Raw genomic sequence first — 72089 nt, 5'->3', positions numbered from 1 at the left:
TCCTAGGAAACCCAAGTCTCACTTTGCCATGATTGGCTGGAGTGGTTGTCCGGGCTGGACAACCCCCCTGCTGCGTGATTGACAGCCAGGCTGTGTGAATGGGGGATTTTTTCATAAAAGGCAGGACTCTTGGGCTGGAAGTCAGAGTCGCCACTGGAACTACAAGGAACCGAAGAGAAGCGGAGAAGAAGACGGCTGCTGCAACTAAAAAGTCCTGGTGAAGCCATGCTGCAGTCCTGAGCTATCTACCCTTCGACGACCAGAGGAGATCCAGTCCAGAGTCTTCTTCCCTTGAGCCTGGTGGGGTCAACCAGCTCATCTTCCACAGCCAGAGGATCCTCTTCATGGTCGAAATTGCTGCATACCACAGTAGTGGTCCGGATAGCCATCTGAAGAACCTCTCCTGTTTTAAAGGAGCGCACCTTTTATTCACCGCCGCTGCTGCTGGCCTCATCCCTGGGTAGTGCAGCTCACTCCAGATGTCCTCCTTCTTGTCCCCACGACTGAAGAGCCAGGAACTGTGAGTCTGCAGGAAACTACCAGGAACAACTGCCGTGGCACCAGCTTCATCCGAGAATAAGTTACTGTGTCTGACTTCGAGGAACTAAGGTGAACCCCCTTTTCTCCTCATCCAAGGCTTGTCCATGTTTTTTCTCCTTATTATAACTTTAGCTTCCTCTTTTGACAATATTCAAGTACTCCTGGCATCCTTGAATTTTGAACTATCTGACTGTGTGATCCTCAACAACAGGAACTCTGTTCCACCTAACACTGGCACAGGCCTATTTACTTTTATCTTTGGGTTAAAAAGTACTCTCTGATTCTGTCTGCCTTGACAAAAGTATTGCTCATGATTTTTGCCCCAACTCTCTTTTGGTAACTCAGGTGCTAAGTGTGGTTTTACCCAGGTAACATTTCTTCCAGTGGGTACACGTATCTTTAGTAAGACCGAACTGTCATTACTGTCAAAAAGTGATCGAATATGTATTCCCGATAACGTCTTTTATTTTACAACACCGGTCCAGAAAATCATAAGGTACTTACCTTGAGTTGTTTCATCCAAAGTGAATTGGTTGTGTGTAGTGTATTTTATGTGTGGTTTTCATTTTTAATAGAGGTGAAGTGTTTTGCAAACAGATGGTCAAAAAATAAATGTACTTTTACTTTTTTAACCAAAAACCTTGAGTCAGTGTTTGCTTGAGTTACAGTAATTGTGGTTCCTTTGTGTAATCTCTACTACTGCTCATTTGCTCTTGAGATAAGTCTGGCTGCTCCGCTACTGCTACCACTTTACAGTGTAGTACAGGCTTGTACCAAAGGTGAACTTGTATTGCCACTTCTAGTCTTAATTGTGTGTAGTGGTCCCTAAGGGCACTGCACAGGATTCTGCCTAACACATGCTGCACAGCACAGTCAGTGTGCCCATTGAGGCATCCACATAGGTAGCTTACACAGTAACATGAACTTCTATCAAATTACCACAACGCCATGTGAGCATGCAAAGGACATATTAGAGAACCGACGCATGCAGCAAAGATGACCAACAATGAAGCATGCACAACATGCAAGACAGTGCAAATGCTTACCAAATAAGTGTGTCTGAATGTTAGCAATCCCACATGACCTTCACTAGTAAGTGTTTCCTAATTTGTTAAAGTAACAACATTGTCTGTTGGAGGGTATGAGGAGTGTGGACTTTGAATGGTGCAGGATGTCTCAGTCGGGGCAGCAGTCGGAGCCACATCACGGATCACTGGAAAAACATGGGCGAACATATTAAAACACACATTGTGCAGTATTATTGACAAAGCACACACGTGCCATGGCAAAACAAAGCCATGATTACCTGCACATCCACCTGGTGCACCCCCATGCAAACATGCTAGATGAGTTCACTATGCATGCCTGCATGTACACCACTGCCCATGTATATTCCCTGAGGAGTTAATGGCACACCTCAAGGGCAATCGATGCAAATAATAACAAAGACAACAACCAGGAAAGGGCAAAACAAAATATAACATGCCAATATCTGGTCGGGGGGATGGAAAAAGATAAAAGTTCAATTTTGGAGTGGGGTGGGTATACCCAGGAGGAGGAAAGAGCAGGGTGCACATCAACACCCACATGTGAGGAAGTTGAAAAAACAATTCCATCCATGGGTACATGGATAGCACAGCTATGATGTATTGGGAGGGCTGTCGCTGCTGTCGCCACCTTCCTGTGTAGAATGCAAAGGTGGTGGTGGTAAGGGAGGTTGACCACATAAGGCCCTGGCCTGGTCCTCCATGGCAGCGGCCAGGCGGGACGCAGATGAATGCATCTGGGACATGAAGCCTCGGAGGTCCACATGCAACACCTCACGGGATGCACAGAGTTCCTCCGAAATGGTATGATTCAATATTTCCATCTGCTGTTGGCACTGTTTACTGCGGGATGCCTCTCACACTTCCATTGAAGCTCTGAGGGCCAGTAACTCTCGCCTCAGGGCTGCCCTGTGTGCCCGAACCTCTGTAAGCAGGGATGTCTGATGAGCCCTCAGTTTAGCCCGTCGGCTCCTGTTGCTGACCTCCATGTGCAGCCTGTGTGAGTGGCATGTGGACCGCAATGCCTGCAGCTGGTGCGCTACCTGTGTTTTTTGTGAGAACATGGAAATAGCCACCCTATCCATGCCCTGAGCTAACATCTCATAGGAAGCACCTGTTGCTATGCAACATGCAACATTGACTGCTCCCATGCATTCTCCCCAGCCACGAAACACCCACCACTTATGCATGCCCCATGGCTGCTGGACCCAAGGGAGCGTGGCCCTTGATATGAACCCACGGTCTGTGGCTGCAGGACTGCATCCCTCCCTTGGTCATCTGTCCCAGGAGCGGAAGCCAATAGAGTGGAGTGTGGTCTTGCAGCTGTAACCACCACAGACGGACGTGGCAACACTGACTGGCCCTGTGAGTGGATGTTACCCCCTGCAGACACACGGGCTACATCAGCACCATCACTTGATGCACTCACCTCCGACAGCATAGGGGAATGGACATCCGGCTCACCACCAGAGCCACTGGTATCATGGGAGGTGGACTCATACAGAGTTGTGCTCCGGGTGGACTGAAGCACCAGTGGATTCTCATGGGCTGCCACAACATGTCCTCCACTGGTGCTCTCTCGGAGCTCAGGCTCCCGTTTCTCCTCTACCTCCTCCCCTGAATCTGGTGGCTCATCACCTGCACATGGACACATAAAGACATGAAGAATCATGTTAATTGTTTCTACCACATGCATTGTCATCACAATGCTGTCCTGCAACATCTTTACATGCATGTTAACATGCCATAATTTGCATTCATACACTATGTAAAAAAACTCCTGAAATCATGGCATCGGCACACTTGCCACCACGTCCCATGACCCTGACCATGTAAGCACTGCAGACATTCCCAACAGGTATGTGTGGTGTCTCAGGTGTGTGATGTGGATAGAGTGAAGACATGTGCTTGGAGATAGGAAGAGGGGACAGTGACACACAAGAGGGCTGGGCCATGCACCCGGGGGGGAGGGTGTCTATTGTGGCAGGTGAACATGGATGACTCCAGACTGTTTTCTTACAAGGGGCTCAGTGCCATAGCTGCGGCAGGGATTTGCACGGTGTGGCAAAATGCTAGGACACTCATGGCACAATGTCCCACATGCTGACAAAGTGTATGGAAGGTATGTGTAGCATGTAGCCACCTATGGACATGTGTGGATGGGACCTCTACTACATGCAGTGCATGATGAATATCACATGCTTCAGACACAAGCACTTAACTGGCATAGCTGAGTCACTGACATCACTGATGTACATAGCCAGATGCTGCGTTGTGTTGGCATGCTGGAAATGTGTATTAGTATCTGATGGTTGTGGATGACTACTGTCACAAAGCCATCTTCAACTGATGTGCAGCACATGTGTGTATGCACTCTGCAGTACACTAAGTTTGAGTCAGTAGACCATGACATGGTCCACCCATGGCAGTCATACAAATGCAGGTAGAAGTGCCACACAATCTTACCAACATTCAATCAACATACACATATCCTGGATGCACACGCTTCTTCACTCACTATACATTTCCTCGTATTATGGCAGGCCTCCCATGCCTTGGATCTGATCCATATGAATGAACTTGCACATGGCCTCATCATGTAGAGTGAGATCCTCCTCCTGCGGTGACCCACCTCCAGTCACCATAGCAGAAGAAAGGTTGGAACCCAGCTTTTCTTTGGTTCGACGGTGGAGTTCATTCCACTGCTTCATAACCTCACGAGCGGTGCATCTCTCATTCCCCAAGGCGTTGATGCCATCCGTGAATCGCTGCCAGTGGACCATATGCTGAGCAGATGTATGGGTGCTCCCTGGCCCTGTGCACATGTCATGGTGGTGGTCGCGCACGTAGTCCACAAGGATCTTGAGTTCATGATCATTGAACCTCCTCTTCCTCGACGTGGCAGTCTCCTATGCCATGCTTTGGGATTGAGCCTTTCCCTGTTCTGCACGCTTATGCCTCTTGGAAGGTGGTGCAGACCACTGGGACCACTCAGGGCATTAGGGGCTAGACCACTAGTGGCTTGGGCCATGGCATCACCCACTGATGTTGGGTCAGTTACTGGCCCTTCAGGTCCCTCAACCTGGAAGCTGGGTCCAGGTGTTTTGCGTTGCCGTCCCTTCCCCTTGGACACATGGGCATCAGCTGCCCCTGCATGTCCATGTCCCTGGGGGGAGACAACAGATACTGCTGTTACTCCCTGACCCTGGTTGTTAGGGACAGAAGCTGCCCCTGCAGGTGCCTAAACCTGGGAGCAGCGGAGAGCAGATGACCCTGCAGCTCCCTGATCCAGGGTGCTGGGGTCAGGTGTTTTGCATTGCCGTCCCTTCCCCTTGGACACCCGGGCATCTGCTGCCCATGCGTGTCCGTGTCCCATGGGGGGAGACAACAGATACTGCTGTTGCTCCCTGACCCTGGTTGTTGGGGATAGAAGATGCCCCTGCAGGTGCCTCAACCTGGGAGCAGGGGAGAGCAGATGACCCTGCAGCTCCCTGACACAGTGTGCAGGGGACAGCAGCATCACCTGTAACTCCCTGACCCTGTTGGTGGTGGTGCACAGCTCTCACTGCACATCCTGGACCCTGGCCACCTCGGCCACCTCTGCCACCTTTCCGTCTTGGGGCCTTCCCAACCATGGTACAGATGGATTTGTACAATGGGAGGCCCAACAAGCAATTGTCCTGGGAAATAAGAGTAAGGGGGCAGGGTACGTGATGTTAAACGTACTATTATGGTCCAGCAAGGGTCAATATTACCCCTGGTGAAAAAATAAATGGGACACATAACGCACAAGCACCCCGAATATCAAAAAAGCATGTACACGACCCCTCGGTAGCTCACGTGAAAAGAAAAAGTGTTACACGGTACGCTGTGGCACCCAGCAACACAAAAAATGCATACGCAAAGCCCATGAAAGCCACTGTGATGTTAACAATGGGGGTACGCGAAACATAGGGAGACCCAGAGTATGAATAATGAGTATGTGACTCACTGTTAGCCTCAAAAATAGAAAAAAACATGCGCGTGTGCACAGAGGCAAATCCCCCACCAAAATAAGTAGTGAACAAAATGTGTGGCACCCCAAAATCTCCTCAGTCCACACGTCCAACTCGCATAAGCCATCATGTAACTTACGCAATTAGGCCCTTTCCTCTGATTTCACGTGTACGTGCTAATTTTGCACGCATGAAGTGTCACTCTGTTTCCGGTGGCCCACGCGAGTAACACGGAAGACCCACGTGCTCCTGCCTATGAGCCTTTTTACCTGCCTCCTATTGCCCTGAGCTGCCTCCTACGAGCCATCTGCTGCTGCCTGCCCACTGTGTGTTCCTGCTGCCCACCTGGCCTGCATTTTGAGTGCCTGCTGTCAAGCCATTGCCAGTGCTTTTGTCCACAGCCCTGTGACCACCTCAGCTGATTCAGAAGACTACCAACATGCCAGAACATCACCACCATTCCACAGCCCACCCCCAGGACCAACTTTCCCACCCACACCTGCCTCGTGGATTGCCATGTCTGAAAGTCAGCAAGAAAGGATGGAAGCTGATCTGGGACCAGATCGTGGGTGCCATCAGTGCGGAGTGGGTGGCACACTGTGACTACCAGCATGTGCGCAAGCGCTGGGAGGACCTGAAGTCCAGGACCCACAACAAGGCCTGGCACTCCCTCCCGGCTGGTGCCAACCAAAGGGTGCACCGGGGCTGGTTGAACATAACGGACATGCGGGTCCTGGAGAGGTTTAACCCAGCGCTGCACACCCAGGTCACCAATTTGCAGCACCATCTGGAGTTGTCAGGTGAGTGTCCATGTGTTGCTGTCCTCCACTGTGCATGTGTATGTTGATGGATGGTGGGAGTGTGCACCTTGGCCTTACACCAAGTATGCCTCTTGTACAGATGTCTGTGTGCATATCCCAGTCAGAGCTGCACATGTATTCAATGAAGCATGCGTGATTCCAATGGTGTTACTTTTGCAATGTGTGTTGTACTGCAGCATATTACGACGTGCATGTGGTTTCTTACATGTGTCTGAGACGTGCCCGTGTGAGAGGTTGGACACATGGGTGTTGTCGTCAACATCATGAACAGGCATGGTGTACATGTGTATGTGTCTGAGATGTGACTGTGTGACTGGCCATCACTCTTAGATGGATGTAACTGGTGCATTTCAATGTGTGCCTTACTCTTGCTGCCTGATGGACGTTGAGGAGACTCTGATGTGATAGCTCAGTGCACTACTCCAGGACTGTCAGGTGATGTGTGTACATGACATGTGTATGTCCCCTGACGCATGTGTGTGTAGCATGAACAATTTGTAGGTGGTGACAGTGCCATGTCCAAGGATGTGATTGTCTGTTTTGAAGGACAGACATTTATATGCATGTATGTACATTACATGTACCTGTGTGTTGTGGAGGGTGATGATGGTTGTGACCTTTGGCAGTGTACTTCATGTGCATATGTTTTGGGCCAAACACTCATTGGTACAGTACCCTGATATTTATGTTCTATGTCTCCTTATCTACAGCAGCATTGGATGAAGAGGGCAGAGAAAGTGCTGTGGAGCAAGGCAGCAGGGATGCCTGCACCGGGCAGAGATGCTAGGCCCAGTCACACCCGCTGGCATCAACATCATCGGGGAGCGAGGAGACTGGTGGCAGAGTTTGAAACATCGGCCACAGCTACTGAGGGGAGGTCCAAGAGGGCGAAGGTCAACGTGGACTCCTCGGCAGCAGGGGGGAAAGGTGAGCTCACACAGGGGCAATCCACTGCAGGAGGAGGAGGCCATGTCAGCCCAGTCCATGGGCCCGGTGGGGTGATGAGGTGGGTGTGACTGGTGCAGTCCAGACTCAGGGGCAGGAGGCAGTGCAAGTTGCCGTGGAGGTGCCTTTGCCAAATCTTGCCCCAGGGCCAGCGCCTACTCCAGTATGCACATGCCGGCATGCCCCAGGCCGGACACATCCGCAGGTGTCGGATGTTTCCACACAAACCGACACCCCAATGCCTGCGGATCTGGCCCTTCGAGTCGAAGCCCTGCTAGCTGGTATCTTGAGGCGTACAGGCACCATTCGTGATGATTGCAGGCTCACAATCGTGTGCTTGCACATCATCACAATGAGGTCTGGCGTCTCCTAAAATGGCTAGCAACATTCCTGGTTTTGAATTGGCTGCATGGGCTGGCCACTTATGCAACCCCCTCCTCGTCTTGCTCCTCTGAGTGCCAGTCATCTTTCGGCCCAGATACCAACAGGGCCCCTGTGTACCTGTCCAACCCACGTTGGCCCATCTGGTGGAGATCACATCCCTGCCTGGGTTGGGAGTCATCGTTGGATCAGTCAAGGTGGTCACCATGTCGATCCAGGCTATGACAGGAGCCAGGGCAATGGAAGGAGAGCAGGCACCCAGGAGCAGGGCATGTGCCAGACACCCCCGGGTAATTACATCAGCCCAGAGGGTGACCATGCAATGCAGGCACCGGGCAATAAGGCAGCAGCAGGCTCTGAGTAGGAGACTTTGGGACTCAGGACACACCATCCAAACAGGGCAGGTATCCGGCATCAGGCAGGATGCAAATGTGGACCTTCGCACAAGGATGTTTTCTGTGTTGGTGTGGTGCGGGCAGTGAATCGGGGCAGAGAGGCAGTGGGCTCGGGAGGCGAGACTCACCATAGCCAGGGTGGATAAATGCACTGGGTCAGGCAGAGAGGTGGGCCTAGGGGAATTGGATGCCGTGTTTGATGATGCCCTGGCTGAGACATTGAGTGGGATTGCTGAGGAGAAGGACTAGCCCGCTGCCTTTGTAAATAGTTTTTTAGGTATACATTTCCATTGATTTTATTCATTTTTTGGAGCTTTGAGATTTTTTGTACCTAGTTCTTCATGTGTGGTTTTCCCTTTAATTATTTTATTATTTGGAGTGGACTTTGGACATTACTCCATGTTTATTGTGTAAATAGTTTTATTGGTATTTTTTTGTGTTCACATTGCGGTAATGGTTATTTTTTATTTTTGATGGTATTGTAAATAATTTAATGGACGTGGACATTTTTGCATTCTTTTATTTTTTTCATGTACATATTTTGGTCTTTAATTTACAGTGTGTATGATCACAATACAACTGTTCAATATAATTTATTTCTTAACTCCCAGTCATTGTTTTGCACAGTTATAGTGGCTGTGTGCCAGTGTGTTAGTCCGTTTAGTTTCCCAGGTTCTGACCATTGTTGGTCATGTGTGTGGTTACTTGCATGCATGTGTCATGTTTGGTATCCATTTGCTTGGTGAATATACAGAAGTGGCTGACCGGTTGAGGTGTGCGAAGGGGGAGTTTGGGTGTGCACAGTAAAATGGCATTTGCTTTCACATGTGCAGCATCACTGTGTGTTGGCCCTCACTGTGTTTGTGAGGGAGGTGAGTGGGGTGACTGGGAGTGTTACATGTTCAGGATATTGGCACATGATTTGCTTGATGTTGTGCAACACACATGTCATGCTTTCACTTTCACCGGCATGTTTTTGTGCAGTTATCATTGTCTCTGGTGTTGGTCTACCTCTTGCGCTGCCATGCAATATTGGCATTACTTTGGATTTACACAACGGCAGACCAATGCAGCTGTCTCAAGTCTGACTGAGTACATGGCAATCAGACAGTGCTTCCGCTTTGCTTGTGTTTTCGGTCCTCCTCTCCCCTGCTGAACTCCTGTCTGTATCTGCACTGTTCATCTGGCTACCCTCTGACCTTGGGCCAAGGTCCCCTCACCAGCCACTTGCATAACCGCACTGCCTCCCTGGCATCCCCCGCACTTGGACTGTTTTTCTGTATTCCTACAGCACCCTACCTGCACTTGACACCTGATGTCCGCGCTTAGCCTTGCACTTGGCAACAGCTGACCTCACTTTGATGATTTTCAGTGTTATTGTATTTGTTATGATGTCCTTCCCATGAACTGCACTGCCCCCTCTCCCTTCCCTCCGCACTTTTCACCTTCCCCGCTTCCCATGCACTTGAGTTATCTCAATGTCACCTGGTCTAGCAAGATCGTTGTCCCTGTCTCCCCTCTGTTCCCCCTCCCCTGACTCATTGCGCCTTCAAACACTTGTGTATAACCGTATTATGAATGCCCTATCATTTTATATGATTTCATATCATATCCTTCACACATGGGAGGAACTGTGATGTGTTTATTAGGAAATCTGTTCTGGTTATAGCAGCTCATTGAGTCTCAGGCTGTGACACGCCTGGGCAGTGTCTGTTCATGTGACACACATTGAGGCTGCTTTTTATTCTGTCATTGTCTGACTATTTCTCCATGGGGATTTGTGACATGAAATTGTCACATTGACAGCAGGGCCTCACTTTACCATTAACGTGTTACATGTGTATGTTGGGCGATGGTTGAGGACAGCAATTGTGTTTAAGCAGCTGCCGCACTCATGGATCTCGGCCAGGTGTATACACATATTTGTGTTTTCAGGATACATTTTCCAGTGGATATTTGGGGTGGTGTCCCAACATGGCAGTCACCATCGATGGAGTGATGATGTGTCACTATGTCAGCGTCCAGCATGCAGGTGTTGTCTGGTCTGGAGGGGGCTCCCTGCAGGGTTGGGTCACGGGTGATGGGGGCTGGGGTGTGCCATATGGAGGGGGCTGCCTGCAGTGTGGGGTCATGGGTGATGGGGTCTGGGGTGTCCCATGTAGAGAGGGCTACCTGCAGGCTAGGGTGATGGGTGATGGGGGCTGGGGTGTCCCATGTGGAGGGGGCTACCTGCAGGGTGGGTCACAGGTGTAGTGGGCTTGGGTGGTGTTGTCCCATGTGGAGAGAGCTGCCTGCAGGGTGCAGTGATGGGTGATGGCGGCTAGGGGTGTCCCATGTGGAGGGGGCTGCCTGCAGGGTGGTGCACAGGTGATGGGGCCTGGGGTGTCCTATGTGGTGACTGCTGCCTGCAGGGTGGGGTGACGGGTGATGGGGGCTGGGGTGTCCTATGTGGAGGGGCTGCCTGCAGGGTGGGGTCACGGGTGATGGGGGCTGGGGTGGGGGTGTCCTATGTGGAGAGGGCTGCCTGCAGGGTGGGGTGATGGGTGATGTGGCCTGGGGTGTCCCATGTGGAGGGGGCTGCCTGCAGGGTAGCATCACGGATGATGGGGGCTGCGTTGTCACATGTAGAGGTGGCTGTCTGCAGGGTGGGGACATGGGTGATGGGGGCTGGGGTCGGGATGTCCCATTAGGAGGGATCTGCTTGCCATGGATTGCAAGGTACAGATACACAATTTGGCTGGGGTGTGTTGGGGATTGCAAGGTGTTTTCATGTGATTACTCTGGGGTGCGGACGAGGTCCGTGCAGAGTTTTCACATGATTTGGCTGGGGTTTGCGAGGTGTTTTCACGTGATTTGGCTGGGGTGCGGCTGGGGATTGCGAAGTGTTTTCACGCAATAGTGCTGGGGTGCGGCCAGGGATAGTGCAGAATTTTCACGCGATTTGGCTGGGTTGTGGACGGGGATAGCGAGGTGTTTTCACATGATTACACTGGGGTGTGACTGGGTTTCGCGCCGAGTTTTCACGCCATTTGGCTGGGGTGCGGCTGGGGATCGCAGGGTGTTTTTGCACGATTTCGCTTGGGTGCGACCGGGGATTGCACAGAGTTTTCACGCAATGTGGCTGTGGTGCGGCTGGGGATTGCAAGGTGTTTTCGCGTGATTACGCTGGGGTGTGGCCAGGGATCACGCTGAATTTTCACACGATTTCGCTAGGGGGCTGTATGCTGGCCCATGGATGGCGTGGAGGCTTGTGCCTTGTTAGGCATTTCACTTTCTTTTTACTATACATGGGGGCCTGTTGGGGGCATTACTGGTGTAGCTCGCTGTTCCTTGCGCCACGGCTACTGATGCCTTGGGAAATCCATGAATGCACATGCCGCGCAATCATTTCTCTGCGCCATGGGTTGCGCACGCTCCTTCTTGGCGTGCGACACTTGTGCCTTTTCTGCACCACATTCCATGAATTGGTGCCATAATGTTGTTGAATAGAAACAAGCAATGTAGGCTAACATATATTGGCCCTCATTACGACCCTGGCGGAAATCGAAAAACGATGGCGGAAATGCAATACCGCCATCGAATAGCGCTCGGTGCGACTATGACCCGTCACCATAAAGTACGATGCCATTAGCGACACCGTAGTGAACGCCAACGCTAACTGCACCAAGTACGCGCGCGCCATGCCAAACCGTAATTAGCACCATGGCGCAAGGGTACGCGAATTCCGACCCTAGCGGACATGTACTTAACGCCATCAAGCACGGCGGAAAGTACCATTCCGCCATGGTGAGAAGTACGGCATCGCGAATCAACCGTAAACGGCCCCACTGAGTGCCTGTACACCGCTCCCTGGCCACATAGTACAACTCCCCGTAGGTGCAACGAAGTCACAATGCAACCAGTGAAATGTACAAGTCACCCATGCATGCCAACGAACAAAAGAATCACAAGAGGGGCCAATGGGAGCTGCAGGGCACAGATGGCACGAATACAGAAGCTATACCAATGGACATGACCTCAGTCTCCCACCAAGAAACGCACGCAAACACAGGCACCTGTGACCAGCAATATTCCGATAATCACATCATTCCACCAATCCACCTGGCTGACCGGCATCTGTTACACAAAACCTAATCCCCCGCCCCTGAGCATGACATCATCCAAACAGTCATATTGGCAGCCCTCACCCCTGACCTCACTGGGCTTCGTAGGCAAACGCGCCCAGCACAGTACCACGCAACTATACTCCGAAGCTGGAACCCAATGCAGATCTCCTCACAATACATCGCTCCCCAAATAGGAATATGCCACATCACTTGCAAAGAAGAACGCTACACGGCCCATATCAGAATAGAAATTTAATGCACAACAAATTCACCAAGCCCATACAGCCATTAGGCCATGAACTCCAAAACACATTTCACCATTGTGGGCTGCATCCGCAATAAATGACCAGCTACTTCTTGTGTGACGCCCTGTTCCTTCATGGTACACAGGGGCTACATTCTCGTACGAAAAGGCAACATGGAAGCGCCTAGAACCGCAGGGCCGTCCCAATAGGGAGGCACTAGTCCAGCTGAAAGGCCGAAATGTTGCTCCGAGCCACTAGTACTGCGTAAGGGCATGTGGCCCATTGGCGATCGTCCCATAAGATCGTAATGCTGCTCCACTGATTAACACGAAGCAGCAGGTGTCGGGAGTAAAACCCATCTGCAGGAGTGGCATACAGATGGCAGTGGCAAAAGGGGAGGAGATACCTGTCAACCAAAAGAAAAGAAAAAGAAAAGAATGGCCATCAGAACTACATTCGAACAACTCACTTCAATGATCACACTAGATCCACAGCCATATGCATGCTAGCCCACTCCAAAGGATCATCACCACCCCAAAACCACTTGCGACTCATAACTATCCATATCGAGGTGAAAACACCATCACAAACGAGTGTACCTGTGCATGCGTCTGTGAAAACAGAATCCATCAGATGGGATTGGTAACGTGCATGGACACAAGTGTCTGAAGGCGCGTCGAGACAGGGAGGGCTCAACAAGGCCAGATAGACGATGGTCCCACTATGGCAGCCCTGCATCACATAGCGCAGGGGAGGCGGACAGATTCCAAGAAGCCCTGTACATGGCAAACACCGTATCAAATCATCTGCCCATGCATCCATTCATCATTCCCTCATCCCGTAATGATAACGCCTGTTTCCATACTCACATAACATGTGAGAATTCCATTGAGTCTGTGCGTTATGCAGCCTGCAAAATCCACTGTGCCCCAGCCCGTAATTCCAGTGTTGTGAAGTAACATGTATTTGGGAACGTCCGGCCTCATCATCCACTTCGCTATTGCGCATCCCAAACTATTCATATCAATCATTGCATCCTCGCCATGGCCCCTGTCCCAAGGACACTGAACAATAGAACGTTATATTTGCAGTCAGACCTGTGGGCATCTCCTCGCCGCTAGCTGAAGACCAAAAGCTCCGCCCTTCGAATTCCTCATTTGCAACATCACGTCGAAAAGGCATCTGTGGCCGCTTGAAATCACAAATTAATCCATCTAGTGCGGCTGTGTGTGAAAATGGCAACTGCCTTCACTCACAAATGGGAGGCCCCGCCCGTCGGTGAACCTCGGTACAGTGATGCATGAGGGTCCACCGTTACTCGAGTACTACGTTCCACTGACCCTTCACAAGTCTGTTCGCGACTGCAAAGAATGCATGTGAAACAATGGGACCATAGCCGAATGAACATATCAACCAATGTTACACGGCCATCGGGTACTAATACATGATTGTAATAGCAAGATGCCATTCCTCGAATTGCAGCGTTGTGTGCGGGACGTGCTCGCCCAAAGGGGAGAGCAGCTTGCACAGGTGGAATGAATCACCACAGGTGGAGGCCATACAGCCTGAAAACACATAAATTGCACGCCCAGTCTCCTCCCACAACCACTCCAAAATGCTACCGGCAGGACTCGCGATGTTGGCCCTGGGGGACCTGATAGCACTGCAAGTACTCCAACTCCAAGAAGAAGACGAACACCAACTACAACCGGCCGCACGGAGGAGACGCAGGAGGAGGAGGAGGGCAAGGCAGGGCCAGCAAGGGCTGCCAGCACAGCCACTACCACCACGCAGGCAGCCCGCAATCCCACGCCTCCGAGCACATCCGTTCAACCTCACTGATGAGCAGATCCACACCCTCTACCGTTTGGACCGGGACACCATAGCCGCCATTGTGGACATGACAAAGGCTGACCTTGTCAGCATGATAGATAGCCCAACCGCCATCCCACCCCTACTGAAGGTGGTGTCTGTACTCCACTTCCTGGCCACAGGCACCTACCAGCACACAGTCGGACAGTTGCATGGCATTTCTCAGCCACTGTTCTCACGGACACTATTGCAAGTGCTCGATGCCCTCCTGCAGCACGCAGACGACTACATCTCTCTACCACGCTCGGAGCAGGAAATAACCAACACAAAAGTGGGATTCCATGCACTTGGCGGCATACCGGGTTGCATTGGTGCCATCGACTGCACCCATGTGGAATTGGTCGTCCCACATGCCATGGAGGCCCAGTACCGCAACCGAAAACAATTTCATTCACTGAATGTACAAATGGTGTGTGACTCCAACAGGATCATTACACATTGTTGTGCCCGATTCCCTGGATCAACCCATGATTCTATGGTCTTGAGGAACTCTACAATACCACGCTACATGGAGCGACATGCAGGGAACAGATCCTGGCTACTCGGTGAGTCTCATTTCATGCATGATGATGTGGGGTATGTGATGCGGCAATGACCTGGCAGGAAGGGGGTGGTGCGTACGTAGCAATGGCATTCCACATAATTCGTTTATCGTCCACATACAGGTGATGCCGGATATCCACTGAAGAGATGGCTCCTCACACCAGTCCGGAACCCACGGGACCAGCATGAGGAGGACTACAACCATGCCCACTCACGTACCCGTGTAGTCATTGAACAGGCATTCGGCCTACTGAAGACTCGTTTCCGGTGCCTCAGCAGGTCTGGCGGGGCACTCCTGTACCGCCATGAGAAGGTTGCAAAGATGGTGATGGCATGTGTCATGCTCCACAACATGTGCGTACGTAGAAATGTGCCCATGCCCCCTGACGCAGAACTGCAAGCACCTGAAGATGGTCATGATGAGGGTGGGGATGTGGCAGCACCTCAAGGAGTCTGCGAGGCACAGGAGGGCCGTGAAATTCGTCAGCATCTCATAGATGCATGCTTCTAGCACTCACGCCTGGTGGCTGATACATGGACACGGGACTCGTGGCACTGTGTGTGTCTGGTACATGCACAATATGGACTGTACGCCTATGATGGCCTAGTACACAAAGATCATTGTCCACACATCTCATTGTTTGATCGTGCATTGTTTATGGCATATGTGATATCATGTGGAACACCCTATCGACCCGCCACCCAAGTGAGCCCAACACACCCCCTCCACCCTCCCACCTCCCCCCCGAACACCAGTGTCCAAAGATGCTCATTGTCAGTGGGCAGTCGCTATTGCAAGCCCCCTCTGCGGGTATCAGGGGCACCCCTGCCTGTGGAGCGCAGGTTCCTCCCAGATCTACGTTGGGGGCTGCCCTGGACGGAACTTGCAACGGATGATGTCTCTGCCTGCTCACGTCCATGCATGTCCCTAAGGGTTTGTGAGAGCTCAGTGAGCACACGGCGCACTGCGGCAAGTTCGGCACATACGTCTTTGGACGTCGCATGCAGTTCCCCCCTCAGGCTCTCGGTGCTTCTCTCCATTTGGACTCTCAGGCTCTCGGTGCTACTCTCCATTTGGACTCTCAGGCTCTCGGTGCTACTCTCCATTTGGACTCTCAGGCTCTCGGTGCTACTCTCCATTTGTGCCCTAAGTGTCTCAGTTGATGTTTCTATGTCTGCCTTGGTGCCCCCACATCCATCGGCATGGTCCTTGAGGAGCGTGGCCAGTTGCTGCTGTTGCACGATTAACTGGTCGAGGGACTGTTGCCTCTGCTGGGCCATGGCCATTTGAGGTGGTGTCACAGAGGGGCTGTTCGCCTCATGTTGCCCTGCCACAGGGCTTGTGGGGGATGGCCAGTCGTCGTCTTGTGGGTGCCCCTGCGTGGTATCCTCATGGTGTACGGGATGGAACAGACAGGGGGATTGGGACAGGTCATGGATGGATCTGACTTCGACATCCCCGTCTTCTGTGTCAGAGCATGCTGCCATTAATGGGGTGTCACCTATGGTGCTGCTGCCACCAGAGGCAGTACCTTCTGTGGCATCCATTGGGGGGACCTGTGGTGGTGCTGTTGTGGGCATGCTGGCTGCTGGGGTGCCTGTTGATGTTCCCTCCTGTGTGCTGCCACTTGATATGTGCTGCTGCCGTGTCTTGATGCGTGCAGCTGAGGTGGAGGGTCTTTGGCCGTCGGTCTTGGCCCTCTTTGCAGGTGTGCTGGTAGGGGTGTCCTGGAGCTCGTCGTTTGGATCGGACCCTGTGGTGGAGTAAAGGAGGGCGAGCGTTATTAATGGGTCTGTGGGAATTGGAATGGCAATGTATCACATGCATTGGGGTGGTACCTGAGGGTGATTTGGGTCGGGGCCTTGGAGGTGCTTTCATTTGTGTGTGGAGTGAGGGTGCAGTTGTTTGGCAGCCTGCAGTTAGGGTGTGCCTGCTGCACGTGTAGTGGGTGTTTTTGGGGTTTTTACTTATTTATGTATTTATTGTGTGTTTTAAAGTGCGCTATCAGGCCAATGTGTGTGGACGTTCTCCTGGCCATGTGTTGCTGTTGCGCTATGTGGACACATGTGAGTCACATGATTGGACATTGTGGATTTGGCATGGTTTTATTTGGGCCACCTACCTGATTCTCCGGATGTCTGCACTCCTTTCTCCATCCCTCCGACTCCCTCTATGCTCTCCATTCCAATGGTGGAGGCACAGATTTCTTCCCAGGGGGTCAACTTGATGGGTGATTCCGACCCTCCCCCGGTGACTGTGGCAATGTTGCGGTTGGCAGAAAGTATGCTACGGACGCGTATCCGCAGGTCGTCCCACCGCTTCCTGCATTGCTGTGGGTTGCGGGGTGCGGTCCCCACCGCACTTACCCGCTGTGCCACCAGGGCCCATATGGCCTTCTTGTTCGCAAGTGCCGTCCTGGTCATTTGCGTGGAGAAGACGGCGGCGGCATTCTCCTGGAGGGTCTCTGTGAGTACGGTGAGTTCCTCACGGGAGAAGTGGACCTGCCGCTTGCGGTCGCACGCTTTCTTTGCTACTTTTCCCATTTTTCTTGGTTTCATTAGGGTGGATGACGGGTTGGGATGTGTCTCAGGGTGGTGTTTTTAGTGGTTGTGTGTATTTTGTGGTTTTATAGGTGTACGGGGTGTTGTTTCCCGTTCCGGGCCCATGTTTTTACTTCCGTTTCCGTATATTTACGGTCGCCGTACTTTCCGGTTAGCGCTCACTGCGGTGTCCGCTATGATGGGTGGCGGTATTGCACCTAGGGCGCCGTACGGCGGCGGTGTGGGCCGTTTTGGGGTCATTTCCGCCATCGCGGACTTTGCACTTCCGCCATGGCGTGGTGCTCGTGCCCGATGGGTCGGAATGGGCCGCACTTTGCTCCATCGTGCAATGGCGGAAACGCTATTTACGCTGTGGCGGTCCGGTCAGTCACTTTCCGCCAGGGTCGTAATGAGGGCCATTGAAAGTACATTGTTACATTTAGAGAGATATACATGGTATATTAATGTACTTAATTTGTAGAATGTGAAGGTGTTCTTTCTTCGGTAACTGAAGTCATCAATCTTCTTTTTTCCTGTAATTGTTAAACAAAGTTAATGGGTATATGTGGTAATAGTGAAGTACTTTAGTAAGAGATATTCATGACTACTCTGGCGGTAACCAGCCAGTGTTACTGGTGGGTTGCAGCCAGACTCCTAAGACACTTTTCTGGTTCCTGATATCCCGGTGCCACCGGGACATTACAAGTGCCAGTGGATCAGGAGTCAGGCGCCGGAAAATGTTAGTCGACATTCCCATGGAGTCCAACAGGAAGGACTCCATGGGAGTGGGGAGACAGAAGCACTGGAACCGCTGCTAACAGTGCTGGTGCCTCTGTGAAAACTTTGAGGGTGGGCGCCTTTATGCCCAGCAGGTCAGATCTGCCGGGTGCAATGGCCCCTGCCCACACTCTTGTAGTGTGGCTGTCCGGAAAGGGTGCTGTTACGGTTCGACCGGCACCTTTATTTCCGGACCACCAAAGTTGTAATGGGGCCCATTGTTATTTATTAAGGTAGGAGGAGTTGTTGGGAAAAATATGTAATAAATTTGTTTTATGGGTGCTGTAGTAAAGAATGTTAACTATGTTGTTAGAGGAATTGGACTATGACTCGTGCTGTCTGGGATACTACGAGGAACAGGGCAGAATGGGTGTGTGAAAAAGATGCATATGTAGGTAAGTTTTCTGCTGGTGATTTTAATAGGTTAAATGCTGTGTTTGTGGTGCAATGTATTTGTAATGTGTTGTAGTGTTAGGAAAGAATAGAGAAACTGTGGCCTAGTGGGAATGGATTGGCAGATTGGGGTTGGAGCAGTGTTTGGTGTCTTATGTGAGTAGTTGGAAAAGAACAGTATGTTATATGCAAGATTAAGTGTTCTTTATATATACTCTGGCATTATACACATATGTTTGAGCAAGTGGAGAATGGTGACACAATAAGTGATCTAACGAGAAAGTTTGGAAAGTATGACTTTTATATGGAATGTAAAAAATTGAAAATTCTGTGCGTTTAAAATGTTTCCTCTTAAGAGCATTTAGTTGAAAGTTATAAAATGCATATGTGCATTTACAGTAGCACTGTGTCTAACTTTTTTCTAAAAGAAAGCAAAAGTAGGTGCAAAAGATTTATAGAACATTTGTAAGAGGCACTTTGGGTGTGGAAGTTTAAAATGTTGGCTGTACTTGTAAGTAACTGCCACTTTGACACATCAGTGAACACACTTTGTTAAATGGACGTTATCGCTAAGTTGCACTAATAAAAGCCTATGAATTTAGTGAAAAAACTTTGTTAAAGGGACGTTATGGTTACAAGTAAAACCAAAACCACCAGAAATTTGCCAGTTATGGTAAGCTAAGCAACCATAACTCGTGCCACCACCGTGCACTGCTAAGACTAACACCCAGGATTTCAAAGATGACATCACAAATATCATTGATGACATCAATAGTGACATCACATATGAAATGAATGTTGATGAAAAGTCCCTACAAGGGGTTGTGTTTACAATGTTGGTAGCAAGATGTCAGGAGTGATTTGGAGACCTCTCACAAACTACTTCATGTATTAAAAAATGTACTCATTTAAACAAAACATTATACTGATGTGTTGTTGTTAATACAGGAACCTAACAATACATCCACATAGGCAATGTGCACCATAGAAGTACAGCATTTTTTATCTGGTAATAGTGCCAATACAATAATAAATGCAAACCTATCAGAATGTTGACTAACATTAAACTTGAAATTAATGGCTAACAGTACAAGACTCACTACACACATGTTAGTACAAACAATACATTTGCAGAGCCAGAATGTATAGGATTCTGAAGCACATAAAGGGAAACTGCAGTAAGGAGGAAAGAAACAACATCACCCGAAAAAATAACAATAACATTACAGTTGATTATCATGTACACAAATTAATTGTGTTTTTGAGGCCTGCTTAATAGCCCATGTATGTGCACCATGAGCTGAGATCAAACTCAAAGGAAATTACTTTAAGAACATATGAGAAGGTTAATGACTAGATATATAGCACCTTTTAAATTATTGAAATTCTCAATGTCAGTGAACAAAAACAACTAATCTAGATATGTTGGTGAGCAAAAATAAGTGTGCAAGAAATGTGATGTCATTCGGGATGTCAAATTCCTACCTCCAGCACCCAGAAAGAATCATGGGTGTGGATGTTCTTTACCACCATTGGGTGTGTACCGAAGGCTAAGGCTACCAAGTTAAAATGCACTGAGCACAACGTTGTACTCAGTAACAGACAACCTGGGCAGTATTCATACAGGACCACCTCCATGCACCGCAACACCAAATCCAATCACTGGGATGCTCTAAGAAAGACTGTTCCTTTCTCAAGAAGTGGTATGTTGTCCTCCTCTACCTAATCTTCCTCAACCAACATTGACACCACACAGACTACAACTGTGGGGCACAAGATCCACCAGCTACCTTGCAAGCCATAAAATAGGATGTTGAGCCATATCTTTCCAAGACAATAGCTGTATGTACTGCAACACACTACTGTGCAGGGGGGAACAGTTTCAAAGTGTTTTCGAGGCTGTAATCAAGGAGCACGAGAAACACTGCCTCCTACCATACATTTAGCACATGTGGAACATATTCCCCTGTTCACCTGCCCCACCATATCTGTGGTTGGTGCTGCTTCCCTCATTTACCTCCCCCACCTTACTTCTTGGCCTCTCCTGCAAAAAAAGAAAAAAAAGAAAAGAAAATCCAAAATTTAAAAACACCAACAAACGGTTCCTTTAGGAGCCACCTTTCACAGATAAAAAATAGAGCTAAAAATAATCTTATAGACTCCATCTACTTTTCATTTTTTCAGTAAAGTAGTTGGACTCAATAAGATTCTCCAACATTCCGATTAGCATTCTGTGCTATACTAATGGAAATAATGGACAGTTTTATACTATAGAAAAAAATAAAAAGACCAAAACAATTTTCTGTCCCAAATTCTTTTCTCTAGCATACAATAAGGACCATAATCCATGGACCTTCATGATTAGCCGCCGTCTCTGCAGTCCCCTTTCCGGGACATGCCTCATTGAAAGACCCACATGGCATATGCACACTACTGCACATGAAAGCCCTTCCAACCGTTTTACTTTTATGATTGTAATACTACTTCATTGTCTGCTTTTGAACAGTCGCACATCCATCCACCAATCACTTCCAACAACGGCACATATAACCCTAGCAACATATTAAACTTCCACACACCAACTGTAACTTCACAATGTTCCACAAATATTTTGCATCTGCATTTCCCTTACCTATCTCAAACAATTGTGCACAGTGCTGCTATAAATGAACACATGCATTCTGCAGTTTTTATTTTTGTATTTGTGTTATTATAAATAAATAAACCTTTAACACAATCAAATCATCTACAAATCTAAATTTATAACCATGAAAATACAAATGAGATCCAAAAATACAATCAATTTAAAACAGTAAAAACAACAATAAGTATAATAAAAATCAAGATTCTGTGATAATGTCAAAAACCTCATACAACACTAAATTAAGATTAAACACATTCCATTTTCTTAACACATTCCAGAATTTCCACCCACATATGATCCATCCAGCAATAATGGAAATAATGCTCTCACTGAGAGGATTTGACGGAGGGAACCCACAACTGGACTGGCTGATAGGCATGGGAATGCAATCAGAGCATAAAGATGTAGTAAATAACCTAGGAATACTCATGGACAACGGTCTCTCACTGGAACTGCAAGTCAACACAATCACCAAAAAAGGCTTCTTCCTCCCACGACTACTTGGGGGATTACTCCCCTACTTCTCCTTCCCCCACAGAACCATCACAATCATATTCTTGATACTCACAAGAATAGAATACGCAAACAGCCTCTAACTAGGAATGCCAGAAAGACCTAACAAGAAACTCCAATGGGTGCAAAATACAGCAGCCATGATCCTATTAAGACTGAATAGAAGAGACCACATCACCCGAGTGTTGACATGTCTACACTCGTTACCAGTAAAAAAGTGCATCAAACTCAAAGCACTCTGGATCGCCCACAAAGACTTACCGAGGCAAGGAGCTGAATTCCTCCAAGACAAGATTAGCCAGTATCAACCAGGAAGAGAACTAAGTTCCTGCAACGACCTACAAATAGAGGCAAAACATTGCGAAAAAAGAAAATTCAGCGGAACAGCGTTCTCATGTCTAATCACTAACACCTGGAACAGCACACCAAAGTAAAACCACATCTTGCACCTCCTCAGAGGTATTCTTCCCTTGCTCTCCTTTCCCCAGAAGCTCACTCTCTGCAGAGCTCTGGTTCTCTCTAGGCTGGACTATTGCAACAGCCTCCTTCTAAATCTGCTTGCCTCTACTCTCCGCCCTCTGCAACTTATCCAGAACAGGACTGTAAGACTTGTCCTTGGCCTCAAGACCACGGATCGGATCTCTCCAGGACTGAAATCTCTGCACTGGTTCCCAGTGGCTGTGAGGATTAAGTTCAAAATCCTCTGCATCGTCCGCAAGGCCTTCTGGGGCCTGGGGCCTCAATACCTTCAACTCTCTCTTCCTAAATATCTTCCTCCTCGAGCTCTTTGCTCATCCGCCTCCGACTCCCTCAAGGTCAGTCGCTTCTCCAAGCAAGCAACTAGTTGGTGGTAGATCTCTTTCTTCGGCTGGTGCCACCCTCTGGAACAGCCTCCCTGTCTCCCTTAAACTTGAGGAGAACCATCTCCGGTTCCGGAAGCACCTCAAAACCTTTCTCTTTGCTTCTGCTTTTTCTCCTCCTCTCCTCTGCTGACCTCCTGGCTGTAACCGCAACTGCACTGCCTACCTGGACACCCTCTGATCTCGGATCCAAGTCCCTCCCCCGCCAGCATCACACACCTGCACTGCCCACCTGGCAACCCTCTGACTTGGGGACTGTTTCTGTATCCCTACAGTCCCCCTACCAGCCCTTGACATCTGATATCTGCACTTACCGTTGCACTTGCCACATGCTGGCCGTTACTTACTTTGTTATTATCTATTCCAATGTACTGCACTGTCCCTGCCCCCTTCCCACGCACTTGCGTGATCTGAATGATACCTGGCCTACTAGGATCGTTGTCTGTCCTCCCTCTGTTCCCCTCCCTTGCCTCGTCATGCCTTGAAACACTTGTGTATAGCCGTGTTATAAATGCCATATGATATATCATATCACCTTCAGGAAACAGCCCAAAACCAGGCTATTCAGCAGACAATGACAACCTAGATCGGACACCAGCAACAACAATACTGCAGTCAAATAACTAGATAGGAGACAAGATGGACCCAAAAAAAAGAACCACAGAAAAGAACTCGGCTAGATACCATCAAAAGGCCTCCAAAGGGCCGCGCCAGAGACCCCAATAAACTGACCAACTTTACAAGCCCTTTTGCTTCCTGCTCCTGCTACATAACTGACACCATTACACCTAGTAACATTCTAGGATTCAGATCTTGGACTAGCCTCACTCCACATAAACCAAGAACCATTGCTTTGTCCACGCCCAGAGTGAATCACCCACATAGCTGTCAACCGGCAACATTGCAACTACACACTGAGATGCAGATTACTTCATAGCTACGACCACCTGTGAATCTGGATCCCTTATGGACACTATCTAACCAATACACATGACCAACCTGCATAACCACACAACACCGTAACTCCAACACAAAACTGTACCACACACCCGAGCCATGGAATCTCACGCATACAGTTACAATGCTTGAGGCCACTCACAAACTACCACATGCAAAACAACGCTCACAGAGGCCAGTTTGTCCTGGTTCTGAATCCGTCCTCCCATCCTATCCCCCACTAACCTCTTACCACCCCTTTTTTTTGCTAAGCCGCAAAAACGCCTGGAGACTGCCCCTCGGTGGTAGCGGTGCATGGTACAAATCAACATAACATAACATAACATTGTAACATTAAAAATCGTACAATGCCCTGGATACATTAAACTCCACATTTGATCACTATGATCATTTTGCAAATTGTATCTTGGATTGAGGTTACCCTTTTTATGAATCTCCCTCAATTTCACACATTTGGTCAAAAAATGCCTTGGAGTTCCAATCTCATAGCTGCAAAGCCTCCACATTCGTTGAGATTAAAATACATTTTGCCACGCTCTGATTCTAGAAAAGAAGGTAATAATAAGGGACATTATAAAATGTATTACTTTCACATGATAATGGTTTATAAGATAATTACAGGGGGCTCAACAGGAATGGCCTGTTCAAGATGGTCAGTGCGTGTGAACAACCCTGTTTTAATCCCACATTTGTCTAATTATATCACTCAATGTTCCCTCTTGATTCAAGCATATTTGAGCAACGGTGTCTGCATATAATTCCTGAATGAAATTAAGTATTGTTGTAGGCTTGACCACAATAATTGCCGATCAACTGTATCAAAAGCTCCTTTAAAAACAATAAAACAGATAAATAAGCCATCCTTTTTCAGATGCTCACTTATTAGGTACATTAATGTTCATGTGTTATGTAAAGTACTCATACCTTGCTGAAATCCCGATTGTTGTTTGGAAAGAATATATATATATATATTTTATCCATATATTCATCTCCTATAAGAGTAGTTGTGAAAATATTTTAGAACAGGCATTAGTCTTAGCCAACATTCTGCAATTATGAGGGTTGTCTCGCACACCCTTCTTATATGCAGGGATCAATACATTGGCCTTCCAAATAGTCGCACAAAACCAATAAATCTGATTATACAAAAGAACTGTGTAAATATCTTAGCCCAATCGTCAGGATTACTTTTAAATATAAGATTGGGAATTCCATCACTAATAGGGGCCTGAGATGCTTTTATTTTATGAATAGATTTCAAAATACCTTCTTCTTCTGCAATTCAGTTTTCATCTTTATTAATATTGCTCAATTTGGTACCAGGTTTAATAGTTTGAATATCACTACAGTATATTTTGTCAATATGCTTTATGCAGTCAGACTCTTTTATTCCATTAATCTCTTTATTTGCACCATTTCCTATATTGAAGGAGTTATACATATTCCAGAACTTCTGGCCATCAGTATCTCTTAACATATTGCGTATAAGCACACAAGCGAGGGGAGTCAGCCAATCAGATGGCTAGTAATGCGGGCTTGAACCGCCGGTACAAGCCCACGTTCCCAGCCTCTTTACAGCCAGCGCCCCCACTTCTATCTTCCCCCCCACCCTCCGTCCCATGTATTTATTTTTTCTCCTCCATACCCCTCTACTTACCTTACATCAGCTCCTTCCATTTGCCTCCCGCAGGCCGCCTTGGAAAGGGAAGAGAGGCTTCATACAGAGTGCCACCTTCCCTTTCCATGGTGGCCATCTTGGAAAAGGATTGCCCTTCCTATATTGGGACTGCTTTGGCAACCCATGGTGTTAATGGCCTTCATCTCCTTTCCAGTGGCTGCAACAGGGTATAACGGCCCAGAGCCCTTCTTATCCAGCCTTGCTTGGCTCGGGCCAATAACCTGGGGTGCCGGGCCATTATCCCACATTCCAGGGGCCACATTAACACCCATTTCTTTGAGAGTTCAGAAGCATTATGTCATCTGACCAAATTCTTATATCTTATTTTCCTCATCCTCACATATTCATCATTTGTGCTACATTTCACACTTTTGATTGCCTTATAAAGTTTACGTTTCTCCTTTACGAACAGAATATCGAAAGTCTTTTATAAAAATATTTTACAATTTTCATGTTTAGGGCGATATTGGTTGTATTGCTTAGCAAGCTCCATAATTCCTTCAAAGGTATTTATATCAAATGTATCCTTCAGACACAGTTAATGTAACACATTCTATCAAAGAAAACAACATGTCTCTTAAAATTATTCAGAGACCAATGAATTCTGTTACTAGCAGGGTTCATATGACATATACCCAACATAATGGGGGTCATTACGAGTTGGGCATTAAGGGTTAACGGTCACTGGTAATGATGCCAGTGCCGGTAAACCCTTACCTCCCTATTCCGAGGTCCCTTAGCGGGTCCCAGCAGGAAACGCTGGTCTGACCAGCCGTTCTCTGCGGGTCCCGTTAAGGGACCTTGGAGCTAATAATGGGCCCGCAATTTGCGGGCCTGTTATTAGCGCCTTCCCCATTCCCATTGAGCCCTAAGGGGGCTCAAATGTGATTGGTGAATGGTTAACTGAATGGGGACTTACTGGGTCCGCATAGGTCAGAATGTCCCTCTAAGTTCCCATTCAGCCAGACCAGACCCGGACCCGGGTTTGGAGGCAGCCATGGCGATAATAGCGTCATGGCTACCTCCAAACTCGTAATAACCCCCAATATCTTCGTTTTTATTTTGAACATGAACTCCACATTTCTGTACAACATGATCACTAAGCAGAGTGGGCATGAGGCTAAGATGTCCTATTCTTTCCATCATATATCTGATGCACCTCACACGTTCGATGTCTGAGGATGTCACAACGGCCTTTGATTGGTCCAGATGTGTCAGAAAACCCCAGACCGGGAAGTGAGTCCGCAGACCAGACCCAGATATCACACATTTTGTTTACCTAATTTTTACCCATTTTTAAAACAACTACTGGATGGATTTACACCAAATATACAAAAGCATGCTTTCGGGACAAACTGTTGTTCCTGGTGTGAATTTGGTGAAAATCCACCCATTAGTTGTTTTAAAAATGGGTAAAATGTAGGTAAACAAAATTTGTGATATCTGGGTCCGGTCCGTGGGCTGTAGGCGCAACCAAATATTTTTTTTTCCATTGCGTCTTTAATTGCCACACAATTTGAGACCCCACCATTAACTGTGCCCCCCCCTCTCCACCCTGATGAAACCTCACCTTACTTTGTAAGATCATTTTGAGGGGGACATGTACTTTGTTTGCAAAGTTTGGTGAGGATTCGTCCAATGAGCAATGAGCAGCTTAACCATAACTACAGGGCCTCTACTGCACGGCCTGTAATATATATGTAAATGTATATTTATATATATTCAGTTTAAAAACGAAGTGAAACACTGTTAAAATTAAACAATCTGATGCATTGAAACCCTTGAAATTCAGTAAAAATATGTTAGTTCAGGTGATTTTAGGGTGCAGATTTAATGCAACAAAACCCCTGAACTCGGGCATGTGCTGGAAGCTATGCCACCTTAACTTGGAAGCCCACAATGTTCAGGCAGTGAGCACCATGATGACATCACATATGACATAACTCATGATTTCACATAAGGCATCATGCGTGAGATCACTGGTAAAGCAGATCACACATGCAAGAAACAGAAATGTAACAAGTGTGTTTTAGGTTTTAAAAGTGTGTTTCTGCATATCAGAGTAGATTCAGGTGCAAAGCATGGTTCAACTAAAGTTACTTCACTGAATTTCAAGGGTTTTGTTGCATCAGATTGTTCCACCTTAATTGTGCTTCTACTCAAGTTTTTTTTACTGAATTCAAGGGTTTTGTTATGCTATCCATCCCACCACCTGTAAATCTGTCTTTTCTTCTGATAACCTAACGGATGTCATATCATTGTTCATCGATATCTGTTCTTGAGCTGTGCAACATCTGGTTGATCAAGTATTTCATCTTTCTTTTGTCCATTAGTAAATAGAGATTTGGTAATGGGGTACTGTGACAAGGAAGAGTGAGGTGGGGTTAGTGGGGGACTGTGACAAGGAATAGTGATGTTATGTAGTTGGGGACTGTGATGAAGACATGTGAGATGGAGTTACTGGTGGACTGTGGCAAGGATGAGTGATTTGGAGTAGTTGAGGACAGTGATGAGGAAGAGTGAGATGGTTGTAGTCAGAGTACTATGACAAGAGGGATGAGGTAGAGTTAGTGGGGGACTTTTTTGATGTGTGAGGTGGAGTTAGTGGGGAACTGTGATGAGGAAGAGTGAGTTGGGGTAGTTGGGGAATGTGACGAAGAAGGATGAGGTGGAGTTACTGGGGGACTGTGATGAAGAAGATTTAGGAAGAGTTTGTGGTGGACTGTTACAAGGAAGAGTGATGTGGGGTACTTGAGACTGTGATGAGGAAGAGTGAGGTGGATGTAGTGGGAGATTGTGACAAGGAAGAGTGAGGTTGAGTTAGTTGGGGAATGTGACAAGGAAGAGTGAGGTGGAATAGTTGGGGACTGTGATTTGGAAGAGTCAGGTCATGGTAGTGAGGGTACTGTGACAAAGAGGAATGAAGTGGAATTATTGGGGGGCTGTAACAAAGAAGAATGAGGTGGATTTAGTGGGGACTGTGATGAGGAAGAGTGAGGTGGAGTAGTTTGGGACGGTGACTAAGAAGGAAGAGGTGGAGATAGCAGGGGACTGTGATGAGGAAGACTGAAGTTGTGTCATTGGGGATCATGATGAGGAAGAGTGAGGTGGGATAGTTGGGAACTGTGACTAGTGAGAATGAGGTGCAGTTACTGGGGGACTGTGATGAGGAAGAGTGAGTAGGAGTGTGTGGGGCACTGTTACAAGGAGGAGTGATGTGGTGTAGTTCAGACTGTGATGAGGAAGAGTGAGGTGGAACTAGTGGGAGATTGTGACAAGGAAGAGTGAGGTGGAGTTAGTGGGAGATTGTGACAAGGAAGAGTGAGGTTGAGCTGGTTGGGGACTGTGATGAGGAAGAGTGAGGTGGAGTTAGCAGGGGACTGTGACAAGGAAGAGTAAGGTGGAGCTAGTACGGGACTGTGACAAAGAAGAGTGAGGTGGAGTTAGTGGGCAACTGTGATGAGGAAGAGTAAGGTGGAGTTAGTGGGGTACTGTGACAAGGAACAGTGAGGTGGAGTTAGTGGGGGGCTATGACAAAGAAGAGTAAGGTAGAGTTAGTGGGGCACTGTGATGAGGAACAGTGAGGTGGGGCAGTTGGAGACTAAGATGGAGAAGAGGGAACTGGAGTTAGTGGGGGACTGTAACGAAGAAGAGTGAGTTGGAGTTAGTGGGGTACTATGGCAAAGAAGAGTGAGGTGTAGTTATTGGGGGACTGTGACAAAGAAGATTGAGGTGGAGTTAGTGGGGGACAGTAATGAAGAAGAGTGAAGTGGAGTTAGTGGGGGACTTTGACAAGGAAGAGTGAGGTAGGGCAGTTGGGGACTGTGATGAGAAAGAGTGAGGTTGAGTTAGTGGGGGAATGTGATGAGGAAGAGAGAGGTTGTGTTAGTGGGGGACTGTGATGAAGAAGAGTGAGGTGGAATTAGTGTGGGACTTTGACAAGGAACAGTGAGGTAGAACAGTTAGGGACTATGATGAAGAATGGTGAGGTGGAGTTATTGGGGGACTGTGACAAGGAAGAGTGAGGTGGGGTAATTGGGGACTGTGATGAGAAAGAGTGATGCAGGGTATTTGGGAACCCATGGCAAGGAAGAATGAGGTGGAGTTAGAGTGGGACTGTGAGGAGGACCAGTGAGGTGGAGTTAGTGTGGGACTCTGCCAAAGAAGAGTGAGGTGGAGTTAGTGGGGTACTGTGATGAAGAAGACTAAAGTGGAGTTAGTGGGGGACTGTGATGAATAAGATTGAGGTGGAGTTAGTGGGGGACTTTGATGAGGAAGAATAAGGTGGGGTTAGTGCGGGATGTGACAATGAAGAGCGAGATATAGTTAGTGGGGGACTGTGATGAAGAAAAGTGGGGAGGAGTTAGTGGAGGACTGTGATGAGTATGAATGAGGGGGAGTTTGCAGGGTTGGTCATCCTGAGTTACCTGGGGAACCCAGACGTGGAGTCCATGCTCACTGTGCTCAGAGAGGCACAGCTCCAACTCACTGATTAGGCCCAACAAGGCTGAAACACGTGTATGGGTTTGCTGTTGGTACTCGTGTTCAAAAGGGAATTGCCATAGCATTTCAGTGCTGGACTGCCCATGTGGGTGGGACAAAGACTGATATGCAAATGGATATTTCCCATCTGTGATGAAAGGTACAGTGGGCAAAAAGTGTTGGCTGCGAACTCTCAAAGTGGAAAAAAACACAGAACAGGTTCTCATGCTATGTTCTTTCTGGAGAGGGGTGCCTGCAACCTTTTTTTAAAAATGTTTGCAAGGAACTTGGGGTTGGTCACCCTGAGTTACCTGGTGGAACCCAGACGTGGACTCCCTGCTCACTGTGCTCAGAGAGGCACAGCTCCACCTCACTGATGAGGCCAGCAAGGCTGAAACACGTTTATGGGGTTGCTTTTGGTACTCTTGTTCAGAGGGGAATTGCCATAGCATTTCGGTGCTGGACTGCCTATGTGGGCGGGAGAAAGACTGAAATGCAAATGGATATTTCCCTTCTGTGAAAGGTACATAGAGCAAAAAGCAATGGCTGCGAACTCTCAAAGTGGAAAAAAACACAGAACAGGTTATCATGTTATGTTCTTTCTGGAGAGGGGTGCCTTCTACCTTTTTTGAAAAGTGTTGTGATTTAGAGCCTGCTCATTCACAACCTACTTTACACTCTTTTACAAATTTCAATTAGAGGATTTACAGGATCTACATTCCAGAATCTACTTCTAAGAAGACATACTACAGGTATGTTTTAATTTTCAAAATGTAATCTTCAAAATTTTGCTCCCACCTTCTTACCCTCTCCTCCCCCTTTGGCTGACTCTCACCCTGACACAGCCCTCTCCACACTCCACTCTTTTGATATCCTTGCCCCTGTCATGAGAATCCGCATGAAGCCCAAATCCAAGTGTATCTCCTGTTATGACTCAGAAACTCGTCACCCTAAAGCACAAGTGCAGGGTGGCCGAAAGGAAATGGCGTGCTTCATGTTCATCCTCTGACAAACTGGCCTGCCGCCTAGTACAAAGGCAATACCGGCTCTCCGTCCTCACCAAGAAGAGAGCTCATATCCAAGCCTGCATCTCTGCGGCATCTAACAACTCGGTTGAACTCTTTAAAATCTGAAAGGATCTGGCCAATCCTGCCGCAGTCTCGACCTCTCCTGTCCCCTCCCAGGCCCTCTGCATGGCTCTGGCATCCACTTCATTTCTAAAACTCAGGACATCCTGTCTTCACTCTCCTCCTATCGCCTCCCTCCCCCTATCGCCTGCTCCTCCTCTGGCCCTTCTGCAGCCACCCCCCTCCCTCCTTCTCTTCCTTTCCCCTTTTCTCCACAGAAGATATTTCTAGACAAGTCCGATCTATGAAAGTCTCGTCGAAACAGGTTCACCCCTGTTCGTCCAAAACCATCAAGGACCACATCGACTGCCTGGCTCCTGCCCTGGCTGATTTCTGCAATCACTCCTTCGCCACGGGAGTCTTCCCAACCCCGCTGAAGCACTCCCTTGTGCACCCTCTTCTTAAGAAGCCCTCTGCCGACCCCTCCTGCCCGGTTAACTATCACCCAATCTCCATCACTCCCTTCCTGGCAAGCTCCTGGAGAAATTGGCCATTTCCCAGCTTCATATCCACACTGGATCTGTTGGTTGTCTCCATGACCATCACTCTGGCTTCAGAGCTGCCAGAAGCATGGAAACTGCTCTCCTGAACATCTGTGAAGACCTGCTCTCCAACCTCGACTCCAACACCCCCTGCGTCCTCATCTTGCTTGATCTCTCTTCTGCCTTTCACATTGTCAATCATGCCATCCTGCTCAACCGCCTCTGTGATAACCTGGGTATCACTGGTCATGCTCTGGCTTGGCTGACTTCCTTCCTCTCCGACCGACCCTCCCAGGTCCAACTTGGGTCTTTCCTCTCTGATATCTTTTTCTCTACCTGTGGTGTCCCCCAGGGATCTAACCTCTCTCCCTGGCTTTTCAACCAATACCTGGCACTCCTTGCCCACCGCATCGCCACTCTCTGCCCCAATTTTCAGTGCTATGCGGATGATACTCAGCTCATTTTCAGGCTACCCTCGGCCTCCTCCTCTTCTTCTCTCATCTGTCACTGTCTGTCTGCTATCCAGGAGTGGTGTGCAGCCAATGACCTCTGCCTTAATGCCAGTAAGACTGAGATTCTACTCATCGGCACACCCACTCCCTCCTTACCTGCAACTCTCTTGCCTGCCTCTCTGGGCCCTCTTCCTGTTCCCACCTGTAAGGCAAAAAACCTTGGGGTCATCTTCGACTCCACACTCTTCTTTTGCACTCACATCTCTGACGTCTCTAAGAAGTCCCATTACAACCTGAACCTCCTCAGAGGTATTCTTCCCTTCCTCACCTTCCCCCAGAAGCTCACTGTCTCCAGAGCCCTGGTTCTCTCTAGGCTGCACTACTGTAACAGCCTCTATCTAAATCTGGCTGCCTCTACTCTACGCCCTCTGCAACTTATCCAGAACAGGACTGCCAGACGTGTCCTTGGCCTCAAGCCCAGGGATCATATCTCTCCAGGACTGAAATCTCTGCCCTGGCTCCCGGTGGCTGCGAGGATTAAATTCAAAACCCTTTGCATTGTCCACAAGCCCTTCTGGGGGCTAGGGCCGAAATACCTCCAACTCTCTCTGCCTAAATATCTTCCTTCCCGAGCTCTTCGCTCATCCGCCTCCAACTCCCTCAGGGTCAGCCGCTTCTCCAAGCAACGAGTTGGTGGTAGATTTCTCTCTTCGGCAGGGGCCTCCCTCTGGAATAGCCTTCCTGCCTCCCTGAAACTTGAGGAGAACCATCTCTGGTTCCGAAAGCACCTCAAAACCTTCCTCTTTGCTTCTGTTTTCTCTCTTCCTCTCCCCTGCTGATTCCTGGCTGAAACTGCACTGGTTACACGGCCTCCCTCTATGCTCACAGGCCCGGCCCAGCCAGTTGCTCACCTGCACTGCCTCCCTGGCTACCCTGCACTTGGAGACTGTCTCTGTACCCCTACCCGCACTTACCTTGCACTTGCCACTTGCTGGCCATTATTTATACTTACCCTTTATCCCATGTATTGCACTTTCCCTCCCCCTGCACCCTCGCAGTTTTCCCTTTCCCCCTTCCCATGCACTTGCGCGATCTGAATGACACCTGGCCTTGTAGGATCGTTATCTTTCCTCACCTGTTCCCCCTCCCGTGCCTCGTCGCGCCTTGAAACACTTGTGTATAAGTGCGTTATAAATGCCATATCATATCATATCATATCAATGTTCTATATCACCTGTTTTATAATGTCACTTCAAGAATAACTTGTTTTCTGTCCTGCAAAACATGCTTCATTGCTGCAACTATCCCCATAGTTCTTCAGTGCTTTTAGTAACTTCTACATGTGGTATTACTTGTAGCGGTACACAATTGCATAATTAAAAATACCTCAATTACCGAGCTAGAGTACAAAAATAATGACATATTTTAAAAAAAATAACCTGCCTTCTGTCAAAACTATAGCACACCATCATATTTCATTGTATTATTCAACCTTTCCTTTAACTTCACTTCAACTATAACTGGTTTTCCATGTTGCAAAACATGCATCATTGCATCACCTATCCCAATAGTTAATTAGTGTTTTCAAAATTACATATCCTTTAATAGCCACTGCTACATGTGCTACATAATATAGCAGTGCACAATTGTATACTTAATATGACCTCAATTACCAAGCTAGAGTACCAAAAATAATGACATATTTTTCAAAAATGGCCTACCTTCTGTCAAAATTATAGCACACCTTCATATTGCAACGTATTATACAACCTTCCCTTTAACTTCACTTCAGCTATAAGTGGTTTTCTATGCTGCAAAACATGCTTCACTGCAGCAGCCATCTCAATATTGTATTAGTGTTTTTAAAATTACATCTGCTTGCTTAGTGAATGCAATGTCCTACTAATTATAGGGCACAATTTTCAGAGTTGCCAACAATATTTCGTTTACATTTCCAGAAATAAGAAGATTACCAAATAAACCTACTCAAGAAAGCAAACATTTCCATGTCTAAAAAGTAAGTATATTAATATTCCATGTATGTCATAACAATTTTAATGACATAACTATACTGTCTATTATCCTAACCTTTCCTTGTATACTATACTGTATGCTAATTCCCAATTCCTCATTCATTTGATGCAATCACACTATTTACCATTGCAGCCCTATCACTCTTCCTCATCCTATAACACTACCACTCTGCAACCCATTATACTACAAACATGTTATCACACATCTCCCATCACCTATACATCCTTCTTTCTCAAACCAATTTCCAATTACAATCCAGATCATTTACCCAACACTCCTCTTTTTTTTATACCACAGTTCTACAGCCTCTCACCCTACAAATCTTTTCTACCACAACTCCTATCACCTATACATATCTCTGCCTCATGTTACTTAAAAAACGTAATGTATATAATTTCCCCAAAAGCCTTCTTCCTCATCCTGAAACCCAACATTAATCTATATCACTATGCTAAGAAGGTATCCAGTAATGCCCGATTCAAGCTGATTCAGTTTAATTATGTTCATAGAGTCAATCTCACTGCAGCTAGGGTGCATGGCATTGCCCCGGAACTACCTCATACGTATCCTCTATGTAATCATGACATGGTGGGATTTGGCACATGGTTTGGGAATGCCCAGCCATCCAATCTAATTGGAGGGAAGTGGTAGGCAGGATAAATACTTTAATTCATAGCTTCTATGACTGTGACCTGTCCTTATTCGTATTGGGTAGGCTAATAGACATCAAGAGGGAGAAACCTAAGATTAATCAATTTATTCTACTGCTGGCGAAAAGAAAGATAGCAATATCATGGAAGTTTCCCAGGGGTCCTCTTATCCCACAACAGGCATTGGAGATAAGGAAAGAGGGTTTCACCAAATCAGACGTGTTACATAAGATGAAAAGGAAGGACATATAGAGGAAGGTTTGCTGATCGAATGAGGGCAAATATTGAATATTCTCGTATTCTCCCCCAATTGGAAGCAGCCATGAGGAAGCACGCCTAACGGCTACGAGGCCCATGTTGTCAAGCATTAAGTTTAAGGTGAGTGACCAGCCTCGTTGGGAGTGATTGTTATTTGGTCGTCGTTGGGAAATATGGAATAATATGCTTGACCTCATGGATCATGGACGGTCTGCCATAATTATTGATTTAGGGGTGCTTGCAACTGTACTTATGGACTATGTCATGAAGTGCCATTTCATATATGTCAACACATTTGTAATATGCTCGTACTCCTTGTATATACGTTTATGTGTTTTGCTTTTTCTGCTTGCTATTTTGAAAAATTAAGAAAGACATTTAAAAATGAATCTATATCATTATGCTAACACAACTCTCACAGGCAATAGAGTTTGCACGCATCATACGACCTGGAACCAAGGGCATGTACAGGAAGGCAGGGTTGTGTACTCGCCCCCTCGTGTTCTGTATATATATTTGAGTTGTTATTTCTGTACTGATGACTGGTTGTTTGGATCCCGCCTAAAATGGGGCAAGAAAGATATATGGTATTGTTCTTCGCGGATGATGCTGTACTTTTGGCCATCTACCTGTAGGGACTAGGGCTACTATAGCATCATTCCTGAAGCTGTATGGGGAATTTAAACTGGTTCTTAATGTGGAAGAAAACAAGTCCATGGTCTTTAAACCCAGGTTCGCAAAACGCTCTGTCATATACATTAGAGTAGAGGATAGTACATTACAACAAGTTACTTTCTATGTGTCCCTGGGGTTACTATTTCATGAAAACGGCTTTTGGACCACTGAACTGTATAAAGCATGATCCACCTTAGAGAAATATAGGGGAGCACTAAAGTTTTATTTTTAACAAACGTGACAGAGGAGCTGTCTCGCCCACCCAGGAGATTTACAAAACACACGCTATAGCATTGGGTTTGGAAAAATATCGGGATGTATTGGCTCATGTGGGGGTATGAACCTTTGCATGCATCAAGCACATAAGAAACACCTTGAGTGCCCTGAATGGGATAGGGAGTTTTTACCACAGTAGATTTCATCAAGGTAGAAATCATCAGATTTCTTACAATGGATTTTGTTGAAAATATATCTGGGGGTGGGTTCAGGTGAATAATTAATGTAGGGGCTTAAGGAGGCGCTGCAGGAGTCTCCCCTGCATATATTTATGGTAAAATCTTCAGGAAAAAAAAGAATCAATGATTTGTATTTCGATGAAAAGAACCCCCTGAATGAATCTTCACCGTGGCTGAATCCTTCAGACGCGGGCAGGTTTCTGTTTTAAAGGTTGAGAACACTATTGCTACCCTTTTAAGGTCCAAAATGGTGGAAGACAGTTGCAAGCTCAAATTGGGTTCTGGTTATCTATTCTCTACACCAGAACCTGGTTTTGAGAGGTTCCTTGATACAATTATCCCACCTTATGCACGTGCATCGTTTGTGAGTGTCAGGATGAGTACCCTCACAGTGGCTACGTTTACCAAACAATGGGGTAACACAGGTTTGGATAACTGTTCCTTATGTGGAGTAAGTGAGGAAACTGTGATTCACTTTGTGTTCTTATGCCGCAGGTTGAGCTCACTGAGAACTTGTTACTTGAAACCAATGCTGCGAGCCGCAGGCGGCCCAACCATGACTCATGCTTTGAAACACAATCATTGAAACACAATTACTTGATGTATAAGTGCCTTACACATGCAAAATAAATATATAAATTCTATGGCAAAATACTAGCAACATGGATTCAATGCATATAACCACAAAATAAATCCATCAGGCCTGGATGTAAAGATCAAAATTTCTAGCACCCGCGTAGCAAGGAGACCTTGCGTATTGCTGAGCCTTCAATCTGGAATAATAACTGAAGATGTATTGACAAGAATATGATGACGAGCTCGATTGTCTCCCTTGGGGCTGAAAACTTTTCAAAAATTGAGTATTCTAGGGGCTTCGAGTATTTTCTCCTCTGGGCTATTAGACATGTTTTTTCTACGGTTTTACTAATTGTTTTAATGGAAGTCACATGAATTTTGAATCACTGGCTTTTTATGCATCTGTATTGCATATGAAGCTTTGTAATTATTTGTTTGTATTGATTTTATTTTGTCTTTTGTGGCTATTTGCCAAATAAAGGTATTTGACTGACAGACGGAAGAATCAAAGCCGCTCAACTGGCCAAACAAACTTTCATTTGCAATAATAGCTTATCGTGAATTCATACCATACTCATCCACAAAGTTATTGATCACTATGAAAGCGACCACAGACCCCATATGTCTGACCCTTAATAATACTAACTGGCAATTGAAAGGTCCACCCAATGATGGGAGGAGTGGACAATCTTGCCATGCAGTCAAGTACGGTCTACACCTTGAAATGGACAACAGAATCCCACTGATATATCATGATATCATAGGTCAAATAGAGAAGTTATGTGATGGGGAATTGTCTCATTCAGAAGTCATATACAAATTTGATTTGTTAACAGCAACCATTTGCCTACATGTAACAAAAATAGAGTGCCAGTAAAAAAACGCATCATCAGACGGGATAAGTGCAATGATAACGATTCTAGAGAAGTGAAAGTGAACCTGCTATTCTGCCTAAAGAGCAAGGACAGGGTACACAAAGATGCCTTACGAACGAATACTCAGGGCAAAATACAGAGGCCTATTGTCCCAAAAAAAGAAAACCTTTGTGTACAGTAAATGGGATGACCTGCTAGCATTGGTAGTGACGCTTGGTTTAATCACTTCTGGAGCCTCTATAGTGAAACAAGACACTTCCTGCCTAACGTCAAACCACATTTCCTGCAAACCTTCACCTTTAAAGTAATGGAAATTAAAGATGCACTCAGCTCGCACAAGGGAGGAAAAGCCTTGATAAGATCCCAATTGATATATTCAAACCAGAACCTGTAATTTCGGTGCCTATAGTGCATCATTTTTTTAAAGCTTTGATGCTAACAAAAACGATACTGGACTCATGGGCCAAAGCGAAGGTAGTGCCCATATACAGGAAGGGGGGCAGAGAGGATAAAGCAAATTACCGCCCAATTTCATTATTGGATGCTACTGGGAAAAATTTTGCAAAGGCAGTGTTGTAAGGCAGAACAAAAATGGATTTACAAATTGGACTCTGTTCAAAAAGGCTTCAACGCTGCCATCAAATGGGGGCTGTTTATGCACTGTGACGTTGGCACTAACATGGAGAAACATCTACCAATCTCGAGGTCATGTGCGTGCAATGCAGTTTTCTCAATAAGTAGTAGTGAATCCACCTATGCCACATATAAAGGCAATTCCCTCAATCAATGATATTTGTGCTGTCCTATTTGATGTTCTGGGTGTTAGTCTTACTAGTGCACGGTGGTGGCGCGAGTTATGGTTGCTTAGCTTACCATAACTGGCGAATTTCAGGGGTTTTTCGATTTTACTTGTAACCATAACGCCCTTTTAACAAAGATTTTTACTGAATTTCATAGGTTTGTATTAGTGCAACTTAACCATATTGTCCCTTTAACAACGTTTTTTCAGTGAATTTCATGGGTTTTTACCAATGCATGCTATTTTCCTACGACTACTAATATCATACTTACCAAATATAACAATATGTGTGTCCAATTTACAAAGTGTCACCTTAAAACTCTGCCTTCTAGAATCATTTTTAATACTTCTATACACTTTTTGCAATTATTTCAACTAGTTTTGCATCCGTAGACATCTACGAACATCTGACTTCATTGCGGACCTTCCGGACAGTGTCACATGGCCATACGCTGGCGCGCGCCATGATGATGTGTCCAAGAACCGTCGTATTTCACGATAAGATTCGTCCTTCGCGGACAGTTCGGAACTACATTTTCTACTGATCTAGGAACTTTCAACTTCAAAATTTCCCTTGCACACCTTCTACACCTTTTCGTACTCATTATCCATTACAATCTAGTACACAGTACATACTTGGAAGAATTTTATTAAAACTGCAATTTATCTTAAAAATGGCATTAGTTATTGCAATCCCTCCTCCCCAAGAGACACCACCACCACCAGATGGAGGACCTTCACAACAAAAAAAGTGCAGTACTTTCAAAGACAATGAAGAGGACCAAGAAGATGAGGTAGAGGAAGTGCCTACTTCTAGCACCAAGATCGAATCATGAGTGTGCCAGTTCTTTGCTACTGCTGTGTGTATACCAAAGGCTAAAGGTACCGAAGTGAAATGCACTGAGTATTCAGTCGGAGTCTACCTGGACAGTCCTCCTATGGAACCACCTCAATGCGCCGCCACACCAAATCCATTGACCGCAATGCTCTCAAAAAGTTTATTCCTTTCTCAGAAAGTAGTAAGCTGTCTTCCTCCACCTCATCTTCCTCAACAAATACTGTAGCCACACATCCTGATGTCTACGGGCATTGGTGTGTTATAAATAAATAAATAAGGAGGGCTACAGACAAATTATCGTCCATTGCAGCCCCTGAAATGAGGGATAAAGGCCATTAGCACCCCTGGTTCCCAAAGCGGTAACCCAAGGTGCTAAAACATAGATTTTCCTTCCTATAACGGGATGCCTGTGGCGTCCCGCTGTAAGAAGGAAAATCCTTTTCCAAGACAGCCAACATGGAAGGAGAAGACGGGGCTCAATACACAGCCCCTCTTCCCTTGCCATGGCAGCCTGCAAAACCCTATGAACATGTTACCACAAGCACTTCTTTTCCCTTTCAAACCTATCCTACCTTCGAATAACTTTATCACATAGCCGGTCCCAGGTAGACATAGCCACTTTAACACAATTTTTCGTCCCTACAGCTCACGGCCACAGGCTATACCTCAGTCACCAAAGGTATATGACAATTTTTTGTACCTAAACCGGGCACATTTGCAAAACCATGCTTTAATGTCCTTGCCAATGCTCCTCATGAGTATGCTCGAAATCCACCAATGTTTTATTTTTTTTAAAGTGTCAAAATGTATGTACATACAATAGTCTTATAACTTAGCCCCCACTTCACAAAAACCATTTATTCTTTACACAAACATTGAAGGTTGGGTCTATAATCTTTCTCAAAACGTTTGTCCACATTTGTCAAATAGCAACAAAGTTATAAGCCATCTAAAAATGTTGAGACCCTCCCCCTCTAATTTCGCCCCCTCTTGAGAAAATCCCACCAAACTTTAGAAAACCATTTATATCTAGATCCAAAATCGTTTTGCCAAATGTTGTGCTTGTGCAGATTCGTCAAATGACAGCACATTTATATGCTTTTACAATATTTTGGGAACCCCTTCTAATTTTGCCCCCTCTTAACAGTATCCCACAATACTTTGCAAAACCATTTGGGATTAGTTCTAGAATAAAATTGCAAAATGACATGCAGTTTCATTGAGTGGCACAAAAGTTATAAGCCATCCCAAAATGACTTTTCCCCAACCCAGTAATACAGAAATAGGTACAGATGTCCTAACAGATGTACTAGGACATCTGAAGTGTCCGCGAACACCACAGGACTGCCCCAGGAAACCTTGAGTGTTCGCTGACTTTCTGGGGTGAAACAACCTGTTTTTTGGCTTCTTATGGCCATATCCAATCCAATCCTCACCCCCCCCACATCCTCAGAGATTGTTTGTTGAGTTTGACAAGTGAAATGCTACTTATATTTTATGTTTTCACTGCGGTGTTCGCGGAACACAAAAAAGTCTGCAAATCGAAGATGGCGGGCGTCTCAGGGAAACCGACGCATTTCACGTTTTCTCACCATCCAATCAGCCGCCGCGCCCCGATGCCCGCGGACCACGCAAAAGTCTGCACATTTTTCTGGCCAATCAGATACCAGTCCACGGACAGTGCAGCCAATCAGAGGCCAGTCTGCGGACCGAACAGGGAAGTGAGTCCGCGGACCGGATATAGATATCACTAATTTTTTTGCCTTATGTTTTGGTCATTTAGAAAAAAGCTACTGGACGGATTTATACCAAATTAACAAAAGCATGCTTTCGGGACCAAGCCGCCGCTCCTGCTGCAAATTTGGTGAAAATCCGTCCAGCGATTTGGGCTGTAGGCGTGAGCAAAGTCTTTTTCCCATTATGTCTATGGCAAAAAAAGACATTTTTGAACCCCCTTTAACTTTGTCCCTCTTGACCAAACCTCACCATAATTTTGCACAGATATTCAGAGTGGGCCATATACTTATTTTGCAAAGTTTGGTGAGGATTCGTCCAGGGGGCGCGAAGTTATAAGCTACCCAAAAAGTGCTCTTCCTATGGGTTTAGCAATTTAACTATAATTTCATGGCTGCTACCGCAGGCCATGTAATAATCCCTCTTTAAGATTGCTGCCACTCTGTACCATCCATAATAATGGAAGTTCTGCAGCGTTGAAGTGAGCCTGTAGTGCTATAATCTACAGGTGCTGACACTGCTGTCAGTCCTTGAGACTAAATGCAGAGCCTACTGAGCATGAACCCTGCCTCACTGCAGTGAATAGGTACATACTATGGACAATTGTACGGAGCTGGCCTTAGGGGGGGCAAGCCTGGTGACCCCCCGGGACGCCACACCCCCCAGGGCGCCATTATCCCCGACACGCAACCTCGGGGGAGTCTTTAAAGGGCTCCCCGAGCTGGAGTTCTGGGAGAAGGCGTGGCAGGCGGCCTTTTACTGTAAAATGTGCCCGTGGTGGCGGGTGCATTTAAATGCGCCCCTCCACCGTGGGCACTTTTCATAAGAAAAGGTGCCATTAGCCCTCCCACCATGCCAGCTGGGAGTCTTTCAAAGGGTCCCTCAAGCTGGCGTAGTGGCAGGCGACTCATTGCCATTGAATGCACCCACAGGGGCGGGCTCATTTAATGACAATGGGGTGCTAACTCGCCCTATTTAACCTCCTTGCTGAAATTGCCCATCCTGGCCCCGTCCCCTTCCGCCCTGCCCCATGTTAACCAGGGGCACGCGGTGGGTGAGGGGGGGTGCTATTTCACCCAGGGCACTGCTGCCCTTAAGGCCGGCCCTGCAATTATACATGAATGTCCCATCGATAATGTATTGAGCAAGCTGTAGACATAGTGCTTTTTTCAATAGACGTAATAAGTATAAGTGAATACTGCAGCCGAATTGGCTCGAGTGGAACTGCTAGCCTCAATGGCATGCAGTCACTACGGTAAATGTTGTGAAATACTTGTGCTTGGCCTACTTACTCTAACGCACATGGAAAGTGCTGTAACATAATATCCTTATATGTAAGAAGTGTAAATTAATATGTTAGATGAGAAGGCTTGAGCGTAACCGCTAGCCACACAGCATGCGGCCACCAAGTTATTTATAGATAAGCGGCTCCTGGTCCCTGACCCTTCACGCGCAGTGAAAGCACTATAACATAAAGGTCCTATAAGTATGTAGACTGCATTTAAAAGGAGAAGGCATTCTGTTCATTCAGACCCCAGCCATGTCTCCTATTGCTGCACAAAATTAACATGGAGTCATGCAATTAAGTAATATTCTCGATTCCCAGCATCACACTAGGGTCATACGCCTTGTTCTGACACCTCAACCCTTTACCTGCTCTTATACAATGGTAGCCGAAACCTAAGAACTGACACGTACGAACGGTCTGCAAAAGTCTGGGAAGAGTCTCAGGCTCTACACTCAAGGTTAGGAGACACTAATATGCATTTATACTAGTTCTGATGCTGCAATCAGTGGACAGAGAGTTATCAAAATAAAACATTTAAGTTAGAAGTGAGCACATATGTAAAGGTCATAGGTGTTGTCCCGATCTTATAGTCCGCTACTTGGAATTACATAGCGGGAGCCGATACCGATGGATTGGCCAATATGAACATGCTCTAAAATCTGGGAAGATTTTCAGTTTTCAATACACAGATCAGAAGATCTTAACATTTACCTACACCAATGTTTTATAGAGATAGATGCATCACAAATGATTTAAACAATATTCTATTGATAGGCGGTCATCTTTTCCAATTAGTGGAATATTAGAGCTTTTCAATTGACTTCAAGAAGAGAAGATTAGAAACAACAGCTCTATGTGCTCCATAATAAGACAAAGGTTAGTGCTATGTTACACTCTCCACTATAGGCAAACTTAAATACTTTTTCAAGTTTCCCAGAGGCAAGTTTTAATTACCTGCGTTTTGTTGTGTAGTTGCCCTCTTCCAAGGAACAGAGGGTTGCAATATTGATTTGCACACCCAAAGACATGTTTGTCCTGATGAAGGCCCTCTTTGAACTTTGGCAAGAATATCCTAGGAGAGACGTATCTTGCAATTAGGGCCGACACACAGTTTGTCGACCTGTAGTCTGACTAGACACTGCACGATCGCTAGTCTGTTTCCTACAAGAACTAAGTACCTTGATCACAACATACTACACCATTATACTAGTAAAACATTCATTATCAATCAGAAGGGTTCAAAAGTGCTATAGATTACATTATTGTAATCTTTCAGTCACTAGGTACAGCACGTGTGATGTATATGTTTTGAGATTTAGATCAAATGTTTATGTTCGTGGTGTTTAAAGATTGTATTGAGGCACATTTGGTGTACTAAGCCCTTGGTGTGAACTCTTTTTTCTCACCTTGTATGCCAAAATCATTGTTTTCACAACGTCGATCTACCATCTAGCAGTTGACGTTCCTGTGTGTCGTTTTCCTTATGAATCATGCTTTCTACACAAACATTTTTTAATAAAAACAACAATTGAATTATTAAACTTTTATTAGGTGACCTTCTGGGACATGTGCAGATGATTTATCGAATTCTTGCTATGTGAAGGTGTAACAAAATATTTAAATGCATAAAAGGGAGGGATAGCCTGTTTCCTAGTGTTTGTACCTTGAAGTGTTGAAGCACTTACAGGAATAGGCAACTGCTAACAATATTATCAGCCAGCTACATGCATGCTTTCAAGTAGGATGGAGCAAAGTCAACCAAAGTTTCAGGCTATCTCTTATGCTCCAGAAATACACCATTCTAAGGAAAGTCTGCCTATACGCTGTCTTTGTTGACCTGAAGACCGTGTTCGATTGTGTGCCATGTTCAATTCTTTGTAAAGTGTTAAAAGCTAAGGATATCCTGTATCAGCTGTTGGGGATAATCCAAAAGCTTGATACTAACAAGCAGGCTGTGGTTCGCTGGGGACTTGCGACAAAACTACTAAGCCATACCAAGTCAAAAGGGGCGTTAGGCAGAGCTGCATGCTGGCCCCAACTCATTTATGCACTTTTATTAATGAGATAATTGATACATTAATAAGCATGAGTTCTCATCCACCCTCCCCCCCTGAAACCTGGATGGGACAGGATTATGACTCTCTTCTTTGCTGACAATTCAATCTTGCTAACAACAACAGCCTTGGGGCTTAATAAATCATTGACCATCTTCAATGAGAAATGCAAGAGTATGGGTCTGGAGATCAATGTTGGTAAAACAAAGGCCATGGTATTCCACTCAAAAACACACCAAGGGCCCAAGACTGGATGCATGCATCGAGGGCAGGAGTTCTGAATAGGTCCAGGCTTATGATTATTTAGGTATCAGGTTCATAGAAAATTGCCAATGAAACCAGCCATTGAGAGCTTCCAAGTGCAGACTAAGGGCCTGATTACGAGTTTGGCGGTAATGCAGCGGTTTTTCCATGAAGCGTAAATAGCGCTAATGCCAAGCCCCCCGGCGGATAGTCCGCCAGATCACGAGTTTTCGTGCACACGCACAGGGACATGGCGGTAGCACAAAGAGCGCTCGACGGGAAAACGATCCAAGAACCCGTAAATCCGGGGCACCGTGCGCTACCACCATACTGCGCTAATAGCGCGCGCCATGAGCACGCGCAATTAGCGCATGGGAAACGCGTCACCGCCAGAACGGGAAACAAAGCGGCAGCCATCTTGGAAATCACAATCCGTTGGATATCACAGCCCCTGGAAGCCATCCACCCCTGGGAAGACAGAATAATGTCACAGGAGCGCACTAGGGGCAAGTCTGCCCTGGACAGGGTGAGGAAGCCCAAATTTAGCAACCAGGAGCTGGCTGTACTGGTGGAGGAGGCAGAGATCCAACATGAAGAGCTGCAGCAGTGCAAAACCAGTGGCCAGCGCCGAGCACAGATTTGGCGCAACAATAGCCAAAGGGTAACTGCAGTGGGGCGCGTGCCCCGGGATGGAAAAGATTGTCGCAAGCGCCTCAACGACTTGCGTGTGAGAGTCCACGGCATCCTGTCACAGCACAGGAGTGCAAGCAGGGACACTGGAGGAGGGCCACCACCACCCCCACCCGTACTCACACCCTGGGAGGGGAAGATGAGTGCCCTGATTGACATTGGCACCATCGAGGGAATTGGTGGAGCAGAGGCAGGCATTGGCATTGATCCGACTGCAGGTGAGTCCCACCCCAAATGCATGCAACTGAAAGTACCACACATGCAGACCCTGAGTGAAGGAATATGAAGAAATGTATGTGAGGCACTGCAGACACCCATAAGTGACCCCTTGATCCACTGAACCGTAGTGCTGCCTAGACTACCCTGTGTCATGAGCACTGTTTCCAAGGAGTCAGGACAAGCCCAACATCCCCGGAAACAGGCTCACAACCCCCGCCCCTGGTCCCAACCGACCTCTATCGGGGCCCTCTGGACCATGTCCTGGCGCCGTTGGCGCCGGGCTCATAATAATCACCAGTCCCGGCGCCAGAGGTGCCGGGCTCATACTTTGGATAAAGGTGCTTGGGTGGACTTACCTGTAGCAGACTATGCTGCATACTCACCTTCACAAGTCCTGGCAAAATGAAGCCCCAGCCTTCTGCTGGGTGGGACTATTTTTCCGAATCTGGAACTACTTTCTTACCTGGGTGGGGCTGGCATCACTCCTTGACTCTGGAACACAGGAACTCTTTTTCTCTTGGGCGAGGCTGAGGAGGAAGACACCTAATCACCTCAACACTATTTAAACCACACCCGATTGGAAGAATGTGCTTCGCGTTATTCTGTATCTGCAGCAGGACGCTCACCGAGTCAGCTCCAGTCTTCTAGTGATATCTTCTGCTCCAGCCTGTGAAAACTAGTCAGATCTTCACTTACCATCCAGGGATCCAGTCTCCAGCTGCACCTGTCAGCAAAGGAACATCAGGTTAGCAAAAGGCAACGCTTTAGCAGCCGCGCTTACTCACCTGAAACCACGGCATTTTCCGAATCCCGCGGCCTTACCTGCAAGACAAAGAACTCCGGTCAACGTTTTAGCAGCCGCGCTTACTTACCTGAACCCACGGCATCTTCCGAATCCCGCGGCCTCTACCTGCAAGACAAAGAACTCCGGTTAGTGCAGAAAAGGGGGGAATTGGACGCAATTATATTTTCACTTACTGGAGCTGTGCGCTCCTCGCCATCTCCTCTTCTGCTGCATCTCCGCACCTGCAAATCAAGAAAAAGACATTAAGAGGTGCGAATAAACTTGTCAGCAAGCACATTACTTATGTGCTCCTCCACGTGCACGGACCTTCATACTTACGTGCTTCCGTATGCTCAGCATATAGCATTTCGGCACCTAAGAAATAAAGGCAAAGACTTCATTAAAAGGTGCTCTCGAACTTTCAAACCGACCAGCATCCGCTCGTGCAGAAACGACGGCATCGCTTCTTCAGCAGCTTTAAACCTCTGAGGCTACAAGAGACTTAAAGCAGTCCCAGTGAAGTAACTGGAACCCAGCGCCCCTGCATCAGTCGCAGGATGGAGAGCCCAGCATTTACATATCTAAGGTGAGAGCTCATTCAGACTTTGGGCCTCAGGGAAAAGAACGAATAAGGAGGAGAAGCTCAACCAACAACCAGCCATTAATCCCTTTTTCTTCCGCCTGCAGACACCTTACTCTACAAGTCAGACATTCCATAAGAGGAGGTCCGGTCCAGAGAACCATCCGAGTCCTGCGCTTCTCAATTGAAGACACAGTAACTGTCCAGCTAGGATCTGCGCCTCCGTGGGAACCAGGTGAGCGTTACACCCTGCACATGCAGTGCATCAATACAAGGGGCAGGGCACAGACAATCATAGCCATGGGACAGCTACGTAGAGTGTGAGTGTGCAAGAATACACCGCCAGGACCCTGAGTGCAGAGCACCCCAACCCTGCATGTGTTCTTGTCACACAAACATTCCCATGCAGTGTACCTCCACACTCACACATCACACCAATCACCACATGGTGACTGAACAAAATGCAACTTGAATGCATAATTGATACTGTCTACAATCCCACTTGATGGCATGAACTGCTTGAAACTTATGTAGGTTGCCTTGAACTCAATCCACACCCTATGTACCCCACACGCACACAGAAAACCTCACGGGATGAAGATGATGGGGAGGAGACCACACCATCACGGCGCCCGAGGCAGCGTGCCTCGACCAGCACCACCACCCCACAAAGGGGCCACAAAGAAGGGAACCGATGCAGACCACATCCCACATCACCACAACGCAGCCCAACCAGACCGCTGCAGCACCCACATGTCCGCAGGGAGTCCGCGGCCAGCTCGCCCCAAGCCACCAGGCATACCCCCGATGCCGAGGGAGTCACCTGTAGATCGGAACCCGACGTGGGAGTGACACCTCCACGTGCGCATCAGGCAGGATGTCTGCATTCACCCGGAAGCAGTGACGCTGAAGGGATGGGAACACCACAGGGGACCCCAAGGCCAGGCACACAGGTAGCACAAACCCCACCTGTGCATGTGCGTCGTGTCCGCACACCACAGCCAGACGAAGACATGCCATCATATGGCAGCCCTGAAGACCGGCACTCAGAGCCCGGCAGCCCAATCCCAGCCAGCAACATGTCCCCATGCAGTCCCCCCCAACAGCGCACAAGTAGCAGGCCGGTACCTGACACTCCAGGGGTACCTTTTGTCACAGGGGCAGCAGTGATGGGACGACTGGACGTGATCGAGGCCAAACAGGCCAAAGTTGAATCCATGGCCTAAGTGCAAAGCCGGCACATCAAGGCCATCAGTGCATCCATACGCGATGGATGCAAGTGCATTGCGCGAGACAATGCGCGCACACGCAGAGTGGTGGAGCAATGCACCTCAGCCCTGACAGGGTTTGGACAAAGGGTGAGGGAGTTATGCGAGGCAGTATCAGCACTTGCTAAGCAGACAAGGGAGGGGAACAACCTTCTCCGTCAGCATATGCAAGCAACCGGGTCAGTCCCATCGACCCCCACTACACCTACGGAGGGATCCCTTGAGCCTTCTCCTAGGCGCTGTTAAATGCCCCACCTGAGGTCACACATACCAGAGGGGCCTGGACATGGAAAGTGCAAACGACCATCGTAGTTGGACATGGCATTGTTGTGGGTGCCCTGGAAACAAACATGCACCTACCTGCACTGTTGTGGGGAGTTCACTGGGGGGAGGGTGGATTGTGTGCTGGGTGTTCACTGGGGGAGGGGAGATTGTGTGCTGGGTGTTCACTGGGGGAGGGGGGATTGTGTGCTGGGTGTTCACTGGGCGGAGGGGGCATTGTGTGCTGGGTGTTCACTGGGGGGAGGGAGGATTGTGTGCTGGGTGTTCACTGGAGGGAGGGGGGATTGTGTGCTGGGTGTTCACTGGGGGGAGGGGGGATTGTGTGCTGGGTGTTCACTGGAGGGAGGGGGGATTGTGTGCTGGGTGTTCACTGGGGGGAGGGGGATTGTTAAACTGAGAATAAATCATGTTTCAAAATTCACAAAGCATGGACACTAGTGATTTTGATTAAGTGCTCTTTAATGTTGAAGTGCCTTGTGCAAAATGAAGCCGCCACCCATATCAAAAAAGAACATCAATCAAGCCCTGTCTGGCCAACCTCCCCTCCCTCAGTCCAACCCTTTGTGCTTGTGCAACACCTTCAGGCACGTCATCACCTTCACTCCCATCCTCAGGTGGCTGCACATGAGCATCAGGGGGCAGTGGCACATTCCTGCGACAGCACATGTTGTGCAGCATGGCACGTCAGTACAATTTTTCCAACTTTTTCAGGTGCATACATCAATGCCCCTCCCGTCTAGGCCCGTCTAGGTCTAGGCACCGGAAGCGCGCCTTCAGCAGTCCAAATGCCCTCTCCATGCAGATCCGTGTACGACCATGGGCAATGTTGTCTGCCCGCTCTGCTCCAGTGTGCGGATGACGCACAGGGGTCATGAGCCATGTGTACTGGGGATATCCAGAATCACCTGCAGGGGAGAGAAAGCAGGTTTGGGGAGAAGGTAAGTTCAGTGGTTGTACAGGGCTCAGTCATCAGTGTCATTTTGCCATACTTGTCATTTGGTCACTAACATTGTGCTACGAGCAGCATTGATTCAATGAAGTACTCACAACTTGGTACGCCTCTGTTTCAGTATGTAACAGTACTCATTCCCTTGTCACTGGGGAAGGGAACCCTTCCATATTCTTGTGCATGCGAGAAGTGGATACCTCATGTGTCATTGCCATTCCCTTTGGCTGCTGTTGCATTTGCTGGTTGTCACTATTGTGTACTGTTCTCCAGGCATTTCATTGGCCAATCAGGGGACAGTGTTTGTGGGATGTACATTGGCATTAATCAGACTACTTATGTATGGTGCTTTTGTGGATGTGCCGACTTTTGTGTTACATTTGCATGACTGTCGGGTGGGCATGGTGGGATGTCTGTACTGTGTCAGTGTCGGAAGCCATAGTGCTCACACAGGAGGCTTTGTGGTGGTAGGCCTTCCATGTGTCACTGTGCTGCCACATGTCTTTTAAATCCTGAATGGTTGTCTTCTGCTGTGTTGTACATGTCATAGGTTTCTCACACAAGGTGCTTGAATGGAAATGCTGCACTGATGGTGCTGCATATTAACATTCAGGGATTTCATTGTGTGTGACCAGCCCCATCAGATGTGGATTAACATGCATTACGGTATATATTTGTACTCACCCAGCAGCCATGTGTTTCGCCCTTAGTGCCTTTCCATGTATGCTAGCAGGGTACTGTTGCGCAGGGCCATGGCGTCGTGGTGGATCCTGTGTAGCGGGCACAGCAGTGGCTGAAGGGGAGGTCAGGGCCACATGTCATTTGCACATTCAGGGAATGGTAATTTTTCCGGTTTCTGTAGGCTGTCTAATGTGCCTGGGGTGGTACGAGTGAAACATGTGTGCAGTCCATGGCTGCTATTACATTCGGGACTTGGGCAATGGCATGGAATTGACCCTTCAGCTGGTTCACCTGTGCCTGTGTGGCTGGCAATGCGATGTGCTCATTCATATGATTCAACAGTGCATCCAGCACCTGTCCCAGCATGGCACTGAATGAGGACTGGGCCATGACATGCATCATGGCAACGGTGTGTTGGTAGCTGCCAGTCCCGAGGAATTGTAGCACGGACATGAGCTTCACAAATGGGGGTACTGCTGTGCTGATGGCTATACGGCTGCCGATGTCAGCCTGGTTTGTGTCCAGCAACTGGGTGATGGTTGCCCTGTCCAGCCGATATTTGGTCACCAACTGGCCATCAGTCAGGGCCCAGGGTGTTGGCCTGACCCTGGGGATGGCTGGCCGCCTTGCTGGTGCTGCTCTCCTCCTCCTTCTCCTCATCCCCACCACCCCCTGCACTCCCAGGGCTCTGGCCTGGTTGGCTGGCCTCTGTAGCTCCAGACACAGCAGGTAGAAGTCCACATCAAGGTTCCCGGCTCCAAATGGCAGCATGGTGTTTGGAAGTGTGTGTTTGCATGGGTGGGTCCTTTGTAGGCCTCTGATTTGCGTTGGTTTCACCTGGGCCCTTATTGCTGTCTCCTCCCTGCTCCTGCTGGTGGAATGGTGTTGGGGAGGGTGTGTTGTGCATGGGTGGGTCGTTTGTAGGCCTCTGATTTGCATTGGTTTCACCTGGGCCCTTATTGCTTTCTCCTCCCTGCTCCTGCTGGTGGAATGGTGTTGGGGAGGGTGTGTTGTGCATGGGTGGGTCATTTGTAGGCCTCTGATTTGCATTGGTTTCACCTGGGCCCTTATTGCTGTCTCCTCCCTGCTCCTGCTGGTGGAATGGTGTTGGGGAGAGTGTGTTGTGCATGGGTGGGTCCTTTGTAGGCCTCTGATTTACATTGGTTTCACCTGGGCCCTTATTGCTCTCTCCTCCCTGCTCCTGCTGGTGGAATGGTGTTGGGGAGGGTGTGTTGTGCATGGGTGAGTCCTTTGTAGGCCTCTGATTTGCGTTGGTTTCACCTGGTCCCTTATTGCTGTGGCCTGTGTTCTTTTACCTCCAGCATTTTGCTGGGGGTATTTTCGGTGGATTGTCCGCCGCTTTTTTGGCGCTAATTGCGCCTACACCAGACTCGTGATTGCTATATTTTAGCGCGAATGGTTACTGGTGCGTTTACAGCCGACGCTTGTACAGCCGGCTGTACTTGCGCCGGCTGTAATGGCGCCAGCGGTATTTGGACTCGTGATCTGACGGACCCTTAAAATCGGCGTTGATAGCGTTACTGCCGATTTTAAGGGTTACCGCCCAACTCGTGATGAGGCCCTAAATCTGCAGCCATGTATGGGGCTGAAATATGGAGGCATGTCAAGAGGCGAATTAGTCACAACAGAAAATATGTTTTATTTAGAGTTGCTTAGTCTCCCCTTGAGCATCCCAAATATCCTAGTGCACTTGGAAACTGATGTTTCCAAGCCCCAACCACCTGGTGTCTTCCTGCTTGCAGCTCTTTTTCCCGATTTAAGGAGCCCTCCAGCCTATTTTCCTTTGCAGATGGGCAGCAGGTACAAGTGGATCTTGGTTACCTGGCCTAAGCCACGCCCACCTGGTGCCTTCCTGGTTGCTGCTCTTTTTCCCCACTCAGCCAGCCCCACCCACCTGGTGCCTTCCTGGTTGCCACTCTTTTTCTCTACTTAAGGAGCCCTCCAGCCTCTTTTCCTTTGCAGATGGGCAGCAGGTGCAAGTGGATCTTGGTCACCTGGCCTAAGCCGCAGCCACCTGGTGCCTTCCTGGTTGCCGTTCTTTTTCCCCACTTAGCAAGCCCCGCCCACCTGGTGCCTTCCTGGTTGCCGCTCTTTTGCCCTACTTAAGGAGCCCTGCAGCCTGTTTTCCTTTACAGAAGGGGAGCAGGTGCAAGTGGATCTTGATCACCTGGCCTAAGCCCTGCCCACATGGTGCAGACAGATGAGTGTTTGACTTTTAAATGCCAATTATTTTAAGTCCATGCTGGTCAATATATGAATGATGATGTTTTTAATATAATAAAGCTGCTTGCACTGAAATAGTTGGATTGAGTGCTTTGTAAGTTTGGTTTTGCTAAGAAAGCTGTTTTGTGATCAAGTCTGCAGTGGCAATAAGCAAAACGTTTTTTTAAAAAAAATATATATATATATTTTCAAGGAACAAAGTTAGTTGCAGGGAGGTGAAGGTGAGAACTTGATGCAACAAAACCCTGGAATTCAGCTGAAGCCACCTTCACTTCGCACCCCCTGTTGTGCAGACAATGACCACAATGATGATATCACAAATCACATCACTGATGACATCACTAATTACATTACAACAGTTACTGATAGAGTTTGGCCATTGGTCGCCCATCAATGCAGTAACCGGAACTGACCCTGCTTAGCTTCAAAGCAGTGCTGACCCTGCTTAGCTTCAAAGCAAAAAACGGGTCGGCCCAGTACTCTAAGTGGTCTTGTAAGTTTGGCTCATTGATCAGGCAACATGGCCTGAGGAGGCTGGCCCCTTCCTCACTATAAGGCTAAGCAGAGTCTGTCCTGGTTACTGCATGAATGGGAGACATTGATGGCAATTGAGTCACTGGCCATGGCTTTCAGCCATAGCTAGTGATTTTTCACCCCTGACCTCACTATAGTTATCAAAATATCTTTCAAAAACAATTTTTAAAATAAATGTAACCACGGGTACCGAAACTACACATATCTGTAGTCCTTTGTAACCTCAGATATAGCTGTGAATGTTAGCAAAAGAGCTGGAAATAAATGCTTCCCTGCCTCCCCATTCCATCACCAAGTGCCCCCTCATCTGTGCTGGCTCTCCGCACTCCCCAGATGGCCTCCTTACCTCCATTGCCTCTCCCTTTCACCCCAGAGCACACAAAGCTTCTGTGATGCAGTTTGCTTTAAGATGTCGGCTATTCGCGAGTCTACAGAAAGCATTGTGTTGTAAACCCGGTCCCTGGACCCCCTCCAACTCCCAAATTTCACTCAGTGCTTTCTAGCCATCCCCCCACCTCTACCCTGATTGCATGTGTATGTTCTTTGACCTGGAAATAGCTTTTTAATGCATTTCATTTTCCCATAACCTTGGCTATAGCCGCAAATATTTCTAGCATTGAGAGAAAAACAAGATGGTGGTTGTTTCATTTCTGAAAACCATGAGCCTGCAATGCACCATGGGAGATATAACTATCGTTTTTGAGGAAGGAGGCACCCCCTTCTCTGTCAAATTTTAAAATAACTACAGCATGGAATAACCCCAAACCATGCATGGATCGCAAATCAACCCTTATTTTTTGACGCTTAATAACTTTTTTATTTTTTAACAAATCTTCACAAAACTTTGCAGTCTGGGGGCCGCAGACTTTTAATCACTTTGGAAATTCTGTCAAAATCCGTTACCTGAGTCAAACTTTATTAACCATAGAATTTTGAGGGGTTTCTATGTGTTTCTGACTCACCTTAACTATAGAGCGTCGATATGTGGGATGCCCTAAGGATGTGCTTTGGGGAGTAGGCATGTGCAGAGCCACTCTTACCTGGAGGCCTGTCTTCCCCTCTCAGTCACACCATCTCTATAGTATTCAGTGAGGAAACATCTCAAAGTGACAAATGCCACAGCCATGTCATCCTCCCTTCCAAATTCTGAGGCTGATTGATAATATTTATTTTACTGTAAAAAACACTACATTGCTAGGACGAGTGTTGTGAAAAATGAAATGAAACCTGATCCTACACTGCATCATTTGATTAGTAATTCAGGCACTCAGCGCTTTTTCACAGACATATTTGTCAAATACAAAGATTTATGGTAATTCGTATGCGCCCAAAATGTTCTCTGAACTTATACAAAGCAGTGAGGAACCCTAGTTTGTTCATTGGGGTAATTTTTGGAAAGAGTACACTTGGGGCATACCAGACTGTCCATCTTGGATTGATAACCCTCTATCAGAAAATAATGGGTAAGATTATTCTAGAATTTGTTAGTGTGTTTTACTCAGTTAGAAATGTATAACATTTGTGTTATAACTACAATATGTTCTGGAAGTGTTCATTAGAAATGTATATTGCAAAAAAGAAGCAGTTGAAAGTGTTGGTGCAATTAAATATGTTTTAATACTTTCCTTGTATAGAATGCACACAATATAGTCTCCCAAAAGGTCCTTGCTCCTGGGTCCTTCCTTCTAAGGTTATAATCAATAATCTGTTTCTTCTCTGAGCAGCTAAGCAGTCTTTAGTTTTATTTCTGGCCACTGATTGGTAGGTAGTGCAACTGATTCTGCACATTTCTCACACCGTGTACAAACACAAATAATGAACAAAAGATAGAAAATAACAATTGTTAACCCTGAAGCCTGGTTCTCTGGTTACTCACAGTGTCTTTCAATACCCTAGCACCCCTCGAGAGCCTATTCGAACCCCCATACCCCACCAGTCTTCCTATGGAGAAAGCCCACAGTGGGATGTTGACATTCATGCAGGACACGGATGATGAGAATGTTTGTCTCCAAATAACAGTCTGTTCCTCACCTCTATGACTGCTGCTTTCATTCTACTTTTGACCAAAAAAATGAAACACAGCAGCCCCTGCTTTAAGTTGTCTGTTTGATTTGCTTTGGTTGCACTGCTGAAAGCAATAGCTGAGGTGGCTCTAGATAACACAGAGGTAGATAGATACATAGGTTGAGACAGAGAGAGAGAGAGAGAGAGAGAGAGGGAGCGAGACAGCGTGTGCTGTATACACATATAAGATACACAGTACAGCTATTGCACATTATTCATTTTGAATGTTCCTTAAGCTTTAGTACAGGCTTATACTGGCTTATAGTGCAATAGACAATCCCAAATTAGCCAACTCAAGAGGTTAGCTAGTGCGGGCCAGTTCAGTGATCCAAAGTGGCCAAGGTTAAGAGCGTAGAGCACTCTGCAGCTGACCAATGTTACTGGCCTAAAGCCTTTATAAGTACATTATTTAACACAATTGTTACTGGAAAGGCCCATGCACATACTATTAAAGGTTTGGCACCGAAAATTACAAACTGTGATTTGCAAATGTGGGCCACATTCTTTGTTGCCCTAGCCTATTTTCCATTTTAGTCTACCCCTGCATTTTGGTCTTCAAAAATTGTGTGTGTGCATTGTGTGATATGGATGTGGTAAAAGTGCATGATAAAGCGCTGTTTGCTTTGCACAATACCAAACCTCACCATATAGTATCCATTGGGCCTTCGTGTTGCTGTTCATTCATTTCCATGCTTTCCCTCACCCTTTTGAAATGAATGCACATTGCATCACTTTTCACATTAGAAAAGACAACGGGCCTCATTACGACCCTGGCGGAAATCGTGGTGCAATATGCACCATGGAGCACGGCGGAAAGCTGCCGATACCGCCATGGGGGTTGGCGGATTTACCGCCCCATTCCGACCTTGGCGGGGCGGTAAATCCCCATTCCCCATTTTACCCTTCCCCATTCCCATTTTTGCCCCATAGGGCATAATGGGAGTGGGGAAGGCGTTAATTACGCCACCGTAAAATACGGTGGCGTAATTAACAACAAGGTCCCGTAGCGCCATGGATTTCTCCGCCCGGAAAAACCAGGCGGAAAACGCTCCATGGCGCTACGGGAACTCGTAGTGGGGCGGACGGGTCCGCCGCGAATACCGCTGGCGTAAACCCACTCCGCCAGGGTCGTAATGAGGCCCAACGTGTGCTTCAATAAATAGAAATACAGATTAAAAAATGTACTTCGGCCCGCTCCACACAATGGTAGATTCTTAATTCCTGCAGACTATGAAACCATTTCAAATGATCTAAATCGTTACCAGCCGCGGTAAGAGGTCTTGCATAACTAGCTCTGATGTACACGCATTACTTTAGTATTGCTTTAGTTTTCCTTTACACATTTAGATATGTTTGATGCTATCCAAATAATCCCCATACTTTACAAAAAGAAATGGATTTCTAATGCACCACGTGACACGTCACGAGGGAATAATCTCGGTGTGATTCACATAGACCTGTGTCCTTTTGTCGTTATGGCGGAGCTCCAAAAAAGAAAAGGGCAGAAGAATACCCTTCACTGCTCTTCCTGTCTCCTTTCATTTACAGGTCTCCACTATTCATCTTTGTGAATTACATGCTACGCCATCTCCAGAGAGATATGATTCTGCCAGCAGAATGCTTCAGCAGATGGCGCTCTGTGTTCTAACAGAAGGCTCTGATTACACCTGAACTCTGCACAGCACCAACTCAAACAGCAGCACATGACAAATGGATGCCCCACAAATGTGTGCATCTCCCTTTTTTTTTTTTTTTTTTTTTTTTTTTTATTGGTTTGTTACAAACCTTTAAAAAAGTATGTACAAAAATTATGAAAAATCACAGAATTCACAAAAGAAATCATTCTTGAGGAGATCCACAGATGGAGCTTCAAAAAAAGGAAAGGAAAATAGAAATCAAGCAACACTTAAGGAAAGCATAAGGAAGGACCACAACACGATGCACGGAAACTCTGCAGCTTAGACAAAATTGCCTTTCCAAAGTTCAAGCAGAACTCATGACGGCTTCAATATCGTTTTCATATTTTTCCAGCTTTAGATCCATTTTTTCTAAAAGGAAAGTCAATTCAATTGTTAAACTGCGCTCAACGTCTTGATGCATGTCAGCCCACCAATCCTCAGCGGACACTGTTGGTCTTGCCACAATGAACTTTCCCTAGTGAGTAGTACGTTCCTGTCGCAGTTGTGTGCAGTATAGTGTGTGGTGTTTTAATGTTTCATTTTCTTCTCCACATAGGCAACAGATCACCGATGGAGCTCCATCCTTTTGCCGAATCGCTAACGTCTCTCTTGTTGGAAATTGATTGAAACGATATTTCATATAAAGGAGTCTACGAGCAGGTTCTGGGAACTTGAGCAGGTAAGCTTGTGGATCGTTTATTTTTCTTGCTTCACCTGGACATGTTCTCATGATTCTGTGAGTCCCTCGTGTGGCACATGTGTCAATCCAATCTTGATGCCTTAATAACGATTTTACTTTGGTGGGATTCACATGGAGTAACTCTCTATTGGTACTTAAGTCACTTAAGATGTTTTCACAACGTCTTGTCCATTGAAACAGAACACTATCTGTGGTGCCTGTGAGTGCATTAGTTAGGATGTGATAATGTGGAGCAGTTGGTTCAATGGTTATCTTTCTGTACTCATTTAGCGTAGTCCACATTATTATTGCATTGATGGACAAGAGACTTAGCTCATACCTTATGCATGCAGTTGGTACACCCATTGGAAGACGCAAAACTTTGTACCAGAAATGATGTTCTAACGATGACCATAAGGTGTCTGGACATCCCAGGGCACCGTTTGCTCCGTGTGTTATCGCCGGAATTAATTTCATTTTATAGAAATCCATAACAGGTTTTAGCGAGTGTTTGCCAAATTTCCTGTTGAGTATGCAGGCTTGGGCTGTTAGTTGTTTGCATTTATCTTTTGCTTTCGCGACCCAAGGAAAGTTGTTTATGCTCAAGGTAATACACATGCCAAGGTACAGTGTCTGGTCGACGCCTTTTATTGACTCTTTCCCAATTCTCCATTCAAACTTTTTCATTCCCACACTCTTTTTGTTTTTTTGAAGATTTTGCAGGGTTAAGATTTCTGATTTTTTGGAGTTCACGGTCAGACCGTTTTTTGAGCGACATATTGGTCGAGTATGTACAGTTTCCGTTGTAGTCCTATGGGTGTTAGATCTAATAGGACTAGATCATCCGCATACAAGAGCCAGTTTACATCATTTCCGTTGATTTTTGGGGTGAAGGCATTTATATTCATGTATGCATCCCCCAGGTCTGAGATGAACAGATTAAATATTATAGATGCAAGTGGGCAGCCCTGTTTGACTCCTCTACGGGTTTTTATTGGGTCAGAGAGAAGACCCTGTTGATTCAGCCTCACCCTTATTACTGTATCAGTGTGTAGTGCTTTGATAGCCAGGAGTAGACTGAGAGGACAATTCCAGTTCGCCATTTTTTTCCATAATAATTCCCTGTCGATGCTATCAAATGCTTGGGATAAATCCACAAATGCGAGATAGATTTTCTTGTTTGTTCTTATAGCATCCATTTCAGCATATTCAATATTAGCAGATTTAGGCCACAGCCAATGCCTCGGACAAAACCAGTTTGTCGGAAGTCCAGGTGTTTTGTTGATTCAATCCATTCCATTAGTTGTTTTTGTAACTGAATAGCAAATATTTTGCCGAGGACATCTAATAATGCTATAGGCCTATAGTTCTTAGGATCTGCTCTATTTCCCTTCTTGAAAATGGGAATTACAATTGCCGATTTCCAGCTAGATGGTATGCTGGCTTCCTCCGCAATCCTTGTGAACAATAGCATGAGGAATTCATCCAATCTTCTGGATTTTGTTTTATTAAAAAGTTGGTTAGTCCATCGGGACCGGGGGCTCTTGAGGATGATGCTCGTTGGATACTCTGAGCTATGCTCTCCTTGTCGAACTTTAAATCCCATTCAGTGAGTTGCGGTAGATTGGGTCCAATAGTTGTACTGCTTTTTCTGTAGACCGAATCAAAGTGTGTGAGCCATTCGGCTTGAGGCACCATATTTGTTTGGATTGCACTTTGTTGACTTTCGCTGTTCGAATTCAAGTTGTGCATGTTGTCTTAGTTCTTTACGTAGTTGCCTCTTTCTTATTGCAATTTCATGATTATAACAGTGTTTAGGTATGAAGTCCGGTCTTTTTGATCGATTTTGGACAGTCATAAACTGTTTTAGAACGGCGGTGTATTCAAGGCTGGAATCTGTTGAGTTAGTTATGAGGTTATGATATGATTCAGTGACCACCTTTACCTCATATGGCCTTATTTTCAGGCGAGTTCTATTAGGCTCAACTTCAACTTGATTCCTCCAACTGTTTGCTTTCTCTATAGTCGGCGAGAGCAAAGTAAGTATTAACTTACTATGGTCACTGTTTGAGTCTTCTGATATTGTCAATGCCACCGCTCGTTGACTTAAGTTTTCTGAGATGAAAAAGTAGTCTATGATAGATGTTGAGTTTTTGTTTTTCCAGGTCTTTTGTGCAGGAATATCTCCGCACATGTTACCATTAGCCATTGTTATATTTCTTTCTTGCAAGGCCAGGCACCATTTCACTGCCAATTTTTGCGCTGTAGCTGATGTTGCAGAATCTTTCACATCCCTTATGCATGACAAATTCAAATCACCACAGCAAATTATGTTGGGGGCCTGTTGCTCACTGTTGATGACATCAATTAGGTCCAATACTGTTTTCATGAATTTATATGTGCCAGCTTCTATATGGTGCCAGTATAGATTGAGTATGTTAAGCTGAGTTTTTTTCCATGGGCCATAGATGTTGCTTCAACAATTGTATGTTGAATGTATGGTGTATGATTAGTGGCGCTTTTTACTTTCCATCCCGAATTATTTTCCACTATCGTTATTAGCCCAGCAGATGGACGACCCTTTTTTCTCGCTATGGCTGGATTCATGACTATATCATAGTCATCAGACATTGGGCATAGAGTCAACCATGTTTCCTGAAGGCATATCACTGTTTGATTCAGTGGGCTTTTTTTAGATTCATTAAACAAATGGGTAAATCCTCGGGTGTTCCATGAGAGGACATTCATATGTGGGCTAGAACGCCCCTGATGGCATTAGCTAGTTTGCCCTCCCAGGACTCCCGCAAGCCAATTCCAGTTGTTCGGAATGTTGTTGCCGTCCAAGTTTTGTAAATTGAGGTTTTCCTCACTTTCAGGTGAAGTTGTGCCCAGGATTGTGATTTTAATAATTTCCTCCATGTTGAATTTTTCTTGGGGAGGGCTATGTTGTTCAATGCTCTTTTCCGATTTTCTGCTAGCTGTCACGTTGGATTCTCCATTGGAGTGTTTTGTTCTCTATTGGAGTGTTTTGAGCTGACAGCGCTTCCAAAGGTGACCTTGTGTGTTAGAGGTGAATTGTTATCCCTTACTTCCTCCAACTTTGTAGGACACAGTGCAGCGTCTTTATTTGCAGTTTCCTCATGGATATCAAAACCCAAGGACAACAAGAAAGGGACTGCATTTAAGAGTAAGTCGCAGACTAGCCTGGAGTTTATATGTAGTCGGACTTTGTCATTCTGGTGATCATTGAGGAAATCCACTGTTTGAATGTCATTAGACTCTATTGACCGTAGTCCTGGGACATGATGTAGAAGTCTAAGGACATTATTTCGATTCAGAGTTAAGCCATCTTTTGTGTCCAGAATTCTTTCCAAGATTAACCTATACTTCGGCGGTTTTTCCAATTTGTCTTTATTTACGAAGAAGTTCTGTGACGGTCTTCCTCGGTTTTTGCTTTCTGGGTTTGTTGTTACAAGTATTTTGGCAACCCTCGAGATAAGATGGCTCGGAGTGGCCGTATCAGCCTTATTGATTTTTGTTTTCGTCACTGATTCTCTCTGCATTTTATTATGCTGATTCCAGCCATCTATACTGTTTTCATTTGCAACTTTTAAGGCTTCGTTCCGGACACCCAAGCGTCTTCTTTTTTCTGCCATAGTTTAAAATTTGTTGTATTTTTCGACGGGTTCCAAAGGAATAACTTCAGGAGGCGGGCGTATTAGTACGCAGACTCGCCCGCTAGATGCGGGGGCTGCTCCGATCGGGGCGATTTGCCGATCTGATTTTGCCGATGCATCGGTACATGCATTGTTAAGTGCAGACTCTTCATCGTCCATTTCAGCGCTTGTCTCATCTTCATAGACTGATAAGTTCAAGAGCTCATCAATTTCAGCACTTTCATCAAGCACAATTGCGGGTTCAGGTGCGGCAGTGTCATTTTGCTTGACTAATGTATTGGTCTTTTTAGGTAATTCGTTTACTTTCTCTGTGTTGACAAATACATTGACTGATTTTAAGTTCCTTAGAAATTTCCTTGAGCCCGTGTAGTTACATTTTCGTTTGCATTTTTGGTTCTTTGGTTTTTTTTCTTGCGCTTTATTTGCGTCAGCAGTTTGTAATTTCTGGAATATTTCGGATGTTTTGTCTCTTTTGTCAGGACACATGCTTTCTTTTTGTTCTGGATTGCTAATGATTCCCTCTGCATTAGCTGAAGTGGATGGAAATGAGTTATTTGCATCAGACAGACTATTTCTAATAGCAACAGTTGAAGCGGTTGGAGGAATTTTCGTTGAAGTTTCTGGCTGGTCAATGGGTGGTGATGTGATGTTTGCATCGGGCAGACGATTACCAATATCGGCATCTGGAACAGTCACAGGTATTTCCAATAGCACTCCTGGCTGAACCACAGCCAGAAGGCTAATGGTTTCATTAGCAGACTTTTCATCACTTTGAGGAGCCTGTTGAGGAGTAGTCATATTAGTCTGCTTTGTCAGGTGCCTAGATGCAATTACCACCTCTTGACCGTTCATTGTCGAGAATGGGAGAGTTGGTCTTGATGACTTTCCAGGATCATCGATTTGAAAGACACTGCCATTCTGAACAATTGATGAATCAACCGCGATTTGTATATTAGACTCAACGGACCATGGGGCTGGGTAGGACTCATGGACCGATTTCTTGGGTATTTGTGTGTGTTTCAATAAGCTTAATGCTTCTATTGTTATTTCAGACAGTAAGCGTTTCTCTTCGATGTTAGTGCATTTTTGATCCGCTAGATCCTTTGTTAAAACTTCAAATCTTTGGATGTATTCAAGCACTTTGATGTTTCCTCCATTATAAGACAATTCTGCGGCTGCAAGTTTGGAGTTTGAAAGTGCTGCCAGTGTGGTTAGATCTTTTAAGTTGTCGTTGATTTGCTCACAAAGCTTGAGCATTGGAGCCATAGCTATAGTCAGTGTCGACAAAACGAACGGTCTAAGATCATTTAAGGCCTCTATCACGATGTTCTGCAGCTTAACCTCTCTCAGTATTTGAGTGGCGGATTTTCTGTGATTGCGAGATTTTTCTTTAGGTTGCTGATGTCTAATAGGTGAGACATACATCGACTCGTCCAGAGATGAAAGATCAGGCCTTTCATCATCGCTTGAAGATATAGAAAGTCTTGTGTTAACTTTCTTGTGACACCTAGACGACACTGGTGAAGTTTGAATCATAGAAGTTCCACGCTGCTGCTTCCTGTTTTGAGAACATGGTATCGGAGGAGATTCGCTGGAGTCAACTCGTCTTCTTTTTCTAAGGCCCCTCGGCCATGAGATACTAGATAGTTTGTTACCAGTGGGCTCTTTGTGAGCTTGTGCCTCTAGGCTGGACTCAATGGTAGTAGGTTCGCTGTTAAACCCAGTGTCATTTGATGCTGGTTTGGAATTTAAGGAACTGTTCATTTTTGTTAAATCCATTAGTAGTTTGTTGACTATAGCCAACAAATTGCGCTTTTCATCGTAAGGTATGTTTAGGTCTTTAGGTTCAGTAAAGTTGGCAGGAGCATGGGTGTCTTTAGTATCCCTTGAGCCTCGTTCATCTCCTTCTGTCAGATTTACTGGCGTATTGCTTATCGAGACTTCGTTGGCACAGTCTCCCTCATCCTGTTTCGCAAGTATTTCGCAAGGAGGCGAGAAGACGGGTACAGTTGGAAGAAATGGGGAGTCTTTAGGCTGATGGAACTGAGAGGAGACGGAAGAGCAGGTTCAAAGGTGCTTTCTAGCCAAGCGCCGGTGACTTCAGAGGTTAGCCTTTGTGTTTTGCGATTTACTGATTCCCGCGTGTCGGCAGCTGGCAAACTAGATGGCATTGCAGCAACCGGTAGGCACAGGGGCACAGCCAAGTCAGCAGACCGTGTACAAGAGGGCTGATCCCCCTCAGGAATGACTAATTTGCTTGCCGTTGTCGGCTCGACCATTGCAAGTGCACCACTCCCTGGGGAATACCCTGCACTCGTGCTCATGGAACCAGGCGGAACGCCATTCCCTTCCCACCCCTCCTTATTATCGAAGAACCCACCCTCATTCTACCTGTAACCAGAGTTTATAGGTACAGTTCCTATTTCTTTTGAGTTTGTTAGTCTATCGGGGGAGAGATTGCAGTCTGAGTCAAAATAAGAGGCATTCAAGAGGGTAGCAGCGACAGGCACGGTTCGGGAATCGCTAGCGCACGTTTTTTCCATGGACACGCGCGGTAGTGAGATTATGCGCGCGGCCGGGGAGGAGTTAAGTTTGGATTTCCTTACTTGATTATTCCCGGCTGTTGCGGCAAGGCGATTCCAGCACACAGGTAAGTTTGCATCGGGTCCTTCCGCGCGTTTCAACTGCAAGCGGGTAAATGGATGGTGTATGATTCTTGACGGCACTTTTGAAGTTTTTCCTCGATCCATGAAAATTGCACTCTCAGAGCCTCGAGAGCCTCCAGAGACTCACGAGACTCTGCACCGGCTCCGCGCCGCTCCGCGGAGTACAGGGGGATTATAAGCACCACACCCCTAAGCAAATGATGGAGGTAGAAAGAGGACTGTAGCCCACAGTAGCTTCAGCAGCAGTCCAACAGGATACAGCAGGTTAGCAGACTCACGAGACTCTGCACCATCTCCCTTTCATTGTCCATCTTTTAAATCAGTACAAAAGGTGGGTGTTTTATCTATTTTATAAATATGTATTTTGAGGATTCAGAAATACAACGCTTCTTTCTTGCAGTTGTGGAAGCGCTTTTTTGTATTAAAAAAATTAGGACTGTATTGTGAAAAATTAGGATAGAATTGGAGTTTCAACACAGATTCCCAAACTCTGTTTGCCAAAGTCGAAGCCATGCACCTCAAACTAGTGAACAAAGTAGTAGCCCGCTTGTCAGGAATACGGTTTGACAACATTATTCAAAGGTGATCTGTTTGCTCTCACAAATCTCTCAGTGAGTTCTCATTAGGTTCACAGGTTCCCACAGATATTCTTCCAGTCCTAATCTGCTTGAATATCTTAATAGTGGCATACATACCTTTGGGAAGATTTGGGCTCATTCTTAGGAAAAATAAATATTCACAAAATAAATTAAGGGGTTTCAGGAAGAAAGAGAAAGGGTAAAGTCAAGGGAGCGGTCAAGGGAGGCTGGGTGGGGTAGCGTTAGCAAGAGGAGATGGAGTCATGTGCATGGTATCCAAGGAGGACAGTACATAGACTGTGCAATAAGATATCTCAGAGGATGCATGCACCCTCTGCAGAGATCTATGTGTAACCGGAAGGTCCAAGGTGTGAATCTGGGTTGGAAGGATTTAGCCTTTCATCCTTCTGAAGTTGATCAAATTAGTGAAATTGAAGGGAAGACTTCCATGGCAGCGATGCCTGGGCCTGCTTTTCATCATTCATTAGTGAACACATTGAGTATTGTTGAGCTTTATTACATTACAATATAGGTAATTCCTAACAAACATGTGTTAGGAATGTGATTGGATCATCATCTGTGACATCAGTGGAAGATTGCGTGTGTGATAAATGAAGGGGGCAGGAGCGCCACTGCTGAGATGTGACACGTAATAAAGAATCAAATTAACATACACTTGATTGCTGGCCTACTGTTTTGCATCATCATCTGTCAAATATGACATTTTGATGACTAAACTGTGGAAATCCCTATCCAATAGCATCACAATCCTACAAGGCCACACTCTGATCCCGCAAAAACAAAGAGGTGATGGCTGGAAGGTTTAGACTTAATCTTAACCACTGGCAATGCTCTGGGCAACCCTCCAGACCACCGTTCTTCGCCTGCCAAGCCATTACAGAAGGGGCTCATCAGTGAGGAGTAGCTTGGGTCTCTAGGCCCGGCAGACTCGGGACCCACGTCTGGGCATACCCGTCCCACTCGGGGTGACTTTAGCAAAACACAAAGGTGATGGCTGGAAGGTATTGAATTAATCATAACCACGGGCAAAGCTCTGGGCAACCCTCCAGACCATCGTTTTTCAGCCTGCCAAGCCATTACAGAAGGGGGAAAAACCATATGCAAATCAGGCTTGGTCCTACCACAAAAGGGGCAGTCCAGCCCGAACTGCTAGGTCACATCCCTTCTGCACGAGACCACAAGCATCCCCAGACATGTTTCAGCCTTGTTGGGCGTCATCAGTATAGTTTTAATCAATATAGTGTTGGACAAAGGGTGCTGATGTAGTCCTGTGACCAATTTTGTTGCAGCCATGCCAATGTAAAGCAGGGAACCAGGGCATTTGATCATGTATATGACATTAGAGGTGTTACAGTTGGAAAACTGATTCAGTGTCAACTGAAAATCACCATGAATAAATGTAGTACTTTTAATGGTGAATTCACAAACATTACAGTTATCACACGGATGATGCCCTTTGAATGGTACCCTTACAGAATTCCAGCCAGCTTCTAAGGTGTTTTGAGCCAAACGAGGGTTTTCCCTTGCGAAACACGAATGCACCAAACCATCCTTAAGGTTGTTCCATCTCTTGAGGGCAAACTGTGGATAATCAGAGGGACACTTGGGGTATGTTTGGAGAAGGTGGTCACACAGATCAATTTGTTGCCCATGTTCATCGCTTCTCTGGGTTGTAACAGAATCTCCAGAGGTGACTATTGGGCCCTCTTGGCCAAGTGTTTTAATAGTTCACATGGATATCTTCTTTTCAAGAGTTTCTCAACAAGAGTTGGTGCTTCATATTCAAAGTTCTCCACAAAAGTGCAATTACGTCTAATACGTAAAATGTACTAAAAGGCATATTATCGTTTAATGCCTTAGGATGATGACTACAGAATTGCAACATGGTGTTGTAATCTGTTTCCTTCCTAAACAAAGTAGTGTACAACTTCCCCACTCTGTGTCTGATTGAGAGATCAACGAAAGGCAATACATCTCTGTCATACTGGCATTTAAAGGACAAGGTGGTATTGCATTGGGTCAGCCAGGATATAAATTCCAAAAGTGATGACTTAGAGCTTTCCCAAATGAAGAAAGAAATATGATCAATGTACCTTTTCCAGCACAACGGCCACATAAAATATGGATTGGTTGAATAAATATACTAATAATTTGACATGTATATAGCGCTTTAATTTAAAGTGCTTTACATAAGACGTATTTACATACATTATTATTGTTATCCAATCAAAATTGGTACTCACTTTATCGACCTCAGACAGATGGAAGGCTAAGTCAACCTTGCCAGGATTTGAAGCCGTGACCTGCAAATTAAACACAGATCACAGCAACGAGTGCTTAGCCCGCTGAGCCATCTTACCATCTAAAGTTGTCCTCAAAGTCAGGCATATAGATGTTGGCCAAGAGGGGCAAACACTGCCCCCATGGCTGTGCCTTTTTTCTGGAGGTACAAGTCATAAAAAGCACAAAAAAATGGTTGCAAAGAGTAACCTCAAGTAAATCCAAAATGAAAGGTGTCGGTACATTGTGTGTAGTTGTCCAAGCATCTATCTTGTTACAGACGTTTTCCAATGCTTCCAGTTGTAGTATGTTGGTATAAAAGGCCAACATGTTACAGTGACCAATCAATTATTTTCTGTATTAAAGGGAATTTCGTTCAAATGTGGGGATCACTGCCACTGTCTTTAAGAATGGCTCTTGTCTCAAGAATAAGAGGCTGAAGAAAGGCATCAATGTATTAACCTCTTGGTTCAAGGATCGACCCACATAAAGAGACAATGGGTCCCCCAGGGGGATTGGTGTTACTCTTGTGTATTATGGGTACAGCATATCTAACAGGACATCTGCAATCCCGCAGGGTCAACAACATGGCCTCATTTTGTGTGAAGAAACCCTTGTCAATGCCTTTGGTATATAATGTTTCCATCAACCTATCCAAAGGGTCTGAATTAATTTTGGCATAATTATTAGTGTTGTCAACTAATGTTTTAACCATCTGAATATACTGGGCACATTTCAAAATGACAATGCCACCACCTCTATCAGCTGGCTTGATCACAATTTCCTTGTTGCAAGCCAGCTCTCAATGTTCTGGGCCACTCATATTTTGAAAGGTGCCACAATTATTAGTGTCTGGAAATCAGACAGTAAAGATTTCAAAACCATTTCTCACTGTCAGCCGGGTTGAAACTCAATCTAGTGCGCTCGGCAGTTCCCTGCTACCAAAAAAAGCTTTCATCCTAACAGTTCTGAAAAAGTTTCTTAACTTCATTTCTGTTTTGTTTAGAGACAAATCTGTGGGTAAAAAACGAAGACCCTTCGCGAGGACTGATTTGTACTGTTTGTAATTGACAGGAAGAAAGATTGAAGATAGGTAACTCTAGCAAGGATAATTCCTCCTCCGAGTGCTGAATGTGTCTGGGGGGCGGGGGGCTGCTGATTCAGATCGTTCCAATCTTGTGGTGGTCGTCAGCCACATAATTGTCCCTGGCCCAAAAATGAAAGATTATCACCATTTGCCTCATTATTCTACTACTGGTATGAGACAACGTAACCTATTTCTTTTTTAGCTGTCTGTTGGAATTGCATTGGACATTGAGGGAGGCATATATTCTGGTAGCAAATAGGGATAGGCTCATTCTTTACATTTCTTCTTTACTGACGGCTTCTAATTTGTCTCTAGAGCCTGTAACCAGGGTGTTTGTCAGAAAGGTTTCTTCATATACCCCAAGCTCATGATTTGTTATTCCAACCTGGTGGCTGTGTTGATCATGTGCAATATCAGATCCCTACTGCTACATTAGATCCCTGCTACACATGGTGGCAATTTGGCTAAAACAAATTGTAAAATCATCATCCGCCATAAACGGCACCTGTGTTGTGTGTATTTGCAAGTTAAAAGAATGATATTCACCTTGGGATACTCCCTTAACAAATGCCCATGCAGTTCAGCTTGATTCATTCTCAGCCATAATTCTCTACAGTCAACCATCCCTGGAAATAAATATACTTTTGTGCAAGGAAGAGTCATCTGGGCAGCCAGCCAGGAGTACATTCATTTAATCGCTGCTTCTTACAGCTGAAAAAGGAAATATCTCAACTTTGTACTTCACACATCACAGTCATACACGTAGCAACAGATTGCGCCATCATTCTATGCTAATATAGTGTCACGCTCACCTGATTCCCACGGAGGCGCAGGTCTGGCTTCGAGTGCTGATGCTTCTTCAATGGTTAAGCGCAGGACTCTGATGATGGACAGGAAGGGCCCCTCTACTCTGGCTTTTCTGGATCGCAGGAATATTCCCCTGTGCGTGAAAAGGGAGTATTACCTACTGACGGAATTATGCTCAAGCCTCCCACTCCCTTCCAACCCTCCACGATACCCTTCCACGATTCCCCGTGAAGTGTCACCTTAGGGTCTGGAAGGATGAGTTCTCCATCCTGCTTCTGATGCAGGGGCACGTTGAAACCCAGTTACTTCACTGGATTGAGGTTTGATGGGAGTTCAAAATAAGCTTGACTATTCAGGTGAGGCGCTGTAAGAGTTTTGTTGCAAGTTCAAAAGTTCAAGCTTAATAATAATGTTCATTGTCTTATTGAAGCAAGCGCTAATGCTTATGTTTTTTTCCCCTTAGGGGCCGGGGTTCGGAATGCCGGAGATATGGCGCCGACCCGAAGTGAAACGTGCAGTTCCAGTAAATAACAGGTAAGTTCTGGATGAGCGTTCAGGTAATGTCTTTGCATTCGCTCATTCAATGTCTTTGTCTTTTTTCCCCATAGGGGCCGAGGTCCGGAATGCAAGGAAGCGGCAGGACCCGAAATGAAATGGGAATGACCCAACAGGTAAGTGTTAGAAGGAAACTGAGCTTTTCCTATTTCCCTTCCTTCTCTCACCTTGTTTTCTTGTCTTTTCTCTCTAGGCTCTGGGAAGTGGGTGCGGATCCGGACGATCGCTGCTGAAGATGGAGGCGCCCAGGAAAGGTGAGTGAAATGCAGCGCTGCAGCGATCGAAGCGAAATGCTTTTAAAATGATGTCTTCCCTTTCAGGATCGTCGGTGTTATGTCTCCTTGATGCAGCTTTAGCATGTAAGGTCTTCTTTCTCTCCAATTCTCTCTTATCTCCCTTTGCAGGCGACCCAGGATGCTGACAGGCGTGGCTGAAGTCCAAATGCAGGAGCTGACACGGTGAGCGTCCAGCTGCGAGGAGCAGAACAACGCGAAGCGTGAGTTGCTGATCGGGCGTGGTTTAAATAGCTTTGAAAGAAGTTCCAGGTATGTATCCTTCCACCGATCAGGCATGCATCCTTCCCCGACCACACCCAGTTGGAAAGTAGTCCCACAGGTAAAGTAGTTCCATTCAGGCATCAAGAGGGCCTGGATGTAGAAGCATGGTCTGCATCAGGTAAGTGCACATTAAAACACTTGAACACATGTCTAGCTTTATGAGCCTGGCGCCTAAGGTGCCAGGACAGGGGTCCAACATGAGCCTGGCGCCTAAGGCGCCAGGACTGTGTCCAAAGGGCCCCAGCTTGGGCCCGCTGGCACTTCCCTGGGGGGAATGATGCCTGCCTCTGGGGTTGGTGGGTCGGACCTGGCTCCTTGGAGGTAGGCATCATGACAGTACCCCCCCCCTCAAGGCCCCTCCCAAGGTTGTTCCCTCCGGGGGTTTTGGCTTGTTCGGAAATCTCCGGTGGAACCTTTGTATTAATCGAGGTGCGTGAACATGGTTACTAGGCTCCCACGATCCCTCCTGAGGTCCATATCCCTTCTAGTCAACAAGATAGAAGAGTTTTGACTTTAACACCTTGGAGTCTAAAATGTCTTTAACTTCGAATTCTAATTCCCCTTCAATTTGAACTAGGTCTGGAGGCTTGGACAAGTGATGCATGAAAAACTGGATGAATACGCATGTTAGACGGTAAATCCAGTTTAAAGGCCACGGGATTGATTATAGCCTTGATGGGATAAGGTCCTATGAATCTGGGATTGAAGGTTCGTGGGCCCTTGAGGGGTAAATGTTTCGTTGCTAGCCTTACCTGGTCTCCTACTTGGTAAGGAGGAGTTTTACTTCGGTGCAAATCAGCGTTTTCTTTATACTTTTTCTTGGCTTGCTGTAAATGAGTTGCAGCTTCTTTGAAGGCTCGGGTTATTGTGGAATGCAGATGATTTACTGCGGGCATTTCCAGGGTCAGAGGTGGATCTAGGTCAGAGGTCCGAGGATGGTGACCATACAAAGTATAAAAAGGAGTTTGTCCGGTTCCAGAATGCACTGAATTGTTGTATGCATATTCTGCGATCCAAAGGATGTCTTTCCAATTTAACTCGGATTGGTGTAACATGCACCGAAGATATTGCTCGAGAGTCTGATTGGTTCTCTCGGTTTGTCCGTCGGTCTGGGGGTGGTGGCTGGTGGATAACCACACATCTATTTGTGCTAGTTGGCAACACTTCTTCCAAAAATGGGAGATAAATTGACTTCCACGATCCGAGACTAATATGGAAGGAAAACCATGTATGCGAAGTATATTCTCCAGAAATTCCTTGGCCAAGGTGGAAGCTGAAGGCAAACCTTTTAAAGGGATAAAGTGGGCCATTTTGGAGAATAGATCCACAATTACAAGGATAGTGTTGTAACCAGCACAAGGAGGCAGGTCAGTTATAAAGTCCATTGACAAGGTGTGCCATGGTGCCGGTGGAATATCCAAGGGTTGAAGTAGGCCGGCTGGCCTTTTCTTTTGACCCTTGTTTTGGGCGCAAATTCCGCAAGACAATACAAAAGACTTTATGTCTTTTCTCCAAGAAGGCCACCAGAAGTGGCGTTTGATTTTTTCCTCCGTTTTAGCGATACCAGGGTGTCCTTCCATTAATGATTCATGATGATGGGCAATTACAAGTTCTTGCAATTCATTACTTGGCAGAAACAACCGCTCCTGGAAGTAGGGTAAATCATCCTTAACGGTGTAATGAGGACCCTTTTGACTCCATTCCAGTAAGGCTGAAGAATCTAGAAGTTGTTTTACTTGCGTTTGGATGTCCTCAATAGTTTGCAATGAAGTTAGGCCTAAGATTCTTTGTTCAGGTATGATTGGCACAGGTTCTAAACTTGAATTGGGTTCTTCCATGCCAATCCGGGATAAGGCGTCCGCTTTACCATTCTTGCAGCCAGGGCGATAGGTAATTACAAAATCAAATTCCGCAAAGAATAGAGCCCATCGGAGTTGTCGTGAAGATTGAGCTTTGGCCGTCTTTAAATACTGTAAATTTCTGTGGTCCGTAATTACGGTGATGGTGTGTCTTGCCCCGAGAAGGTAGTGACGCCAAGCCTTGAAAGCAGATTTAATAGCCAGTAACTCCTTGTCGGTAATTGCGTAGTTGATTTCAGGAGGAGAAAATTTCCTGGACCAAAAGGCGACAGGGTGTAGTTGGTTAGTTTCTGGGTCTCTTTGCGACAGGACCGCTCCCATGGCCGAACTGGATGCGTCGGTTTCCACAATATAAGGGAGATCTGGGTGCGGGTGCTTCAATACAGGTGCAGAGGTGAATTTGGTTTTCAGGTCCTGAAAGGCTTGTTCGGCCTCAAGAGTCCATTCAAAGCGTTTGTTTTTCTTTAGGAGAGCTGTGATGTGTTGGACTGTTCGGGAAAATTCCGGAATGAATCTTCGATAGAAATTGGCGAAGCCGAGCATGCTCTGAACTCCCTTCACCGAGCTAGGAGATGGCCATTTGAGGATGGCGTCCACCTTTCGCGAGTCCATTCGGACTCCTTGAGGTGTCAGGATGAATCCGAGAAACTCAACTTCTGTGGTATGAAAAACGCATTTTTCGAGCTTTGCAAATAGTCTGTGCTGGCGCAATTTCTCAAGAACTGCCCTAACATGTTTTCTGTGATCGGATTCTGAAGAAGAGTACACCAGGATGTCGTCAATATAAACAATGACACAGACATCGATAAGTTCCAGAAGAACATCATTCATAAATTACTGAAAGGCGGCAGGTGCATTGCAAAAACCAAAGGGCATCACCTGATATTCGAAGAGCCCAAATTTGGTGCGGAATGCAGTCTTCCATTCATCGCCTTCTTTTATACGCACCAGGTGATAAGCTCCTCGGAGATCTAACTTGGTGTACACACAAGCGTCTTTCACCTGGTCGATAAGCTCAGGGATCAGGGGCAGAGGATAACGATTCTTAATCGTTATTTGATTTAGGGCGCGATAGTCT

Source organism: Ambystoma mexicanum, chromosome 6p (genome assembly GCF_040938575.1).
Source record: "Ambystoma mexicanum isolate Mex_15411 chromosome 6p, UKY_AmexF1_1, whole genome shotgun sequence".
In the NCBI taxonomy this organism is placed as follows: domain Eukaryota; kingdom Metazoa; phylum Chordata; class Amphibia; order Caudata; family Ambystomatidae; genus Ambystoma; species Ambystoma mexicanum.
Note: the sequence above shows the minus strand (reverse complement) of the source record.